A 72,089-nucleotide genomic window follows, 5' to 3' on the forward strand; every position below is an offset into this window, starting at 1 on the left:
GGATCTGGTTGACTGACCTTGCTGGTCCTCAACGGATGAGTCCATGGCTCTTTTATATGGATCTGTTGGTTGATCTTGCTGATCTTCAACGAGAGTCCATCTTGATAAGTGATTATATTGCCGAGTATTATGGGCTAGGAACTATGGAAACGGCCTCTGTGTGGACAGGTGGTGAGCGTTCTAGTTGCCAATGATGCCATAGATACTCTGATGAAGGAATGATGGGAAATTATGAATCAACTGGATAAATTGGGAGATTGTGATCAGTGGTACTATGGTTTCATTAAAGGATTGTTTTAAAGTTAGCTGATGCTAAGAAAAAGGCAATTTTCATATTGGGTGTGTAAGTGGTATGGCTAGTTTTATGTTTGCATGAAATTCCGGCTAGGGGGCCTTGGAACTCTTTTCCTTGGTACCCGGGACAAAACCTAACCAAATTCCAAATTGGATCCCATCACTACAGTGGTTGGGCGGTTGGCTAACCCACGGGATCGGATGGGGTTAGGCTGGACTGATGGATCCGTAAACCGAGACTCAAATTCTGTTATTACGATAGATGAAGTAAGTCCCGGATAGTAATTGTTCTATGGATAGGAATCAACGGCTGTGCCTCTTGATGGGGAAAAAAGCGTTGATCCCAATGATCCAAGTGCAAGTTTCTTCCTTGATCCGACCGAGTATCTTTATAGGTGCAGTTGGATCAGCGTGATCAGTAATGATCTTGACTACGTTAGAGTAAAAAAATTATCCTGGTGGAATCGCCCGTGCTTTCCGGGTAAGGGAAGTTTTTTCCGGGTTCGGTTTTGGAAAAACCGACGGATTAGTCTCTTGTCCGGATATCCGTGGACGAGGCCCCGAGTGTGAGACCCCTACCCACGCATGATGTGCTACTTCCGCTGTTAGTACCCCGAATCCGTTGATCGGTGGGGAACAGGGATCTCACAGTTGGTATCAGAGCACTTTTGAAAGCTAATAAAGATAATTAAATTCTTATCTGAAATTGGTAATAAGAATTCAGAAACAGCATTTTCATAATGTATTTTCATCCCGTAAGCTTCTTTAATGAAGAAATTTTAATCAAAGAAATTGTTTTTATAAATGGAAGTTCCACATTTATCTGGTATTCCCGACCTCACCCAGTCTCAAGATATGATTGCATTTGCCTTCGAGCATCTCATCTCTTCCGCTTCAACTCAAACAAGCCGAGTAAGACTTGCACGCCATTTCAAGGATTTATATTTTCCTACCCCAGTGGAGAGAATACAACATAAGTGGGTTGCAGGGCAATATGTCCACGCTCATTGCAACCGCCGTACAATGCTGTGGCAGAATCTCTCATTGACTATGATCCTGTTAAAGCTGAAAATGGTGCGTGGTGTCATTCTATATCATTCGACACCTCGAAATTTCAAACTTTCATGTCAAATTTATAGACTCCTTAGTCGATTTATCCCTAAGGAGAAAATAATAACTTCCTTCGCAGTTAGAGAACTTATGTAACAGGGCATGACTATGGCCCAGTACCGTCGTCTTATACGTCTCTCGAAGAGATTTTGAATTTTGGAGCCGAACCACTCTATGTAATTATTGCAACTTGTATATAAATATACAAATGTTTTTTTTTCGGACGATCGGATAAAGAAAAATCTATTTATCAGACTTAAGTCATAGATCTCCAATAAGATCAACTGAGGAGCAAATTATGTCAAAAGTTTATCAAGACGCACAAAAAGGTTGTAATTGTTTGATATAATTCATACAAATTGTTAATTCAAATTGAAATTCGTAAATTAGTAATTGGGTCTTCAATTGGAAGTACCGCAATTGTATGGAACCCTGACTTGCTTGAGACCTAGACATGATGGTATTTACCTTATAGTTTCGAGTATCATGACTATCCGTATATACCGAGGGTATAACTGCAGCTCTTTACCGATAGTATATACGAGTAAATCTAAGACTTGAAATTATAAGCGTTAATGCTATCCAGATGATGATTTCGAATGTGGTTGATATGATTTTTAATTCTGTTTGAGAATTGATGAATTGAATTGGATTCTGATTGAAAAATGACGATTTTCGAAATTTAGTTGAAATGTAATAAGCTGAGCGAAACCACAATGAGGATGAATGGGACGAGTCCCAGTGATGATATTCATAACTGGAATGATGATAATGATTTCAGCAAATCACTATGAGATTAGTGGATTGTGCTGTCAGATTGCTACTGTTAACACTTGAGACGGTAGATTAAGTTAAGGGATGACAAATTGAGAACTTGCTTAACTAAAATTCCTGTGGAGGAATGTTCAGAAGGAAAATTTTCAGACTAATGGACCATTATCGTGTTAAAGATATGAATGATATGATCTGAATGAATTGTTATTTAATGATGAGTTCTATATAAGGGATATTTATCCTAGTGTTCTGTTGGGTTGACCAGAATATAAGGAACCCCAGAATAAAATTGGATCTTAAGAAAAAGAGCTGTCCTCTACCTTGCGAGATGAGGACATCTCGCACTTTTTAAGTGGGGTAGAATGTAAGATTCCTCCCCAACCTTCGAGGCATACAGGAGTAAGAATCTCCCTTTCTGATCTTATAATTATTCCCTCTCTAAAATAAAAGAAAGTTTCTGTTTAAAAAAGGAAGACCCTTTTCCTAGAATACTTCTCAGGAGTCACGCCTATTTTAAGGATTCAGAACAATGAGTTCAGAAGTGAAAATCGGTGTTTTGGATACCAAGGTTTTGGTTTTCATTCGAGTACGGCCCAAAAGAAGTTCTTTATCTATTGGGGAGTTTAAGAAGTTATCCCCCAGATATTGTGAGCCTTATATCTGAATTCAATGAAAGTAGGTGACTTAGCCTACAAGCTTCTTTTATCTCTTCATCTCAAAATTCTTAATGCCTTCTATAGAAAAATGTGTCAAACCCAAATCATGGAAAGACGGTAAAACTTCAGTGGCAAGTTACCGTTGGCTTCTAAGTTACGCTAGCTCCTTCCTTTATATAAGTCGTAACTTTTACTTGTCGCTCACAGTAATCTTACTTCCATCGATCTCCTTTCTTTCTTAATCTCCTTCATGGCTTGGCAACAAGAACTAGTTTTATCCATAATGATTCCTCACCTTCAAGACGCAAGTGAATCTGTGAAGAAGGATTTTATAGAGCAGTATGAGCGCTCACTTTTCCCTCACTTGGAACTTCTGTAGCGTAAACCAAATGGCGGACCTATCAAAACATAACTAGCGTAACACCCTAGGGTCAGCAGCACTTTCGTAACAATGTCCGCTTGGCCATGGTTATTGAAGCTTTGGGTTTGGGTCCCCGATACTACTGCGTCATGAGATCAAGGCATCCTGGGTTTTCTGAGCGGGTCTTTTTACTGGCGTGTTTTCTTCCTCATGAGAAGATATGCCTTTACCTCGTTTTTGGCTTGCCTCTCAGAGGTCCTTTTGTTAGAACACCTCATACCACTGAGATAGGCGCAGCAATAACCCACAGAATCATTCCCATAGATGAGTTACCTTATACTTGTGCAGCTTGTGAGGACTACTTTTGTGACCATATGATGGACGGGCTTATGGAAGTGTAAAGAGTTCCTCTATCTTTACTGTATAAGTTCCGAGAATGAATAAAGTTTAAATCTTGTTCGTATTTTGAATCTTGCTCTCTTTAAGACTTATCTTGGTGGTTAATCTTGATTAAATTTTTTTTCTAAGTCTCATATTCGTGAATCTTGCGAAATTATCACAAGTTGCGAGATGAGGACATCTCGCGTTTTTTAAGTGGGATAGAATGTAAGATTCCTCCCCCAACCCCTTTTTGATGTCTAGTATCTTCCCCTGTAATCAACCCTCTTCAGAAATATAAAGACCCTGTTGCTAACTATTTTAGCCTAGAGAGAGAAAAATTATTCTAGAGAGAGAATATTCAGATTTTGAATATTTTTGGATAGAAAAATATCTCTTATAATTCAGATGAGTTCCCCTGAAACAGAAATTCAAAAAGAATTTTCCAATGTGCAATTGGAATTAATTGAAAATAGCTATAAAGAACCTTAGCCTAAGGGTCTAGATTTTCAGAAATCTTTAGACTATGGTCCAATTAAGGTTCCTATGGACCAATAGCATCAATCCATGTGTAGGGAGGAGATAAATCCAACTTGTAAAAAGAAAATACCCAAAAATGAGTAAATGCTCACATGAGGTGAAGAGTTGAAAATGTACAAGGTTTATTAGTAAAAAAAACTATGAGCAATATTAAAAGTATGACATATGTAAGGAAGAGGAGTTCTTTAAAGGAGGTGCATATTTCACATAAGATGAAGAGTTGAAAATGTACAAGGTTTATTAGTAAAAAATTATGAGCAATATTAAAAGTATGACATATGTAAGGAAGAGGAGTTCTTTAAAGGAGGTGCATATTTCACATAAGATGAAGAGTTGAAAATGTACAAGGTTTATTAATAAAAAATTATGAGCAATATTAAAAGTATGACATATGTAAGGAAGGGGATTTCTTTAAAGGAGGTGCATATTTCACATAAGATGAAGAGTTGAAAATGTACAAGGTTTATTAGTAAAAAACTATGAGCAATATTAAAAATATGACATATGTAAGGAAGGGGAGTTCTTTAAAGGAGGTGCATATTTCACATGCTTGAATGAGTTTTAAACTCATAAAAATTGAGATATTTCATCTCTCCTCTCTCCTCATTCAAGTCTAGTTCCAAAAAGTTAGCTTAACTGACCTAAAAATGGTCAAATATTGACCAAACTGATTTAGAAAATTCTAGAATCAGTTTGTTTGGTTAGGAGCTCAATTTTTCCTATAAATAGAAGCCTCACCCTTGTTGAAAAATATATAGTGTTTATGCATCGTTACTCTACTCCACCTAAGCCAAGAACTGTGAATTCATTTAATAATTCACTAGTTTTTGGAGCTTCCCTCTTTCTTCAATTCCCATTAGCGGCTCCATCAACATACTTAACCAATTGATTGGTTGGGGGCCTCTACCGTGAACAAAGAATCAAGCAAGTTGTAAGGTAATTAGTGAATATTCATCTTTCTATAATTTCTCAATGTTTCTCTCTTCTCAACCCCTCTCAAGCTTGAGAAGTTTAATTGGTATGGTTTTTTTAAATGCTATTGAAGTTTAAATAGTAGTGAAGAGTTACATAATTTAATAAATGCTATTGAAGTTAATTTTCATTTATGTTTAAATTCTAATGATTCTTATGTAAATTCTCTCTCTCACTCAAGAAATGGTCATACTCATGACCCATTCTCAATCCAAATCAAGCTTTTCATAAAGCTTTTCCTTAACCCAAGATAAAGCTATGCTTGAGGCCAAATTAATGGCTTTTTCTTATGCTTTTAGTTTATGTATATTGATGATTCAATCCATTATGGATTAAGGATCCAATTAGAGAATCATTTTAATTATTTCCTTAATGATAAGCTTTATCCCTTAGAAAAATTGAGATTTATCAGTCATAGCAGCGGAGCTATGGCAAAATTTTTATAAAAATTATGCATAAAAAAATTTTCATTCAAAGCATAAAAAGAGGACTTCCTACCATATTCTAGGAATCATCATCCTAGATTAATTGAAAGAATTTCATTATAATCATGGAGAAATTGAATTTTAATATTATGCATAAAGGATAAATTTTTATATCAAAAGTGTTATTTTTACCATTTTTATTTTCATGCATAGAAGTATGCATAATGGATAAATTTTTATATCAAAAGTGTTACTTTTATCATTTTTATTTCATACATAAAAGTATGCATAAAAGAAAATTTTTATATCAAAAGTGTTACTTTTATCATTTTTAATTTTCATGCATAGAAGTATGCATAAAGGAAAATTTTTATATCAAAAGTGTTACTTTTATCATTTTTAATTTTCATGCATAGAAGTATGCATAAAGGAAAAAATTTTATATCAAAAGTGTTACTTTTATCATATTGGATTTCATGCATATAGGTATGCATAAAAGATATTCTTTTTATACTAAAAGTATGATTTTCCTCATAAATGGATTTTATGCTTAACTTAGATGCATAAGAGAAATTCTTTTATTCTAAAAGTATAATTCCCTACCAAATTGAAATCATGCATAAGAAGATGCATAAAAGATTGATTTTAATTTCGAAAGTGTTAGTCTCCTTAAATGGAATTTATGTATAAATAAATGTGTAGAGAAATCTTATATCAAATAAAAGAATTCTTTTTTTTTAAAAAAAAGATATGAAATGTGATAAGATGTGATAAGAGGTGTATGAGATGTGATAAGAATTGATAAGATACGTATGGAAAGTGATAGGATGTGATAAGAGGTGTGATAAGAGGTGATAAGATGCTTATGAAATAAGTTAGGATGTGATAAGATGAATTAAGATGTGTATGGGGGGATGAGGTAAGAAGTGTATGTGATAGGATAAGATGTATATGGGTTGTGATAGGGAGAGAATGGATGTGATGTAAAAGATTAGATGTGAAGGTATATGGGGTTATATAAATGGGAATGTGAAAATGGATGTATGTATGTGGATGTGTGGATATGGAGATGGGAGTGTGGATGTATGAACATGAAAATGGATATATGCATGAAGATGTATATGCATAGATGTAAATGTGGATGTAGATGTGGATGTATAGATGTGAATGGATGTGGATGTATAGATGTGAATGGAAATGTGGATGTGGATGTATGTGAATGTGGATGTAGATGTGGATGTATAGATGTGAATATGGATGTATGTATGTATGTGAATGTAGATGTGGATGTATAGATGTGAATGGGACTGGGGATGTGGATGTATGTGAATGTGAATGTAGATGTGGATGTATGTGAATGTGAATGTAGATGTGAATGTGGAATGTGGATGTATAGATGTGGATGTATGGGAATGTGGATGTGGATGTATGTGAATGTGAATGTAGATGTGGATGTATAGATGTGAATGTGGAATGTGGATGTGGATGTATGTATGTATGTGGATGTAGATGTGGATGTATGGATGTGTATGTATGAATGTGGATATGGGATGTGGATGTATAAATGAGGATGTGTAAATGGAGGTAAGCATGTAGGTGTGGATGCATGGATGTGAATGTGGATGTGGATGTGGATGTGGATATGGATGTGTATGTATGAATGTGGATATGGGATGTGGATGTATAAATGAGGATGTGAAAATGGAGATAAGCATGTAGATGTGGATGTATGGATGTGAATGTGGATGTGGATGTGGATGTATGGATGTGGATATGGATGTGAATATATGATATGTGATGTGAAGGAATCTGAAGTGAAGAGATGGAAAAGGAGGTGATTGGATGAGTACACATATACATGGAATGTGGATTAATGAGGGATAATGTGGAAAAATGAGAGTTAATATAGAAACTGTATTTGTAAACTGTTTGTAAATGCTGTTTGTAAATGGCTGTTTTATGTCAAGAATGCTGGGGAAGCATTTTGACCGTCTTGTGATTAAGGTCGTGGAGACCTAACTGATAAAGTTGCAACTGCTGACGGAGAATCAATGGAGGACGTCTCGCGTAGCAAGGTCGACCGAGGTCTTGACCAGCCTCGGTTCGATTAAAATGGTGAGCTTCCGGTACGGTGGATGAGGGACCAAGGAAGCGGCCTATGAGTGAAGCGCTAGGTCACCTGCGAAGGATCCTAGAGGGTGCTGACCATACGGTGCTCGGGCTCTGGGTCGCCTAGGATACCCACGCGTGCGTCGAGGAAGATATTGGAACAAGGAGTAAGAGTTGTTTTGTGAAACCGGGCATGGATCTGGTTGACTGACCTTGCTGGTCCTCAACGGATGAGTCCATGGCTCTTTTATATGGATCTGTTGGTTGATCTTGCTGATCTTCAACGAGAGTCCATCTTGATAAGTGATTATATTGCCGAGTATTATGGGCTAGGAACTATGGAAACGGCCTCTGTGTGGACAGGTGGTGAGCGTTCTAGTTGCCAATGATGCCATAGATACTCTGATGAAGGAATGATGGGAAATTATGAATCAACTGGATAAATTGGGAGATTGTGATCAGTGGTACTATGGTTTCATTAAAGGATTGTTTTAAAGTTAGCTGATGCTAAGAAAAAGGCAATTTTCATATTGGGTGTGTAAGTGGTATGGCTAGTTTTATGTTTGCATGAAATTCCGGCTAGGGGGCCTTGGAACTCTTTTCCTTGGTACCCGGGACAAAACCTAACCAAATTCCAAATTGGATCCCATCACTACAGTGGTTGGGCGGTTGGCTAACCCATGGGATCGGATGGGGTTAGGCTGGACTGATGGATCCGTAAACCGAGACTCAAATTCTGTTATTACGATAGATGAAGTAAGTCCCGGATAGTAATTGTTCTATGGATAGGAATCAACGGCTGTGCCTCTTGATGGGGAAAAAAGCGTTGATCCCAATGATCCAAGTGCAAGTTTCTTCCTTGATCCGACCGAGTATCTTTATAGGTGCAGTTGGATCAGCGTGATCAGTAATGATCTTGACTACGTTAGAGTAAAAAAATTATCCTGGTGGAATCGCCCGTGCTTTCCGGGTAAGGGAAGTTTTTTCCGGGTTCGGTTTTGGAAAAACCGACGGATTAGTCTCTTGTCCGGATATCCGTGGACGAGGCCCCGAGTGTGAGACCCCTACCCACGCATGATGTGCTACTTCCGCTGTTAGTACCCCGAATCCGTTGATCGGTGGGGAACAGGGATCTCACAGGTTTTTTGGAGAAGGGGACAGGTTATTTTAGGTATAGACAAGTGGTCGCGTGTAGGAGCGCGTGTATTTTCACGTGTATAATAAAACAGCCGCGTTTATACACGCGATTTTAAGGATGTAGACGCGCTGTTACACGCGATTTAAAACAGTGAGACGCGCTTTTACACGCAATTAACACAAGATATAGCCGCATTTATACACGCGATTTTAAGGATATAGACGCGCTGATACATGTGATTAACACAAGATATAGAAACTTTTTATACTTTCATTAAAAACTGATTATGATTATGTGTTTGCTCTTTTATACATAGGATGTCATCAACCTCCTCAAGCAGTTCTGGTGAGGATGAGACAATGCGTCAGCGTAATCGCGATGTGTGGTTGGGACAAAGGATTAAGTGTATGTGTAATCGATGTCAAGGATGCATTGTACGAGCGTGTCAAATTACCTTGAATCACATCTCCATGTATGGAGAATGGAATCAAACAGGTTTAGAGGTGAGTAGATGTAAATTGATAGTATAGTATTCAAATGACTCATGGTATCCAAATTAAATTAATGGAGTTGTAATATATATACTCTAATTGAAGCAGGATGCAATACCACACCCTAACATGGTGCCCTTCGCGCGGTGAGAGCACGCAAAGCGTCGACGAGATGATGCTAGAGCTTCGGGATCTATTGTCAGAGATCAGTGTGAAAGGGATGACAATAGCCCTGCACCCCACGAAGTTGTGGAAGAGGAAGTGTTTGATGATATGGTGCGGTATCTTTTTAGGGATGATCCCAAAGGTATGGACGACGATGATATGGAACAAGAGCATCTTTACAAGGCTTCATCGACACCGGTTTTTGAAGGGTGCACATTCTCTATTTTACGTGCTTCACTTGAACTACTCAATACACAAACAGTTTATGGATGGAGCAATGCAAGTCTTGACGCATTATTGAAGTAAGCATTCTAACTTGCAAATTTGAATTAGTGGTTTAGGGTTTAGGGTTTAGGGCTAATTGATGATATTGGATGCAGGCTATTATCAAATATGCTTCCAAAGGGGAATAGACTACCCACCTCAAGAGACATAGCGAGGTGCTATGTGACATCTCTTGGAGGATTGGATTATGATCGCATACATGCATGCGTCAATGATTGCATTCTCTTTCGTGGGATGACGGATAAGGAGGCTCGACATTGTCCCACTTGTGGTGAAGCAAGGTATAGAACAGATGTGAAGAGTTTTGATGTACCTCGTAAAGTCTTGCGACACTTTCCTATAATTCCTCGCATCAAGCACATGTTCAAGTGCAAATCCATAGCAGAGGTCATGTCATGGCATTCCTCAGATCGATTGGATGATGGCATGTGGAGAATTCCCGTAGACACTCCTGCTTGGAAGCATATTGAAGATGAGTGGCCCAGCTTTAAAACAGAGCCCAGAAACTTGAGACTTGGCCTAGGTATGGATGGAGTGAATCCATTTGGTTTCAAAAGCACCGCATACAGCGTGTGGCCAGTTGTGTTGGTGAATTACAACCTTCCACTATCAATGGCAATCAAGAAGGGACATATTATGTTATCCCTTCTAATTAGAGGGAAACATAAAGTCAAGTATATGGGCTTGGGCATTATAGATCCAGTCGATCAAAGTAGAGCCTTATTGGGAAAGCTTATTGTTTGGGGGCTGCTTCTAGGTGCTGAGCCTTGGAAAGAGCTTCTTTTGCAGTGGCTGCAGGCTCGGGCTCCCCCAGCAGGGGGCACTTGGGCACCAGAGATTCGATGGATCTTCATAGAGATGAGAAGGACAGGCCTCAGTAGAGGATGGCAGGACAGATTTGCTTTGAGCATCCTAAGAGCTTGGGAGCTGCTGAGACGGGGGCTCTCTCAGAGACCTCCTTCTTGTGTTGAGGAGCGGGCCATCTGGAGCCCAGCGGTTTGCACAGAGCAGGGGCATATGCTGGGTTCTCGGCCTCGTCTAGCCTGGGGACCTTTGGCGGTAGGCCCAGCACGTAACTTTGGAGACTGGTAGGCCTTTTGCAGTCTCCCAGAGGAGATCCAGGTGGAGAGGCGGATCTCCTCTAGATCTCCTAGAGGAGATCCAGGTGGAGAGGCGGAGTCACTTCAGAGGGGGGTTGATTATGAGGGATGACATTCAGGAGGCACTCACAGAGGAGTGGTTCACGCCTGTCGAGCTAGTGGCCCCATGGTGGATGGGAGCCTTTACACAGTTGGAGATCCTGATTGCTGTCAGAGCTTGCACTGAGGATGGCAGATGCCTCTACTATGAGGATGGCAGATGCCTCTACTATGAGGATGGTAGATGCCTCTACTATAAGGTTCAGGATGAGGGAAGACTTCAGAGAGTGGAGGTGGAGTCGCCTTTGGTTGCAGAGTGCACCTTTCAGAGGATACGGGTAGTGCCTGTCGCTTCTTGGAAGTAGTATATTGACCCAGACCCTGCAGATGTGCTCCCAGAGTGGCGCATATGGGCATATGCAGCGCGCCCCTTGGCTCGGCTACAGTGGGACCCTGGTGAGTACGAGTGGCATGATCCTTATGAAACCCTTGAGGCCACAGAGATCATTTTTTTCTAGTATATTGTTCGGCTAGGGCGGCATATTTTGACGGTGAGGAGGATGGTCTCTCTAGCTGCAGCGGGGCACTGGCGGCTACAGGGACTCTCACAGGAGTTTTTGGAGGATTTTTGGGCCCGGCTCTGGGCGGCTGGGCGGGCTAGTCGACAGGCTGGCTGGCCACATTTAATGCATGCAAGCTTTAGCACCCAATCCTTCCACAAGAATTTAAAAAAAAAATTGGTTTATTTTTTAAACAACAAGTTGCGAAGATGTGACCAAGCTTGCCACAATTACATCTGATAGCTTTTTTTTAAACTTCATACAAAGCATTTTAATTGATTCCTTGAGTGCCATTTGATGTGTTTTTGAGTTTAGACTCGTGCTTAAGTAGTGAAGACTCAACCTCAATTAGACTCGTGCTTGTGAAGACTCGTGCTTAAGTAGTGGCTTAAGTAGTGAAGACTCAACCTCAATTAGACTCGTGCTTGTGAAGACTCGTGCTTGTGAAGACTCGTGCTTAAGTAGTGAAGACACAACCTCAATTAGAGTTTTGTTAACATTTTTGAGTGTGGACACAAGAACGTCATAGGGGATTTTGACGACCTTATTGAGAAGATACAACCGCTTCATTCAGTTCAATCTTCTTCTTAATTCCTGCTAGTTGTTGCTTGAGTGCTTTGAGCTTGTCCATGTGATCCACCATTGTGTTAGCTTCTTCTTTGTCCAATCTATTAAATTGCATCAAAAGATTAATCTTGAAGCTTTTGGGTTTGCTTCCAAAGAGTTGCGTTCCTCCCATGCCTCCTTGCAGTATTTTATCCCTGTAATGTGATATATGACTTTATCTCTTAAGCTCTGAGCTATTATGCCAAGTACTTTGTTATTGTTAAATGTGTTAAGTGATGTGCTATCACTATCTTCACTAGGCTCAATTACATTGCATAGACCTTTTCTCATCAATCTGTACATAGTTTTCATTTACAAAGTGTAGAAATTATCCCCATTAAATTTATTTTTATCTAATGTGAGTTTCTCCATCATGTACGACAAGGGAGTCTTACTAATAGTATCGACAATGTATATCCCTTTTTACAATATGCAATGAGAAGGTCGGGAAGGACTTTGCTCATGATAATGATTCACAACTAGTGCCTAGTCCCACTATAAGATTGAAAATGAAAAACTCTCCAATTGGGTAATCTAAGTGGATGCATTGAATTTTGATGTAAGAGATGATTTCCCATGGTGAATTTCCATCCTAATTTTTTGATTTTAACCTTAGTTAGTTGAATTTCTATAAATAATGTACTAATGATAGTGATTAGTGTTTCAATTATAGTGATTAATATGGCTAAAAATTGGTTGTATAATACTACAGTAATGATTGTGATTAGTATCTAAGTATAGTGACTAATATGGTCATAAAGATTTGTATTCATTCGTTATCCTCTACTTTTGTTCTCTCTAAGTTTCCTTTAAAGATTGTTATGGAACTCTTGGTTAGTAAGAATCTTGATCTCCTCCTATCTAATAAGTTCAACTTAAAACCCTTCTTGGAGGTACATGGCTTGGGTTTCCAAACTTTTACTCTCTATAATGCTCAAAGAATTTCATTACAAATTTATTACATTTGAATATGATAAATTTTCAAGAGTACCCTATAGGCTTTATAATGATCCTACATGTTTCTTTAACTCTATGTAACATTAACACTAGTCTTGTGAAAAAAGAGTCACTTTCGTAGCTTTTTTTTAAAGGTGTTTCAAAAAATCCAACGCTCTTTAGTTAATGAGTTTAAAAGAAAACCTCTATCAAGGAACTCTTCTTAGCACACATACAAAGTTGAAGAAAAACAGAGAACACAAGAATCAATAAAAACTAGATGAAACTTGCCAAATAGTGCTCAATTTTTGTATTTCTTGTAAAATAATTTTTAATCAAACCAAAAATCCCAAGAAAAATATATCAATGTGTACACAATGTGTGTATTCACTTAAGATGGTGATAAAATAAAAGCTGACAACCTTTTTAGCCCTCTAAATTGAGTGTGTTATGGACTGTTTGACCCACTTTTATGACTTTCTTACTGTTTTAAAAAAAATCATAGTTTTAAATCTCACTTTTTGCGCTGAACTGCAATACCCTCATGATTCACTATGTTAAGAGAACTCATTTGTGTACTTCTTGCGACGTTTCAATTTAGTTACCTATTTCAATTATTGATAATCTAAATCAGATCCGAAGCCACTTTTGTGGCTATGGCCACTTAGCTCAAAGACAAGACTAGTATTAAGCATTTGCTCATATATATCTTGAAGCCTTTATTCTTCTAAAATGTCTAGACCTCCACCCATCTTCCCATAAAAATGTGGAAGGCATGACCACTTTGTTTATACTAAAATGCTTTACAAAAGTCTTTAATACCCAAGAAAATACCTTTCTACAAGACTAGTGTTGACCTTCCTTTCATTTTATGAGAACTCAAATATTCATTTAAAAATTTATGTATTATTTTATCGATTTTGATGAGTTTTTAAAAAGAAAAAACTATGTACATTGTTCAAGTAAAACTCCCTTTAAGGCTAGATAATCCAAAATTCCAGACACACTGACATTTCTATTGTGATAGTGAAATTTTAGTCTTGCAAAAGAGAAATTTTGGTCTGTAACAAAATTTTCATTTGGAAGAAAAATTTAGTTCGTCGATGAATTTTTTTTAAAAAAAATTCCGTTGATGGAAAAATTTATGTCAATGGATTAAAATTTCCATCGAATTGAAATTTCCATTGATGGAAATTTCAATCCGTCGCGACAGAAATTTGGATTCCACTATCCAAGTGGATTTTGGATTTTTTTTGTTGATGGATTTTTTTTCCATCGCCGGACTAAATTTTCCATCCAATAAAAGTAAAATTTTCGTTCATTATGGACCCAAATTTCTCTTTTTTTGGCTGAAATTTTGGTGTCACAATAGAAATGTTAGTCTCAACAGAATTTTGAGTTCCTGAATCCACTTTGTCAACAACAAAGTGGATTTTGGAATCCAAATTTCCATCAATTTTTCAAAATGACAATTGCTCTCATTTTCATGGTTCAAAATCTAATTGTTTATAAAGTGAAAACTTTTTTTTACAAAGACTATAACTCTAAATTGAACTATTAGATCAAAATAAAGTAAACTGATAAATTATAGTACTCACTACCGTCTAAAATTTGACCGTTTGGATCATTGTATGTCTATCTAAATCTAGAGACATCTTTGCTTTCAATAAACCTCTTCTATGGCGATGAATTCCATATACCTACCTATCTTAATATCAAAATATGTTTAAATTCAACCATTGGATCAACATTGTGTACAATGAAAATTAATTTTCTTAGACTATGCACTAGCCCCATGTAAGAGAGCTTCATCAAATTATATTGCGTCTAAAAGTAATGTCAATTTTATCACCTATCAGTTTTTTGATAACATGCTTCGTACAACACGCAGTGTAGAAATGTGTATTGGTACACAAAACTTGTCCATGCTCAAGGGAAAGTATGATCCAGAGATGCTTAAACAAAGTAAAAATGGAAAGAAAAGTGAAATTTGTCGATGTGTGGACATGCTTACATTGCATGATATAGAAATTCTTGTGTATGGATTTGATTTAAAAAACGTTTGGACACTTGCGCTAGAAAATCATTGATATTTTTAAGCAAAAGGTCCAATGACTCTCCTAGTTGATTGGAAGAGTTTCTTCTTCTTTATAATTCTTTTTGAATTGGATGCTTTTGGGATTAGAGTAAAATGTAAGTAATGTTTCATGCATTTCTTTTCATAAAAGTAGTGTTTTTTTTTAAATGTTTGACATGAAAGTGTGTCTTTTATCTCCATAAATTTGAAAAAAATGTACATTCTTGGTTTTTTTTCCCAAAAATGGAGTTGAGTTGTTGTTTGCATGATTTTGTTGTCGTTTTTCATGGCTCGTTGTGTTAAACTTTGTTTTGACATTTTCCATGACCCATAACCATCTCTTATGCATGCTAAGACCAAATCCCATTGTAATACCAAGCACTCTGAAAATCTTACCATACCGAATAGTTTGACAACGTTGATCAACGAGCCATTATGAAGGGTCTTGGAGAAGAGTTTTAATCCCAGTTTTGAAGTGGTTCATGATACAGAGCCAGAAACCATACAAAATGAGGTCATGACAATTTTCCTCCTACATGTGGTAATTTTTGCACATGCTACTTGTTTGGCCAGAGATCTAACAGGAGGGGAGCTAAAATTTTAAAAGAAGTGGGAGTGGACAATTGTCAAATTTTCTATGGATAAGGAAGCCAGATTTCCATTTCAGTTCCTCAGCAAAGGGACTAAATCTTTTTCCCCTTGAAGAAATTTAGGAAAAGAGACATAACCATCTGTAAATCATGGTAAAGTCATTATAAACCTTGGGAAAACAATTTCACTAGCAAACCAATTATGTACACAGTGATGCTAGATTAAATCTATTAGAAGAAATTGCAATAAAAACAAATTACAATCAAGAGTTTTCCTCTTGGGCATAATCTAGAAAATCCCTAACATCTATGGCATCTAGCCCTAGCTTTATGTCAAGGGATATTTTGCATGTTTAGTTATAAGCATGCTTGGTGGATAAATGTCAATGCCTAGCAAAACCATTGATCCATCCCTACATGTGGTTCTTCCAGTCATCATTAACTTCTTGATCTTCTCCATCCAGGCTTTAATTAGCCTCATTTGTGTTTGATGATTATCATGACCATTAATCATAGGAACACCATGATCATGCGCCCAAGGTGATTTGGTTAAATATTGTTAATTAGCATAGCTTCCATGTCATCAAGGTCTCTTTCTTAATATATGCCCGTACTCATGGGTGCCACAAGTATGACAAACCACCAAGTTGGATCATTCTAGGTGGAAAATGACCTAGTAAATTCAAATTGAATATATCAAGTCAAGTTCTACAAATTTATATAGACCTAATTGATTGCATGCATATTAATTAAGTGATCGAGTACATGTACATTAGCTTAAGACTATCATATTTTACATATGGAAATCAATGTTACCTGCTTACATCGCCATGGGAAATATATGTATCACTTTGATCAGTCCATAGCCTTGTAGAGTTGATGGCAAAGCACCCACTTTCATTCTTTTTTACAGTTGCATTAGCCTCTCTAGAAACTATCCTAAACCATTTTACATCAAATAGAAAGGTAGTCTGCTCTATAAAGTTCCTCAACTATATCTTGTATGGTCCCACAATATTGTATTTCCATTATGACGAAATTATTATCACTTTCACCGGCATGTTATGACCCCACAATCAAGGGTGTTTCTTTTCATGTCCACATGCTCCATGCGGAAGTGTCTTCCTCTTGACCGTAGAATTAATAATTACTTATTGTACTACATGAAGCAGAAGTTATAAAATTAAGATTTGGACTAGCATATATATGATATTTGCATCGATGCACAATTAATTGTGCTCTTTGGTTCCACTTCCCTCTACAAACAGTGTCTTCCAATCTTGTGTCCTTGATATTTTTTCTCCATAGTCATGGCCTGTTAGGATCCATATGTGCAAGGTAATATTCAATTTATTGTACTAACCACCCCTCTACCATACTCCCCTATGGCAAGGTAATCTTTATTGTACTCACCATCCCTTTTCCAAACTCCCCTATGGCCTTGCTCTTTGTCTTACAAACCCCTTGAGAGTTTTCATGAATCTCTTAGGAAACAACATACATGCAGAATGCGTGCACACTGCTACCTAATGAAGTAGGTGGACAAGTATATGCACTTGAGTAGTGAGAACGTTTGGGGGAAAGTTGTTTCCAAGACACACTACTTCATTTGACATGAGTCTAGCCTTGTCAATAGAATCTTTTTTTATCTCCTTAAAGGAAATCCACCTACAAGATGAACATATATTGTGCAATATGTTTGAGTTCTATTTGTTCTTGTGCAGAATAATATACACATTAGTTCATCTTATATATATGTTAAAAACATAAGTCTTTCTAAACCTATCCTCAACTAATCCTATTGTTTTTTATTTCAATCTTTTTATAATTTTCCATTCAATATCACTTTTCTATTTATTACTTGGATAACCATTAAGGTTTTGGCCCTAGTTTTATCCTTACTGAGATCGACTTTAAAGTATGTCAAGTACTCCACCTTTCTTAGTGTACCCTCTTTAGTTAGAATAGAACCTTCTAGTAGGTGAATTATTAAAGTGAAAGTAGCTTAACAAATACTTAAAAAAACCAAAAAATAGGAGAAAGAAAAAGAAACACCCAAGAAGATAACCATCATCATGTATGATCTAGATAGTACTTTTGGCTCTTAGTGATGGATCCTTGGGACCGTAGCTTTGATCTCCATGGGATGGGGCCTTATGGCTAAAAACCTACCAATAAAGGGCTTTTTTAAAAAATCCATCATTGTAGAGGTACTTAGCAATTCTTGGATACTCTTATATGAGATCTTTGGGCCATTTCTTGGGTCTTTACAGGGTGTTTCCCTACTTTTACATTTTTATCTTCTTATTAAATTAAAAATAAATAAATAGATCAAAGGAAAAAGCTTGTAATAATCACTTAGCAGTTTCATTTATGAGGCTAGATAAAAGCTAGAGATAGTTTCATTTATGAGGCTAGATAAAAGCTAGAGATAGTTTGTGTGTAGAGACTAGGGTCATAGCCCAAGGTATGTTCTTTGCTCCATCTTAGTTTAGATTGAATTTGGACTAACCTTAATATTACCCTTGTCTTAACTAGAAAAATTTGACGAGTGGCAACAATGTTTCCTCGCCTATTAATTAGGTGTTCACATTGTTCTTAAATTTGAATTATTTTCCATAGAGACACCTTACTAGTTATACCATATTGCCTTGTAGAACTTACAAGGTCTCCAACATTTCCAATGCCAACATGCATCTAGCATACAGCCTCGATGCATCTTCATCCACATATTTCAAGGATGGAATATACATTAGAAAGGGGAGTGTGTTAACACTAGTTTGGTACCAAAACAGGACACTTAAGTGTCCTTTTTTGGGAGTTGCGAAAAAAAATCAAACTCCTAATGTAGGCTTTAAAAACCAAAATGCTTCATTGGGCATGTAGAACATAACCCTATGCTTATGTAAAAAATGCTAAACATATAAAATGCCTTTTTATTTGGAAGTACATAAGCAACAAAGTAGCATATGTCTTGAAAATGAACATTTTTCAGGATTTTTCCAAATACGCAAGCATCATTCTCTCAAAAAAAAATCCAATGATATCAATAGCATTTTTCCCAAGATATTTTGATAGCATACATCAGTCCAAGAGGTAGAAGTTCACCAAAAAAATCATTTTTCTTTCCTAGAATTTTTTCCAAAAAAGTTGCATAAAATCAGCAAAAGTAACGCGTATTATCAAAACTCAATCACGCCACTAAAAAATAATGTAGCCCTATCAATGAGAATGTTGATTATTGGTTTTAATGCTTGAGATGAGATAAATAAGCCATAATTTGATGTGTATGACACTAACTTAGCCTCCACTTATGTGAGATCCCTGTTCCCCACCGATCAACGGATTCGGGGTACTAGCAGCGGAAGTAGCACATCATGCGTGGGTAGGGGTCTCACACTCGGGGCCTCGCCCACGGATATCCGGACAAGAGACTAATCCGTCGGTTTGTCCAAAACCGAAACTGAAAAAACTTCCTTTACTCGGAAAGCATGGGCGATTCCACCAGGATAACTCTTTACTCTAACGTAGTCAAGATCATTACGGATCAACTGATCTGACTGTACCTTTAACGGTACTTGGTCAAATCAAGGTAGAAACTTGCACTTGGATCATTGGGATCAACGCTTTTTTCCCCATCAAGAGGCACAGCCGTTGATTCCTATCCATAGAACAATTTCTATCCGGGATTTACTTTATCTATCGTAAAAACAAAGTTGAGTCTCGATTTATGGATCCATCAGTCCAGCCTAACCCCATCCAATCCCATGGGTTAGCCAACCTCCCAACCACTGTAGTGATGGGATCCAATTTGGAATTTGGTTAGGTTTTGTCCCGGGTACCAAGGAAAAGAGTTCCAAGGCCCCCTAGCCGGAATTTCATGCAAACATAAAACTAGCCACACCACTTACACACCCAATATGAAAATTGCCTTTTTCTTAGCATCAGCTAACTTTAAAACAATCCTTTAATGAAACCATAGTACCACTGATCACAATCTCCCAATTTATCCAGTTGATTCATAATTTCCCATCATTCCTTCATCAGAGTATCTATGGCATCATTGGCAACTAGAACGCTCACCACCTGTCCACACAGAGGCCGTTTCCATAGTTCCTAGCCCATAATACTCGGTAATATAATCACTTATCAAGATGGACTCTCGTTGAAGATCAGCAAGATCAACCAACAGATCCATATAAAAGAGCCATGGACTCATCCGTTGAGGACCAGCAAGGTCAGTCAACCAGATCCATGCCCGGTTTCACAAAACAACTCTTACTCCTTGTTCCAATATCTTCCTCGACGCACGCGTGGGTATCCTAGGCGACCCAGAGCCCGAGCACCGTATGGTCAGCACCCTCTAGGATCCTTCGCAGGTGACCTAGCGCTTCACTCATAGGCCGCTTCCTTGGTCCCTCATCCACCGTACCGGAAGCTCACCATTTTAATCGAACCGAGGCTGGTCAAGACCTCGGTCGACCTTGCTACGCGAGACGTCCTCCATTGACTCTCCGTCAGCAGTTGCAACTTTATCAGTTAGGTCTCCACGACCTTAATCACAAGACGGTCAAAATGCTTTCCCAGCATTCTTGACATAAAACAGCCATTTACAAACAGCATTTACAAACAGTTTACAAATACAATTTCTATATTAACTCTCATTTTTCCACATTATCCCTCATGCAATCCACATTACTTATTCCACATTTCATTTATATGTGTACTCATCCAATCATATCATTTTCCATCTCTTCACTTCAGATTCCTTCACATCACATATCATATATTCACATCCATATCCACATCCATACATCCACATCCACATCTACATTCACATCCATACATCCACATCTACATGCTTATCTCCATTTTCACATCCTCATTTATACATCCACATCCCATATCCACATTCATACATACACATCCATATCCACATCCATATCCGCATTCATACATACACATCCATATCCACATCCACATGCATACATTCATTATCACGTCCTCATTCATACATCCACATCCACATACATACATACATACATCCACATCCACATCCACATTCTCATTCACATCTATACATCCATATCTACATGCACATTCACATCCATACATCCACATCTATATCCTCATTCACATCCATACATCCACATTCATGCATCCACATCTACATGCCTACATCCATACATACACATCCACATTTACATCCATGCATCCACATCCACATCCTCATTCACACCCATACATCCACATCCTCATTCACACCCATACATCCACATTCATACATCCACATCCACATCCACATTCACATCCATACATCTACATCTACATGCTTATCTCCATTTTCACATCCTCATTTATACATCCACATCCCATATCCACATTCATACATACACATCCATATCCACATCCACATGCATACATACATCCACATCCACATTCCCATTCACATATATACATCCATATCTACATGCACATTCACATCCATACATCCACATCTATATCCTCATTCACATCCATACATCCACATTCATGCATCCACATCTACATGCTTATCTCCATTTTCACATCCTCATTTATACATCCACATCCCATATCCACATTCATACATACACATCCATACATCCACATCTACATCCACATACATACATACATCCACATTCACATCTATACATCCACATCTACATTCACATTCACATACATCCATTTTCACATTCCCATTTATATAACCCCATATACTTTCACATCTAATCTTTTACATCACATCCATTCTCGCCCTATCACAACCCATATATATCTTATCCTATCACATACACTTCTTACCTCATCCCCCCATACACATCTTAATTCATCTTATCACATCCTAACTTATTTCATAAGCATCTTATCACCTCTTATCACACCTCTTATCACATCCTATCACTTTCCATACGCATCTTATCAATTCGTATCACATCTCATACACCTCTTATCACATCTTATCACATTTCATATCTTTTTTTTTAAAAAGAGAGTTCTTTTATTTGATATAAGATTTCTCTACACATTTATTTATACATAAATTCCATTTAAGGAGACTAACACTTTCGAAATTAAAATCAATCTTTTATGCATCTTCTTATGCATGATTTCAATTTGGTAGGGAATTATACTTTTAGAATAAAAGAATTTCTCTTATGCATCTAAGTTAAGCATAAAATCCATTTATGAGGAAAATCATACTTTTAGTATAAAAAGAATATCTTTTATGCATACCTATATGCATGAAATCCAATATGATAAAAGTAACACTTTTGATATAAAATTTTTTCCTTTATGCATACTTCTATGCATGAAAATTAAAAATGATAAAAGTAACACTTTTGATATAAAAATTTTCCTTTATGCATACTTCTATGCATGAGAATTAAAAATGATAAAAGTAACACTTTTGATATAAAAATTTTCTTTTATGCATACTTTTGTGTATGAAATAAAAATGATAAAAGTAACACTTTTGATATAAAAATTTATCCATTATGCATACTTCTATGCATGAAAATAAAAATGGTAAAAATAACACTTTTGATATAAAAATTTATCCTTTATGCATACTTCTATGCATGAAAGTAAAAATGATAAAAGTAACACTTTTGATATAAAAATTTATCCATTATGCATACTTCTATGCATGAAAATAAAAATGGTAAAAATAACACTTTTGATATAAAAATTTATCCTTTATGCATAATATTAAAATTCAATTTCTCCATGATTATAATGAAATTCTTTCAATTAATCTAGGATGATGATTCCTAGAATATGGTAGGAAGTCCTCTTTTTATGCTTTGAATGAAAATTTTTTATGCATAATTTTTATAAAAATTTTGCCATAGCTCCGCTGCTATGACTGATAAATCTCAATTTTTCTAAGGGATAAAGCTTATCATTAAGGAAATAATTAAAATGATCTCTAATTGGATCATTAATCTATAGTGGATTGAATCATCAATATGCATAAACTAAAAGCATAGAAAAAAGCCATTAAATTGGCCTCAAGCATAGCTTAATCTTGGGTTAAGGAAAAGCTTTATGAAAAGCTTGATTTGGATTGAGAACGGGTCATGAGTATGACCATTTCTTGAGAGAGAGAGAGAATTTACATAAAAATCATTAGAATTTAAACATAAATGAAAATTAACTTCAATAGCATTTATTAACTTATGTAACTCTTCACTACTATTCAAACTTCAATAGTAATTTAAAAAAAACCATACCAATTAAACTTCTCAAGCTTGAGAGGGGTTGAGAAGAGAGAAACATTGAGAAATTATAGAAAGATGAATATTCACTAATTACCTTACAACTTGCTTGATTCTTTGTTCACGGTAGAGGCCCCCAACCAATCAATTGGTTAAGTATGTTGATGGAGCCACTAATGGGAATTGAAGAAAGAGGGAAGCTCCAAAAACTAGTGAATTATTAAATGAATTCACAGTTTCTGACTTAGGTGGAGTAGAGTAACGATGCATAAACACTATATATTTTTCAACAAGGGGGAGGCTTCTATTTATAGGAAAAATTGAGCTCCTAACCAAACAAACTGATTCTAGAATTTTCTAAATCAGTTTGGTCAATATTTGACCATTTTTAGGTCAGTTAAGCTAACTTTTTGGAACTAGACTTGAATGAGGAGAGAGGAGAGATGAAATATCTCAATTTTTATGAGTTTAAAACTCATTCAAGCATGTGAAATATGCACCTCCTTTAAAGAACTCCCCTTCCTTACATATGTGTCATAATGGAATCATTTTAATATTGCTCATAGTTTTTTTACTAATAAACCTTGTACATTTTCAACTCTTCATCTTATGTGAAATATGCACCTCCTTTAAAGAACTCCCCTTCCTTACATATGTGTCATAATGGAATCATTTTAATATTGCTCATAGTTTTTTACTAATAAACCTTGTACATTTTTAACTCTTCACCTTATGTGAGCATTTACTCATTTTTGGGTATCTTCTTTTTACAAATATGGATTTATCTCTTCCCTACACATGGATTGATGCTATTGGCCCATAGGAACCTTAATTGGACCATAGTCTAAAGATTTCTGAAAATCTAGACCCTTAGACTAAGGTTCTTTATACCTATTTCCATATAATTCCAATTGCACATTGGAAAATTCTTTTTGAATTTCTGTTTCAGGGGAACTCATCTGAATTATAAGAGATATTTTTCTATCCAAAAATATTCAAAATCTGAATATTCTCTCTCTAGAATAATCTCTCTAGGCTAAAATAGTTAGCAACAGGGTCTGTATATTTCTGAAGAGGGTTGATTACAGGGAAAGATACTAGACATCAAAAAGGGGGTGGGGGAGGAATCTTACATTCTACCCCACTTAAAAAATGCGAGATGTCCTCATCTCGCAAACTGGGATAATTTTCGCAAGATGCACGAATATGAGACTTAGAGAAAAATTTGAATCAAGATTAACCAGCAAGAAACGTCTTAAAGAGAGCAAGATTCAAAATAAGAACAAGATTTAAACTTTATTCATTCTCGGAACTTATACAGTAAAGATAGAAGAACTCTTTACACTTCCATAAGCCCGTCCATCATATGATCACAAAAGCAGTCCTCACAAGCTGCACAAGTATAAGGTAACTCATCTATGGGAATAATTTTGTTGGTTATTGCCGCACCTATCTCAGTGGTATGAGGTGATCTAACAAAAGGACCTCTGAGAGGCAAGCCAAAAACGGGATAAAGGCATATCTTCTCATGAGGAAGAAAACATGCCAGTAAGAAGACCCGCTCAGAAAACCCAAGATGCCTTGATCTCATGACACAGTAGTATCGGGGACCCAAACCCAAAGCTTCAATAACCATGGCCAAGCGGACATTGTTACGAAAGTGCTGCTGACCCCAGGGTGTTACCCTAGTTATGTTTTGATAGGTCCGCCATTTGGTTTGCGCTACAGAAGTTCCCAAGTGAGGGAAAAGTGAGCGCTCATACTGCTCTATAAAATCCTTCTTCACAGATTCACTTGTGTCTTGAAGGTGAGGAATCATTATGGATAAAACTAGTTCTTGTTGCCAAGCCATGAAGGAGATTAAGAAAGAAAGGAGATCGATGGAAGTAAGATTACTATGAGCGACAAGTAAAAGTTACGACTTATATAAAGGAAGGAGCTAGCGTAACTTAGAAGCCAACAGTAACTTGCCACTGAAGTTTTACCGTCTTTCCATGATTTGGGTTTGACACATTTTTCTATAGAAGGCATTAAGAATTTTGAGATGAAGAGATAAAAGAAGCTTGTAGGCTAAGTCACCTACTTTCATTGAATTCAGATATAAGGCTCACAATATCTGGGGGATAACTTCATATACTCCCCAAGATATAAAGAACTTCTTTTGGGCCGTACTCGAATGAAGACCAAAACCTTGATATCCAAAACATCGATTCTCACTTCTGAACTCATTGTTCTGAATCCTTAAAACAGGTGGGACTCTTGAGAAGTATTCTAGAAAAAGGGTCTTCCTTTGTTAAACAGAACTTTCTTTTATTTTAGAGAGGGAATAATTATAAGCTCAGAAAGGGAGATTCTTACTCCTGTATACGTCGAAGGCTGGGGAGGAATCTTACATTCTACCCCACTTAAAAAGTGCGAGATGTCCTCATCTCGCAAGGTAGAGGACAACTCTTTTTCTTAACATCCAATTTTATTTTGGGGTTCCTTATATTCTGGTCAACCCAACAGAACACTGGGATAAATATCCCTTATATAGAACTCATCATTAATTTTCAGATCATATCATTCATATCTTTAACATGATAATGGTCCATTAGACCGAAAAATTTTCTTCTGAACATTCCTCCACGGGAATTTCAGTCAAGCAAGTTCTCAATTTGTCATCCCTTAACTTGATCTACTGATCAAGTGTTAATAGTAACAATTTGACAGCACAACCCACTAATCTCATTGTGATTTGCTGAATTCATTATCATCATTCCAGTTATGAATATCATCACTAGGACTCGTCCCATTCATCCTCATTGTGGTTTTGTTCAGATTTTTATATTTCAACTAATTTCAGAAATCATCATTTTTCAATCAGAATCCAATTCAATTCATCAATTCTCAAACAGAATTAAAAATCATATCAACCACATTCGAATTCATCATCTGGATAGCATTAATGCTTATAATTTCAAGTCTTAGATTTACTCGTATATACTGTCAGTAAAGAGCTGCAGTATACTCTCGGTATATACGGGTAGTCGTGGCTCTTGGAATTATAAGGTAAATACCATCATGTCTAGGCCTCAAGCAAGTCAGGGATTCTATATAATTGCGGTACTTCTATCTGAAGACCCAATTACCAAATTACGAATTTCAGTTTGAATATCAAATTGTATGAATTATATCATACAATTACAACCTTTTTGTGTTTCTACATAAATTCTTGACATATTTGTCTTCTCAGTTGATCTTTATTAACCAATTCGCTCTGATACCAACTGTGAGATCCCTGTTCCCCACCGATCAACGGATTCGGGGTACTAGCAGCGGAAGTAGCACATCATGCGTGGGTAGGGGTCTCACACTCGGGGCCTCGCCCACGGATATCCGGACAAGAGACTAATCCGTCGGTTTGTCCAAAACCGAAACTGGAAAAACTTCCTTTACTCGGAAAGCATGGGCGATTCCACCAGGATAACTCTTTACTCTAACGTAGTCAAGATCATTACGGATCAACTGATCTGACTGTACCTTTAACGGTACTTGGTCAAATCAAGGTAGAAACTTGCACTTGGATCATTGGGATCAACGCTTTTTTCCCCATCAAGAGGCACAGCCGTTGATTCCTATCCATAGAACAATTTCTATCCGGGATTTACTTTATCTATCGTAAAAACAAAGTTGAGTCTCGATTTATGGATCCATCAGTCCAGCCTAACCCCATCCAATCCCATGGGTTAGCCAACCTCCCAACCACTGTAGTGATGGGATCCAATTTGGAATTTGGTTAGGTTTTGTCCCGGGTACCAAGGAAAAGAGTTCCAAGGCCCCCTAGCCGGAATTTCATGCAAACATAAAACTAGCCACACCACTTACACACCCAATATGAAAATTGCCTTTTTCTTAGCATCAGCTAACTTTAAAACAATCCTTTAATGAAACCATAGTACCACTGATCACAATCTCCCAATTTATCCAGTTGATTCATAATTTCCCATCATTCCTTCATCAGAGTATCTATGGCATCATTGGCAACTAGAACGCTCACCACCTGTCCACACAGAGGCCGTTTCCATAGTTCCTAGCCCATAATACTCGGTAATATAATCACTTATCAAGATGGACTCTCGTTGAAGATCAGCAAGATCAACCAACAGATCCATATAAAAGAGCCATGGACTCATCCGTTGAGGACCAGCAAGGTCAGTCAACCAGATCCATGCCCGGTTTCACAAAACAACTCTTACTCCTTGTTCCAATATCTTCCTCGACGCACGCGTGGGTATCCTAGGCGACCCAGAGCCCGAGCACCGTATGGTCAGCACCCTCTAGGATCCTTCGCAGGTGACCTAGCGCTTCACTCATAGGCCGCTTCCTTGGTCCCTCATCCACCGTACCGGAAGCTCACCATTTTAATCGAACCGAGGCTGGTCAAGACCTCGGTCGACCTTGCTACGCGAGACGTCCTCCATTGACTCTCCGTCAGCAGTTGCAACTTTATCAGTTAGGTCTCCACGACCTTAATCACAAGACGGTCAAAATGCTTTCCCAGCATTCTTGACATAAAACAGCCATTTACAAACAGCATTTACAAACAGTTTACAAATACAATTTCTATATTAACTCTCATTTTTCCACATTATCCCTCATGCAATCCACATTACTTATTCCACATTTCATTTATATGTGTACTCATCCAATCATATCATTTTCCATCTCTTCACTTCAGATTCCTTCACATCACATATCATATATTCACATCCATATCCACATCCATACATCCACATCCACATCTACATTCACATCCATACATCCACATCTACATGCTTATCTCCATTTTCACATCCTCATTTATACATCCACATCCCATATCCACATTCATACATACACATCCATATCCACATCCATATCCGCATTCATACATACACATCCATATCCACATCCACATGCATACATTCATTATCACGTCCTCATTCATACATCCACATCCACATACATACATACATACATCCACATCCACATCCACATTCTCATTCACATCTATACATCCATATCTACATGCACATTCACATCCATACATCCACATCTATATCCTCATTCACATCCATACATCCACATTCATGCATCCACATCTACATGCCTACATCCATACATACACATCCACATTTACATCCATGCATCCACATCCACATCCTCATTCACACCCATACATCCACATCCTCATTCACACCCATACATCCACATTCATACATCCACATCCACATCCACATTCACATCCATACATCTACATCTACATGCTTATCTCCATTTTCACATCCTCATTTATACATCCACATCCCATATCCACATTCATACATACACATCCATATCCACATCCACATGCATACATACATCCACATCCACATTCCCATTCACATATATACATCCATATCTACATGCACATTCACATCCATACATCCACATCTATATCCTCATTCACATCCATACATCCACATTCATGCATCCACATCTACATGCTTATCTCCATTTTCACATCCTCATTTATACATCCACATCCCATATCCACATTCATACATACACATCCATACATCCACATCTACATCCACATACATACATACATCCACATTCACATCTATACATCCACATCTACATTCACATTCACATACATCCATTTTCACATTCCCATTTATATAACCCCATATACTTTCACATCTAATCTTTTACATCACATCCATTCTCGCCCTATCACAACCCATATATATCTTATCCTATCACATACACTTCTTACCTCATCCCCCCATACACATCTTAATTCATCTTATCACATCCTAACTTATTTCATAAGCATCTTATCACCTCTTATCACACCTCTTATCACATCCTATCACTTTCCATACGCATCTTATCAATTCGTATCACATCTCATACACCTCTTATCACATCTTATCACATTTCATATCTTTTTTTTTTAAAAGAGAGTTCTTTTATTTGATATAAGATTTCTCTACACATTTATTTATACATAAATTCCATTTAAGGAGACTAACACTTTCGAAATTAAAATCAATCTTTTATGCATCTTCTTATGCATGATTTCAATTTGGTAGGGAATTATACTTTTAGAATAAAAGAATTTCTCTTATGCATCTAAGTTAAGCATAAAATCCATTTATGAGGAAAATCATACTTTTAGTATAAAAAGAATATCTTTTATGCATACCTATATGCATGAAATCCAATATGATAAAAGTAACACTTTTGATATAAAATTTTTTCCTTTATGCATACTTCTATGCATGAAAATTAAAAATGATAAAAGTAACACTTTTGATATAAAAATTTTCCTTTATGCATACTTCTATGCATGAGAATTAAAAATGATAAAAGTAACACTTTTGATATAAAAATTTTCTTTTATGCATACTTTTGTGTATGAAATAAAAATGATAAAAGTAACACTTTTGATATAAAAATTTATCCATTATGCATACTTCTATGCATGAAAATAAAAATGGTAAAAATAACACTTTTGATATAAAAATTTATCCTTTATGCATACTTCTATGCATGAAAGTAAAAATGATAAAAGTAACACTTTTGATATAAAAATTTATCCATTATGCATACTTCTATGCATGAAAATAAAAATGATAAAAATAACACTTTTGATATAAAAATTTATCCTTTATGCATAATATTAAAATTCAATTTCTCCATGATTATAATGAAATTCTTTCAATTAATCTAGGATGATGATTCCTAGAATATGGTAGGAAGTCCTCTTTTTATGCTTTGAATGAAAATTTTTTATGCATAATTTTTATAAAAATTTTGCCATAGCTCCGCTGCTATGACTGATAAATCTCAATTTTTCTAAGGGATAAAGCTTATCATTAAGGAAATAATTAAAATGATCTCTAATTGGATCATTAATCTATAGTGGATTGAATCATCAATATGCATAAACTAAAAGCATAGAAAAAAGCCATTAAATTGGCCTCAAGCATAGCTTAATCTTGGGTTAAGGAAAAGCTTTATGAAAAGCTTGATTTGGATTGAGAACGGGTCATGAGTATGACCATTTCTTGAGAGAGAGAGAGAATTTACATAAAAATCATTAGAATTTAAACATAAATGAAAATTAACTTCAATAGCATTTATTAACTTATGTAACTCTTCACTACTATTCAAACTTCAATAGTAATTTAAAAAAAACCATACCAATTAAACTTCTCAAGCTTGAGAGGGGTTGAGAAGAGAGAAACATTGAGAAATTATAGAAAGATGAATATTCACTAATTACCTTACAACTTGCTTGATTCTTTGTTCACGGTAGAGGCCCCCAACCAATCAATTGGTTAAGTATGTTGATGGAGCCACTAATGGGAATTGAAGAAAGAGGGAAGCTCCAAAAACTAGTGAATTATTAAATGAATTCACAGTTTCTGACTTAGGTGGAGTAGAGTAACGATGCATAAACACTATATATTTTTCAACAAGGGGGAGGCTTCTATTTATAGGAAAAATTGAGCTCCTAACCAAACAAACTGATTCTAGAATTTTCTAAATCAGTTTGGTCAATATTTGACCATTTTTAGGTCAGTTAAGCTAACTTTTTGGAACTAGACTTGAATGAGGAGAGAGGAGAGATGAAATATCTCAATTTTTATGAGTTTAAAACTCATTCAAGCATGTGAAATATGCACCTCCTTTAAAGAACTCCCCTTCCTTACATATGTGTCATAATGGAATCATTTTAATATTGCTCATAGTTTTTTTACTAATAAACCTTGTACATTTTCAACTCTTCATCTTATGTGAAATATGCACCTCCTTTAAAGAACTCCCCTTCCTTACATATGTGTCATAATGGAATCATTTTAATATTGCTCATAGTTTTTTACTAATAAACCTTGTACATTTTTAACTCTTCACCTTATGTGAGCATTTACTCATTTTTGGGTATCTTCTTTTTACAAATATGGATTTATCTCTTCCCTACACATGGATTGATGCTATTGGCCCATAGGAACCTTAATTGGACCATAGTCTAAAGATTTCTGAAAATCTAGACCCTTAGACTAAGGTTCTTTATACCTATTTCCATATAATTCCAATTGCACATTGGAAAATTCTTTTTGAATTTCTGTTTCAGGGGAACTCATCTGAATTATAAGAGATATTTTTCTATCCAAAAATATTCAAAATCTGAATATTCTCTCTCTAGAATAATCTCTCTAGGCTAAAATAGTTAGCAACAGGGTCTGTATATTTCTGAAGAGGGTTGATTACAGGGAAAGATACTAGACATCAAAAAGGGGGTGGGGGAGGAATCTTACATTCTACCCCACTTAAAAAATGCGAGATGTCCTCATCTCGCAAACTGGGATAATTTTCGCAAGATGCACGAATATGAGACTTAGAGAAAAATTTGAATCAAGATTAACCAGCAAGAAACGTCTTAAAGAGAGCAAGATTCAAAATAAGAACAAGATTTAAACTTTATTCATTCTCGGAACTTATACAGTAAAGATAGAAGAACTCTTTACACTTCCATAAGCCCGTCCATCATATGATCACAAAAGCAGTCCTCACAAGCTGCACAAGTATAAGGTAACTCATCTATGGGAATAATTTTGTTGGTTATTGCCGCACCTATCTCAGTGGTATGAGGTGATCTAACAAAAGGACCTCTGAGAGGCAAGCCAAAAACGGGATAAAGGCATATCTTCTCATGAGGAAGAAAACATGCCAGTAAGAAGACCCGCTCAGAAAACCCAAGATGCCTTGATCTCATGACACAGTAGTATCGGGGACCCAAACCCAAAGCTTCAATAACCATGGCCAAGCGGACATTGTTACGAAAGTGCTGCTGACCCCAGGGTGTTACCCTAGTTATGTTTTGATAGGTCCGCCATTTGGTTTGCGCTACAGAAGTTCCCAAGTGAGGGAAAAGTGAGCGCTCATACTGCTCTATAAAATCCTTCTTCACAGATTCACTTGTGTCTTGAAGGTGAGGAATCATTATGGATAAAACTAGTTCTTGTTGCCAAGCCATGAAGGAGATTAAGAAAGAAAGGAGATCGATGGAAGTAAGATTACTATGAGCGACAAGTAAAAGTTACGACTTATATAAAGGAAGGAGCTAGCGTAACTTAGAAGCCAACAGTAACTTGCCACTGAAGTTTTACCGTCTTTCCATGATTTGGGTTTGACACATTTTTCTATAGAAGGCATTAAGAATTTTGAGATGAAGAGATAAAAGAAGCTTGTAGGCTAAGTCACCTACTTTCATTGAATTCAGATATAAGGCTCACAATATCTGGGGGATAACTTCATATACTCCCCAAGATATAAAGAACTTCTTTTGGGCCGTACTCGAATGAAGACCAAAACCTTGATATCCAAAACATCGATTCTCACTTCTGAACTCATTGTTCTGAATCCTTAAAACAGGTGGGACTCTTGAGAAGTATTCTAGAAAAAGGGTCTTCCTTTGTTAAACAGAACTTTCTTTTATTTTAGAGAGGGAATAATTATAAGCTCAGAAAGGGAGATTCTTACTCCTGTATACGTCGAAGGCTGGGGAGGAATCTTACATTCTACCCCACTTAAAAAGTGCGAGATGTCCTCATCTCGCAAGGTAGAGGACAACTCTTTTTCTTAACATCCAATTTTATTTTGGGGTTCCTTATATTCTGGTCAACCCAACAGAACACTGGGATAAATATCCCTTATATAGAACTCATCATTAATTTTCAGATCATATCATTCATATCTTTAACATGATAATGGTCCATTAGACCGAAAAATTTTCTTCTGAACATTCCTCCACGGGAATTTCAGTCAAGCAAGTTCTCAATTTGTCATCCCTTAACTTGATCTACTGATCAAGTGTTAATAGTAACAATTTGACAGCACAACCCACTAATCTCATTGTGATTTGCTGAATTCATTATCATCATTCCAGTTATGAATATCATCACTAGGACTCGTCCCATTCATCCTCATTGTGGTTTTGTTCAGATTTTTATATTTCAACTAATTTCAGAAATCATCATTTTTCAATCAGAATCCAATTCAATTCATCAATTCTCAAACAGAATTAAAAATCATATCAACCACATTCGAATTCATCATCTGGATAGCATTAATGCTTATAATTTCAAGTCTTAGATTTACTCGTATATACTGTCAGTAAAGAGCTGCAGTATACTCTCGGTATATACGGGTAGTCGTGGCTCTTGGAATTATAAGGTAAATACCATCATGTCTAGGCCTCAAGCAAGTCAGGGATTCTATATAATTGCGGTACTTCTATCTGAAGACCCAATTACCAAATTACGAATTTCAGTTTGAATATCAAATTGTATGAATTATATCATACAATTACAACCTTTTTGTGTTTCTACATAAATTCTTGACATATTTGTCTTCTCAGTTGATCTTTATTAACCAATTCGCTCTGATACCAACTGTGAGATCCCTGTTCCCCACCGATCAACGGATTCGGGGTACTAGCAGCGGAAGTAGCACATCATGCGTGGGTAGGGGTCTCACACTCGGGGCCTCGCCCACGGATATCCGGACAAGAGACTAATCCGTCGGTTTGTCCAAAACCGAAACTGGAAAAACTTCCTTTACTCGGAAAGCATGGGCGATTCCACCAGGATAACTCTTTACTCTAACGTAGTCAAGATCATTACGGATCAACTGATCTGACTGTACCTTTAACGGTACTTGGTCAAATCAAGGTAGAAACTTGCACTTGGATCATTGGGATCAACGCTTTTTTCCCCATCAAGAGGCACAGCCGTTGATTCCTATCCATAGAACAATTTCTATCCGGGATTTACTTTATCTATCGTAAAAACAAAGTTGAGTCTCGATTTATGGATCCATCAGTCCAGCCTAACCCCATCCAATCCCATGGGTTAGCCAACCTCCCAACCACTGTAGTGATGGGATCCAATTTGGAATTTGGTTAGGTTTTGTCCCGGGTACCAAGGAAAAGAGTTCCAAGGCCCCCTAGCCGGAATTTCATGCAAACATAAAACTAGCCACACCACTTACACACCCAATATGAAAATTGCCTTTTTCTTAGCATCAGCTAACTTTAAAACAATCCTTTAATGAAACCATAGTACCACTGATCACAATCTCCCAATTTATCCAGTTGATTCATAATTTCCCATCATTCCTTCATCAGAGTATCTATGGCATCATTGGCAACTAGAACGCTCACCACCTGTCCACACAGAGGCCGTTTCCATAGTTCCTAGCCCATAATACTCGGTAATATAATCACTTATCAAGATGGACTCTCGTTGAAGATCAGCAAGATCAACCAACAGATCCATATAAAAGAGCCATGGACTCATCCGTTGAGGACCAGCAAGGTCAGTCAACCAGATCCATGCCCGGTTTCACAAAACAACTCTTACTCCTTGTTCCAATATCTTCCTCGACGCACGCGTGGGTATCCTAGGCGACCCAGAGCCCGAGCACCGTATGGTCAGCACCCTCTAGGATCCTTCGCAGGTGACCTAGCGCTTCACTCATAGGCCGCTTCCTTGGTCCCTCATCCACCGTACCGGAAGCTCACCATTTTAATCGAACCGAGGCTGGTCAAGACCTCGGTCGACCTTGCTACGCGAGACGTCCTCCATTGACTCTCCGTCAGCAGTTGCAACTTTATCAGTTAGGTCTCCACGACCTTAATCACAAGACGGTCAAAATGCTTTCCCAGCATTCTTGACATAAAACAGCCATTTACAAACAGCATTTACAAACAGTTTACAAATACAATTTCTATATTAACTCTCATTTTTCCACATTATCCCTCATGCAATCCACATTACTTATTCCACATTTCATTTATATGTGTACTCATCCAATCATATCATTTTCCATCTCTTCACTTCAGATTCCTTCACATCACATATCATATATTCACATCCATATCCACATCCATACATCCACATCCACATCTACATTCACATCCATACATCCACATCTACATGCTTATCTCCATTTTCACATCCTCATTTATACATCCACATCCCATATCCACATTCATACATACACATCCATATCCACATCCATATCCGCATTCATACATACACATCCATATCCACATCCACATGCATACATTCATTATCACGTCCTCATTCATACATCCACATCCACATACATACATACATACATCCACATCCACATCCACATTCTCATTCACATCTATACATCCATATCTACATGCACATTCACATCCATACATCCACATCTATATCCTCATTCACATCCATACATCCACATTCATGCATCCACATCTACATGCCTACATCCATACATACACATCCACATTTACATCCATGCATCCACATCCACATCCTCATTCACACCCATACATCCACATCCTCATTCACACCCATACATCCACATTCATACATCCACATCCACATCCACATTCACATCCATACATCTACATCTACATGCTTATCTCCATTTTCACATCCTCATTTATACATCCACATCCCATATCCACATTCATACATACACATCCATATCCACATCCACATGCATACATACATCCACATCCACATTCCCATTCACATATATACATCCATATCTACATGCACATTCACATCCATACATCCACATCTATATCCTCATTCACATCCATACATCCACATTCATGCATCCACATCTACATGCTTATCTCCATTTTCACATCCTCATTTATACATCCACATCCCATATCCACATTCATACATACACATCCATACATCCACATCTACATCCACATACATACATACATCCACATTCACATCTATACATCCACATCTACATTCACATTCACATACATCCATTTTCACATTCCCATTTATATAACCCCATATACTTTCACATCTAATCTTTTACATCACATCCATTCTCGCCCTATCACAACCCATATATATCTTATCCTATCACATACACTTCTTACCTCATCCCCCCATACACATCTTAATTCATCTTATCACATCCTAACTTATTTCATAAGCATCTTATCACCTCTTATCACACCTCTTATCACATCCTATCACTTTCCATACGCATCTTATCAATTCGTATCACATCTCATACACCTCTTATCACATCTTATCACATTTCATATCTTTTTTTTTTAAAAGAGAGTTCTTTTATTTGATATAAGATTTCTCTACACATTTATTTATACATAAATTCCATTTAAGGAGACTAACACTTTCGAAATTAAAATCAATCTTTTATGCATCTTCTTATGCATGATTTCAATTTGGTAGGGAATTATACTTTTAGAATAAAAGAATTTCTCTTATGCATCTAAGTTAAGCATAAAATCCATTTATGAGGAAAATCATACTTTTAGTATAAAAAGAATATCTTTTATGCATACCTATATGCATGAAATCCAATATGATAAAAGTAACACTTTTGATATAAAATTTTTTCCTTTATGCATACTTCTATGCATGAAAATTAAAAATGATAAAAGTAACACTTTTGATATAAAAATTTTCCTTTATGCATACTTCTATGCATGAGAATTAAAAATGATAAAAGTAACACTTTTGATATAAAAATTTTCTTTTATGCATACTTTTGTGTATGAAATAAAAATGATAAAAGTAACACTTTTGATATAAAAATTTATCCATTATGCATACTTCTATGCATGAAAATAAAAATGGTAAAAATAACACTTTTGATATAAAAATTTATCCTTTATGCATACTTCTATGCATGAAAGAAAAAATGATAAAAGTAACACTTTTGATATAAAAATTTATCCATTATGCATACTTCTATGCATGAAAATAAAAATGATAAAAATAACACTTTTGATATAAAAATTTATCCTTTATGCATAATATTAAAATTCAATTTCTCCATGATTATAATGAAATTCTTTCAATTAATCTAGGATGATGATTCCTAGAATATGGTAGGAAGTCCTCTTTTTATGCTTTGAATGAAAATTTTTTATGCATAATTTTTATAAAAATTTTGCCATAGCTCCGCTGCTATGACTGATAAATCTCAATTTTTCTAAGGGATAAAGCTTATCATTAAGGAAATAATTAAAATGATCTCTAATTGGATCATTAATCTATAGTGGATTGAATCATCAATATGCATAAACTAAAAGCATAGAAAAAAGCCATTAAATTGGCCTCAAGCATAGCTTAATCTTGGGTTAAGGAAAAGCTTTATGAAAAGCTTGATTTGGATTGAGAACGGGTCATGAGTATGACCATTTCTTGAGAGAGAGAGAGAATTTACATAAAAATCATTAGAATTTAAACATAAATGAAAATTAACTTCAATAGCATTTATTAACTTATGTAACTCTTCACTACTATTCAAACTTCAATAGTAATTTAAAAAAAACCATACCAATTAAACTTCTCAAGCTTGAGAGGGGTTGAGAAGAGAGAAACATTGAGAAATTATAGAAAGATGAATATTCACTAATTACCTTACAACTTGCTTGATTCTTTGTTCACGGTAGAGGCCCCCAACCAATCAATTGGTTAAGTATGTTGATGGAGCCACTAATGGGAATTGAAGAAAGAGGGAAGCTCCAAAAACTAGTGAATTATTAAATGAATTCACAGTTTCTGACTTAGGTGGAGTAGAGTAACGATGCATAAACACTATATATTTTTCAACAAGGGGGAGGCTTCTATTTATAGGAAAAATTGAGCTCCTAACCAAACAAACTGATTCTAGAATTTTCTAAATCAGTTTGGTCAATATTTGACCATTTTTAGGTCAGTTAAGCTAACTTTTTGGAACTAGACTTGAATGAGGAGAGAGGAGAGATGAAATATCTCAATTTTTATGAGTTTAAAACTCATTCAAGCATGTGAAATATGCACCTCCTTTAAAGAACTCCCCTTCCTTACATATGTGTCATAATGGAATCATTTTAATATTGCTCATAGTTTTTTTACTAATAAACCTTGTACATTTTCAACTCTTCATCTTATGTGAAATATGCACCTCCTTTAAAGAACTCCCCTTCCTTACATATGTGTCATAATGGAATCATTTTAATATTGCTCATAGTTTTTTACTAATAAACCTTGTACATTTTTAACTCTTCACCTTATGTGAGCATTTACTCATTTTTGGGTATCTTCTTTTTACAAATATGGATTTATCTCTTCCCTACACATGGATTGATGCTATTGGCCCATAGGAACCTTAATTGGACCATAGTCTAAAGATTTCTGAAAATCTAGACCCTTAGACTAAGGTTCTTTATACCTATTTCCATATAATTCCAATTGCACATTGGAAAATTCTTTTTGAATTTCTGTTTCAGGGGAACTCATCTGAATTATAAGAGATATTTTTCTATCCAAAAATATTCAAAATCTGAATATTCTCTCTCTAGAATAATCTCTCTAGGCTAAAATAGTTAGCAACAGGGTCTGTATATTTCTGAAGAGGGTTGATTACAGGGAAAGATACTAGACATCAAAAAGGGGGTGGGGGAGGAATCTTACAACTTAAGTAGGTTGCACAAGTAGTCTACACCTATAGTTACAACAAATAATGCACTTACACAGCTTTCCCCTTTGATGAAAATCAAAATTAGGCTCATAATTAGACATTTTATGTATTAAAAACAGGTTGCGCAAAAGGCCATGTATGAGAAGAGGCCCAAAAAGTGGCTCTAAAGTTTTGGAAAATTCAAAACAAAGTAGTATTTACCCTATATAACATGGGTGCACCTCAAGTTTTACATTATTAGCTTGCATATGGAAGGAGAAAAATTCATGCTCCACCTGTATAAAAAACATCATTTCAATATTAGCGAGTGAAAAATTTATCCAATAATTGTCGTTTGATGATTCCAAGATTTAGTTTACATCATGGGCTTTCCATCAAGACAAGTTTTATGATCAAACTATGTCCCTTCTAAAAGTTATGTCCAAATTACTACTATTTTGAAAACAGCAAAAATCATGCGTTTTATCAGCATGTGTCTAAGAAAATTAAAATATTGCCTTGCAAAAGCTAAGAAAAGTGCAATTTAAAAAATCTCAAGGATTTTTTGGGTCTTGAGGAACATCTGTGGATGTTAAGCAATTCAAAACTCTTAATAGATTGCCCACAAAAACTCAAGAAAAATGCTATTTTTCAGGACACTTTAGTGTCTCAGGACACTTAAGTGTCCAATTACAGAACTAGTGTTAACCCTTCTTGGAGACCTCTATGGCGTTCATGCCAGCCACTGTATCATTTCACCACCTTTGGACCATAGCCATTGAAATTTACTTGAAAACCATGTATTGTATATTTTATGTGTGCCCACCACCCTTTTGGCCACAAGCACTAAAATTTTCTTGAAAACCATGTACTGTATATTCCACATGTGTGGTCGTTTCACTTGTCTATTATTAAAGGCACACCATGTGATTTTAGATAGAGAGTAGTAATCGTGGATTAGGTGTTACAAAAGAGTGGCCAAATGAGCCTTAGGAGATAATTTTTAACTTTGGTACCCCACAAGTATAGACCCTAGCAACCACAAATAAGAGGCAAAATGTAACTCTCGCAACTCATTCTTTTATGCTAATTCAATAGTGTGCTCTTCTTCTTTATCTAATATCTTACGCTATTACATTCTTGATTATTTGAACTCTTATCAGTGCTTGTTTGCTTGCATGTGAGAGTGAGTGTGAGAGATTAAGTTGTGAGGAGGGTTGGGTTTCCATGGGAGGGTGGCAGTGGTGGCGACGGTGTAGTGGAGCTTTCAGATGCGACTGCATGGCAACATCATCTCCTACAATAATACTAGGCAGAAAGATTTCACAAGGTGAGTGAGGCACTCCAAGTGTGAATTTGTGTGCTAGGCCATAGTAAATTGGTTTCTTGATTGAGTTGTTTCTGCTTGGCAACATCATCTCCTACAATAATACTAGGCACAAAGATTTCACAAGGTGAGTGAGGCACTCCAAGTGTGCATTTGTGTGCTAGGCCATAGTAAATTGGTTTCTTGATTGAGTTGTTTCTTCTCCCGAGTGTGGTTGGACAAAGCCCCATCATATTGGATTGTTCTATGCATTCTTGCTATGGCATAAGGGATGCCCAATCCTCATCCATATCCTGTAGTTACCTTCATAAAAACCTTGGGCTTCAAGGAGATGATGTGATAGAATCTAGCTGTATCTATTCCTTTGGAGTTTCTACTCTTTGTTAGAATACAAAATTAGGAGTCTTTGGCATCATGTGGTACTTTAGAGGTGACCTCCTTAGGAATGCACAATGGTATTGAAGTGCCTAGGTGTGTTGATTGTACAAAAGCTAGATTAAGAACTTTTTTCTTTGTCCTTGTCCTACTTCTTCTTTGAGTTGATTTGACTTTAGGTTTCCTTTACGTAAAAGAAGTTGGTTGGCATTGATTGATTGGGCTCCATGGCTTGATTGGTAAAGGAGTGTCATCCATAAAACTATCTCCAAACACTGAGGGGTTTAGAATTGGCTCTTGTTCTCCTATATGGATAGGGAGATGGGTGTCGCCGATGGGTGAGGCTAACTTCATTCTACTCCCAATGAATAGCTTAATTATGGATACAGTGCGAGCTACGCTTGAGTACATCTTAAGCCACTTGTTGTCCCAGGCTTGCCACATGGAGCTTATAAGCCAGTTTGACATTTTGAATGTGCAATTCCGTATATAGTGTGCCTTTACATGGACACTAGTAGTTGGAAAATGTCTTTAGATTACATGGAATGGGGGTTAGAGTTGGCTTACTTAGAGCCGCTCATTGCTCAAATGATAGGATATTGTAATCCACCCCTGAATTAAGGGTATCTTGGCTGGTTACCACTCCTTTTTGTAGAGAGTGCTACTGAAATCCTTATTGGCTCCACATAGTCCTCCTCTTTATTTTCAAATACATCATCTCCCAAGTGGGGTTTTCATTGAGCATTTTGAATCTGCATTTTCTACTTGCTCTTCTTGGTGATCGTTTTTTTGATTGTCTCCATTCCATCTAGCCTCTCTCCTTCAATGTTTTCCCATTGCAATGTTTTGAAAAGGTTTCTTCTAAGGATACGGGGTCTTCACAATTGGTTTGAGGTCTGTTTTGCCTTTGTCAGCCTCTATTTTAGAGGAATGATGGACTAGAAATTGGGGTGGGGTGGTCATTGACCAATAGCGTTGCCTAGTTCATTCCCTTTTGTCCTAATTTTTGGATAATTTTACAGTTGTAGAGCAACTTGGTAGCCCCTTTTTGGAGGATCATACTACTTCCTAGTACCCCTGCCTTTAGATACACAAAATCTTTTGCTAGTTCATTCTAGTGATTTGTGCTATCACAACCACCTATCCTATCTTGAAGAGGTTGTGTTGATTTCCTTTGCACCCACTGATATGAAAAATCAAGAGTGTCTTCTGGAATCTTATTGATACACTCTTCTGGCTCTAGCAAACCATGGCATTTGGGAAGCCAAAGTGCTGTTGCACCCTCATAATAGCCTTGTGCTTTAAGAACATGCTTTGGGACCCAATGAGTAACAATCTACGGCTTAGGCTTGAAAAAGATATGCTTTTTAGGATGTTTAGCAACTAGGCTAGATGGTACAAGTTTGTACACATCTTTGGGTAGCCAAATTGATGATTCCTTCTTGCCTGGCCTTCTTTGAGCAGTGACTAGAGTAGTTGGAACATGCTAGCCATGGCCCTTACTTGAGGACTCATCGATTATCCACATCATTTGTCTTGGAGCTTGAAGAGAAGATGTTGAAAGTGGGTTGTGTAATGTAGAACTACCACCCTTTTGACATGATAAAACTCGTGGGGCAGCAAATCCCAAGATGCAATCAAAATCAATTTGTAATTTGTATTGTCTATTCTTCCAATCTAATGAACAATTGGTAGCACTTAACCATGATCGACCAAGAACAACCTCTACCACTGCCTTGGACTTACTAGCCACATAAAAGGGAACTGACATCTAGTGATCCTGAATGGACATCATAATGACACATTTTCCCTCTATAGGGTTATCTTCACCTGAGAAGCTTCGTAAGTCAATAGAAATGTGCACAAGTGTTGGTTGTCCCAAGGCTACCCATGTGTCAAATCAGAGAACATTATAATCTGCACCAAAGTCAATTAAGGCAGAGACAAAGTAGGTAGTCTCATGAAGATGAAGGCACACATGAATATTGAAAGGATTGACAGATTGTTCATCAGTAGCCAACTGTAAGGTCACCACAGAAGCCTTGCGACGCTCCTTGGCTTTTGCAACTCTAGCTTTTATCTTCTTCTTGAGCCTGACGTTTAAGTAGGTCATGTGCTTCTTTCCGTGTGTGGGCAGCATGCATTTGTTGAAGCATGGCTTCAGTTAATGGTTCATTGTATTTCTTGAGACGACTTTCATTAATGAAGTTAGGCATTTGCTCACCTTCTAGTGTCTCTAAATGCACTGCACCACTTGGAGTAAGCTCATTAATCACAAACGGTCCTAGGCCATGTTTCTTGAGCTTTCGCTTATGCTTCTGAAGTGTGTACAAGAGCACAAGGTCCCCTTTTTTGAATTGACCAGTTGTTACATTTCGATCATACCTGTTCCACGGGAACACGGATTATGGAAGGAGGCCGGAAGCAATTCATACGAGAGAGCGGGATTGTAGCCATGGGAACATAAAGATGCACATAATTTTTTCATAATTTTGTGCCGAAGTGCAATGTAAATCGTTTTAGGCCAATGTGGGTTCTAAATGAGAGTTCTAAGTGTATTAAGCAAGGCTCACTTATGGGGTTGTCCGCCCATGTGTGAAAGAGGCCTAGGGTTAGGGTTAGTGACATCTCTACAAAAGAGATGTAAGCTAAAGAAAAGGGACATTTTTTGCCATTCTCATAAGCTATTAAGTGAAGCTCTTGAGCTCTCAAGCTATGGCAACTCTCTAACTCTCTCTCTATTGTACTCTAATGAGCATCAAGCTCCAATGAGTATAGCTCCACTTCATTTTCTTAATTTATTTAGCATCATTGAAGTAGATTAATCTATGATTAGTTGAATGCTTCTTTCTTTCTCTTGTGTATGTTATGCTGCATGCTTGTAGTGAGTGTGTGTGTAGTCTCCATTTATGCAAGCTCTTGCCCACTTCATTGGCAATGAGTTATTCATGGAATGACTCTCTCTATGAGCTTGTGGGTTTGTGAATGTTACATTCTATGCTTGCTTAATCTTGTGGATTAGTAGATGCACGCTTATGGGTTTGGAAAGCTAAGATTTAATCAATGTTTGAATGGGATTAAGAGATTGCTATGCATTGCTTGTTCTCTTGATTAGTGTAGTGAATTTAAGGGATTGAGAGATTGATTGAGGTGCTGAATGGTTGAATCGTCAAGTGGTGGTTTGTGTATGTGAGCTCTCCCTCATGGGATAAGCCTTCATGCACTAATCGGGTCGAGTCCTCGGATTGACATTGTTTTTCTTAACACATTTGTTGATCGGTAGTACTCTATGAGCACTATATTGCACGGTAGAGAGAACCGCTCTACAATGGCGCCGCTGTCGGGGAGAGAGTGCCTACATTAGTAGTTGAGCACCATACACACACTACCACTCCTTGTTAAGCTCCAATCGGTTGCAAAACTGTTGGATAGGAGAGCAGGCTTTGGGACTAATTTTGGTATTTATTTAAGATTAATCTGTTGTTAAATTCTCTTTATTTGTCTTGCAATAATTTGAGTGCGATTGGCTGGCTACGCTTCTCCCTTACAATGATTCAACACACGAGAAGGATTGGAGGTAGGCGCTAAACCTGCAAATTTCAATTTGTGTGTGAAAGAGAGAGGCCTGTTTTTGAATTTTTGTCATTCTGTTTGAGGATAATTTTTACTGTCTGAGGTTAATTTTTACAGTTTCAATTTTTTTCATGTTCGTTTTATTCTCTGTTCGTAGCTTAGTTTAGTTTTGTGCATCTTTTATTTTGTGCATTTTAGTTCTCTGTTAAATCTGCACCTGTAGAGAAACTGAAATCTGTACACACACATGAAGATTGTACATTTCGAATTTGCTGCAAATCTCACAGCTGCACATGCATTGAGTTCCCTGCACATGTATTGAATTCGCTGCAAATCTCACAGCTGCACATGCATTGAGTTCACTGCACAAGCACTTCAAAAAAGAAAAAATAATAATAAAAAAAAAGAAGGCGGTTGTGCGTGAACAGTGCACCGCGCGGAGAGACCCACACACCGCACCATAAAGACCGCCACCGCATCGGATAATTTTTCATTTTCTATCGTAAAAATTTGGGAGGTTATCTAACTTTTCGAGAGGAGTTAGAAAACACCCATCGTCGAAATTTCGGTCCCGGAACCATTTTCCCATAGTGAGCTCTCAGTATGGAAAACTGGTAAATTTTAGGGGATTTTTGATCCTGAAAAATACGCTATTTTTTTGGCCTAATGTGTTCGAGGGGGTTCAAAATAGGTTCTCGCAAAGTTAGAGCCAACTTGAAATTTTTTGGATTTTTTTTTATTTTTTATTTAAAAAAAAATCTTAAAATTTGACCTTATGCACTTGCGGTCGGGACGTCATATAAACACTGCCATAGGGCCTAGGGAACCTTCTAGAGTACCTACACAAGAAAGTGGGACCCAATCGGTAGGAAATTTGGCAGATATTGTTGAAACCTTTTTTGAATCCCAATCTGATACCCTTTCCAGGACAACTAGCTCATTGTCTATGGACAATCTAGGGCCATCAAATAGTCATCCCTTAGCCCCAAATAGGACACCCACAAGATCTTTTAATCCATTTGAAGCCGATACCATGGGGTTACCACTCAATGTGAGACTTTAATATGTCTACAAGAATGCTCAAGGAGCTGAGATCTTTAGGAATCCACAACAACGGTATCTCGTTAACATCGTAGACTTTTTCTCAGAGCTTGATAGAGCACCTCTAGGCAATGACCAGGGTAACATGTACATGGGTGGAGATGGTGTTCGCTCTACGAAGTCACCTATCATCCAGAGAATGTAGACAAATTAGGGGAGCTCTCTAAAAGTGAGTTCTTAGACTTATCAAAGCCTTCTAGAGCAAGGGAGTCTAGAGATGATTGGCTCATTGAGCCGGACATGCCTGGACCATCCAATGCCCAGTCCTCAAAGCCATCCATAGATGATTTACTTTTTGTAGATCTAAATTTGGAAAGAGACAGGAAAGGCAAGAGCAAAATGGATCACGGGGCTGAGAACCAATGGGAGTTTGTACGACAAATTCCAGTGACAAAGGTCTTTCAGGATGACCCACTGCAAGAGGTCTATAAGGACTCTTTAGAAGGATATTATGCCACAACTAGATTGCCAGAGCTAGATCTTCCTCTAGCACTTGTGGTGGTAGTCGAGAAGCTTGCAGGATACAAGGACCGAATCATTGATAAATGGCCAATGAATACCGAACCTTAGATTGGAAGGAGATTCGTGAGCTCACGTGGAGAGCACAACCATTATTCATGGAAGTGTTCTGAACTACTACAGCTTAACCAGGAGAGACAGCCTTTCTTGGAGAAATTGTTGCTCCTCCCCTACGAGAGTTCACTAGAGAGGGACCCTCAACATCAAAGTGGACTACTGCAAGTAGCCCAACTCTAGCACCAAGATATTATCCTATGCCAAAAGTGCGACCACAGATCACACCACAACAACGTTTCTCTCACTATGACAATCGAAGGGTAGGGGAGCCAACTCGGCCTCCCATAAATGCACCTCCTGAAATGCGGGTAACAAGATCTTTGGGCCAGGGGCACAGAAAACAACTTTAGACGCCCAAGCACCCAGGAGGAAGTTCAAACAATTGTTTATCCTAGAAGTAAGCATACAATGAAAACCTTACCATCTTATTTGGGAGAATATGAGAACTGTTCTCAAACCTTGAGGATACCCGCCATGCATAGAAGGTTGACAAAGGAGATGGATATGGGTATCGTGCAAGCTATTTTGTCAGCACCAGTGGCTTGTACCTTACCTTTGCTTGATTTGATAAAGCTTCGACCAGAGTTGTGGAATGATATTGCCACATGTTTGTCAAAGCATGTATTGCTACAAAAGAGTCACCATCATTGTACTATACATCCTGAGACAAAGCATGTTATGCGAGTTCCTATCAACAAAGTAGGAAAATTTTGTGAGGATGATTAGGGAAATGCTACCCTCCCATTAGAAGTGCGAAAAGTAGCTTCAACTGCAATACTTGACAGCAGTGGTGCAGGAGTGGGCATTGTGACAAGGTCCATTTGGGAAAAATGGGGCAAACTAGATATTAGGAGTACCAGGATGCGCTTGCAGCTAGCAGATGGAAGCTTAGAACATCCCATTGGGCTGCTAGAGAACATATTGGTCACCACATGTGGGATTGAATATGAGCACACATTTGTAGTAGTGGATTTTGGAAAACATCCAAACTATGAAGTGATATTGGGTAGACCATTCATGCGACAATTTCAAATGATTCAAGATTGGGGATACAATTTTTTGTATCTCCGACATGATTCTGTCATCACAAGGGTCAACCTAAAGAATCACTCATCGTGATGTAACAAGGTCTCCAATAGATGAGTTTGATTTTGCTTCATATGAGGGCTCAAGAGTTACATTGTCAGATGGGCGAGAAGATCTGTGGATGTGTGGAGCCTCATGTAAGGATTTCAACACTAAGAGACTTAAGGGTAATCGAAGTGTATCAGATGAGGCATACATTCCACAACCCTTCCCTGAGCAATTAATTGATCCCCTAGAATGGAGTCATGTCCTTGCAACATTATCAACATGTGCTTTACCTAAGCCAATTCAATTTTGTGACTCAGATGGATATGACATTATTCCTATACGAATGCTACAACCACGTGACCTTTTAGATGATTTGTAGAGGAAGTCCCCGTGGAGGATTTAACACTCGAATCTGCTAATGATGCTGATAAGGAAGATGGATGGGACTCTGATTTTGATAATGATGTGATAATCCCCGAGGAAGAGTTAGGAAAGGCACGCCTACTCTTGAGAGGAGGGGAGGTTCAAGTAGAGATCCCTCGAAGCCGACCTAAACGTAAATGCTGTAAGAGCCATAAGAGAATCCGTAAACAAGATGAGAGGGAACGACGTGAGAGAATACAAAAAGAAAATGAAGAGTTTAAGAATGAACACTCTCGACTACCACCTCACTTCTTAGGAAAAAATGTTAGCAAAAATCACAAAAAAACAAAGAGACCAAAACAAAAACTCAAGTCTCAAACAGATTCAAAAGAGAGTTCCAGAAGTGCAAAGATAACGGTTGAACAAAAAACTCTGATGCAAGATTGCAAAAAAGAGCTCAAAACCGCATGGTCTTCAATTAGTGATGACTCAAGTGGACAAGAACAAGGTCTCAATGTTCCCCCGAACATCACACAGTACACTCTTCAAGATCGGAAGATTGTTCTTCAAAAGCCCATGCGACAAAAGCCAAGCATGATAGGGGTTTCATATGATGGTCCAGAAGATGCAAAAAAAATTGATATCGCTAAGCTAGGAGAAGAGCCTCGCTATGTGTGGATTGCCACAGACTTGTCCTTAGATGAGGAGAAGTTATTAATTCAAACAATAAAGGAGTATCGCGATGTTTTTGCTTGGAGTTATAAAGACCTCAAAGGAGTTGATCCAAGCATATGTCAGCATACAATTCCATTGCGAGAGGATAAAAAGCCTTCCAAGCAACGTCCTTATTATAATGAGAATTTTGCATGAAAGATAAAAGAAGAAATAGACAAGCTCTTAGAGGTAGAATTTATCTATGAGATTGAACACACTGAATGGGTCTCCCCTATTGTAGTGGTGCCCAAGAAAAATGGAAAACTTTGAGTATGTGTAAACCTCAAGAAGGTAAATGGAGCTACTGTATGTGATCATTACCCACTTCCAATCTCACAGATCATGTTTTGGAACGAGTTGCAGGAAAAAAGGCATATAGTTTCTTGGATGGATTCTCCGATTACAATCAAGTGTCAATTGATCCAAAGGATCAACACAAGATAGCCTTTGCTACTGAAGATGGCATCTTTGCCTATCGTGTTATGCCATTTGGTCTAACAAATGCACCTGCAACCTTTCAGCGATTGATGAGTCATGTATTCAAGGAGTACCTTAGGCTATTTCTTGAGATCTTCATGGATGATTTATGTGTTCACTCACAAGAGCGTGATGATCATATAGAACACCTCAGACTTGTGTTTCAAAAGTGTCAAGTTTATCGTATATGCTTGAATCCTGACAAGTGCAAATTCATGGTAAGACAAGGAAAAATTTTGGGCCATATTATTTCTCGCAATGGGATTTCAACAGATATGGATAAAATTGATGTCATTGTCTCATTACCTCGGCCTATCAACCCTAAAGGGGTACAAATATTCATGGGACATTGTGGTTATTATTGTCGATTCATCTACATGTACGCTGTCCTAGCCAGACCATTATATGCTCTTCTTGTAAAGTTTAATTGGACTGACGAGTGTGAGGAATCCTTTGAAAAGTTGAAGCAAGCATTAGTGACTGCACCCTATCATCCCCAGACCAATGGTCAAGTTGAGAGTACTAACAAGATTCTCTGCACAGCACTCACAAAGATTGTTGAGGGACATAGGACTGATTGGGAGCAAAAGTTGCACTTAGTTCTTTGGGCATATAGGACAGCCTATAAAACATCTGTGGTGGGCACAACCCCATTTGAGCTTTCTTTTGGGCTAGATGCAATTCTTCCCATTGAATTTCTTGTACCTACTCTACGAGTTGCTAAACAATTGGACTGGACTGGTCATGAGCTTTCTCAATGCATTGATGAATTGGAAAAGCTTGATGAGACCCGCTTATTGGCGGTAATGGGGATGTATGCCGAGAAGAGGAGACAAAAGCAATGGTATGATAGAAATGTAACAACTGGCCGATTCAAAAAAGGGGACCTTGTGCTCTTGTACACACTTAAGAAGCATAAGAGAAAGCTCAAGAAACATGGCCTAGGACCGTTTGTGATTAATGAGCTTACTCCAAGTGGTGCAGTGCGTTTAGAGACAGTAGAAGGTGAGCAAATGCCTAACTTCATTAATGGAAGTCGTCTCAAGAAATACAATGAACCATTAACTGAAGTCATACTTCAACAAATGCATGTTGCCCACACACGGAAAGAAGCACATGACCTACTTAAATGTCAGGCTCAAGAAGAAGCTAAAGCTAGAGTTGCAAAAGCCAAGGAGCGTCGCAAGGCTTCTGTGTTGACCTTACAGTTGGCTACTGATGAACAATATGTCAATCCTTTCAATATTCACGTGTGTCTTCATCTTCATGAGACTACCTACTTTGTCTCTGCCTTAATTGACTCTGGTGCAGATTATAATGTTCTCTCATTTGACACATGGGTAGCCTTGGGACAACCAACACTTGTGCACATTCCTATTGACTTACGAAGCTTCTCAGGTGAAGATAACTCTATAGAGGAAAAATGTGTCATTATGATGTCCATTCAGGATCACCAGATGTCAGTTGGTTAAGTGCTACCAATTGTTCATTAGATTGGAAGAATAGACAATACGAATTGCCAATTGGTTCTGATTGCATCTTGGGATCTCCTACTCCACGAGTTTTATCATGTCAAAAGGGTGGTATTTCTACCTTACATAACCCACTTTCAAAATCTGCTCTTGAAGCTCCAAGACAAATGATGTGGATAATCGATGAGTCCTCAAGTGAGGGCCATGGCATACATGTTCCAACTACTCTAGTCACTACTCAAAGAAGGCCAAGCAAGAAGGAATTGTCAATGTGGCTACCCAAAGATGCGTACAAACTTGTACTATCTAGCCTAGTTGCTAAACCTCCTAAAAAGCACATCTTTTCCAAGCCTAAATCTCAAATTGTTACTCATTGGGTCTCAAAGCATGTTCTTAAAGCATAACCTCTTGATGGATACTTGGCGAGATACATGTCCACCATGCATTGACCCTGATAGTACTCAACCTGAACATTGCGTGGGTTATAGTGCTCCTCCTTTTCAAACTCATTCTAGGTACTTTTATGCTCCCTTAGGTGAAATTTGCTGTGGGCATCACTTTGTCACTTTATTCTGAAGTTTGAAGTTTCTAAATTTCATTTTTTTACGCCCAGATACCTCTTGATGGATACTTGGCAAGATACATGTCCACCATGCATTGACCCTGATAGTACTCAACCTGAACATCGCGGGGGTTATAGTGCTCCTCCTTTTCAAACTCATTCTAGGTACTTTTGTGCTCCCTTAGGTGAAATTTGTTGTGGGCATCACTTTGTCACTTTATTCTATCAACAGCATCACCCATTTCCACATTGTCAAGAGTGTGCATGACTCGTATTAGGAGAAGCTTCACACATTTGTTGGCTATGCCGCTCTTACTTTCGACGATATGGCACACGGGCTTAATGAACCAAATTGTGGGAATTACACTCCAATGCCATAACCTTCTTGATGTGAGAGTACCAGACCGAGGACCAAATCAACGTAGATTACCTGAGGAGGTTCAAGCACAACAATGGAGGGATACATGCATAAATGACTTTAAGCAAGGCTCACTTATGGGGTTGTCCGCCCATGTGTTAAAGAGGCCTATGATTAGTGACATCTCTATAAAAGAGATGTTAGCTAAAGAAAGAGGATGTTTTTGGCCATTCTCATAAGCTATTGAGTGAGACTCTTGAGCTCTCAAGCTATGGCAACTCTCTAACTCTCTCTATTGTACTCTAATGAGCATCAAGCTCCATTAATCAATGAGTATAGCTCCACTGCTCTCTCTTAATCTCTTTTAGTATCATTGAAGTAGATTAATCTATGATTAGTTCAATGCTTCTTTCTTTCTCTTGTCTATGCATGCTTGTAGTGTGTGTGTGTGTAGTCTCCATTGATGCAAGCTCTTGCCCACTTCATTGGCAATGAGTTATTCATAGATAGACTCTCTCTATGAGCTTGTGGGTTTGTGAATGTTACATTCTATGCTTGCTTAAGCTTGTGGGTTAGTAAATGCACGCTTATGGGTTTTATTGCATTAGGGATGTTGGATAGGTGTCATCTCTAGATGGTGTCACGCTAGTGGCACACTGTTTAGCCTCTAGGCATTTTTGGGTGGAGGAAAGAGTGGAGGAACTTTCCTATATATATGAGGCATTGTAGTTCATTTCTAATCAAGTTAGCTAGTGGTTCATCGATGAGTTCTGGAGTACATTGTCTCTTCTCTCGTCTCTTCTTTCTCACATGGTATCAGAGCAAGGTGGTGGTACACATAGAGCCTCCTTATCCTTCTTCCTCTCTACCTCTAGTTCTCTTCAACAACCCCGCTTTTAATTGCGTTTTTTCATTCTTTGATTTTGTGCTAAATGAATGCGTTTTTGAGGATTGTGCCCAGGATACCTATTGGAATCATTGTGGTCTAAAACTTTGCAGAAGAAAGTTTTCGCAAATTTCTCACCGTTTGTGAGTTATTCTTTGTAGACTGCCTGCATGCAAAATTTCTGCTTGCATTTTTTGCAGAAGTCCTTACTCATCATACTTGCACTCATTCAATGATACAAGAGGCTTCAAACCAGCCCCTTACCATCCTCTACAAGTGTGTTTTTAAAGCACTTCAATCCGAGTCCTACAACTCTACTTGTGGCAGTGAAAACATTGCCAACTAGTTTTCCCTACATGCGGTATTTTTTTTGGAGGCTTCTTGTGGAGAGATTTCTTGGCTGCGTTTTCATCATCAACTTCAGCCCTCTTCATGGTGTTTTGAGGTACATATTCATCCTCTTTTCTACACCTTTCTACCCGCTGAAAATTCCACTTTGCTGGGCTTAAACTCAACTCACAACATCATTTGCCATGACTGATCTTTGACTACTCCACTATTTTCTTGGTTTAGAAGTGTGGAAATTTGCTTCTGGCATCTTTCTTTGTCAAAAGAAGTATACTTTAAGGTTGCTTGAGAAGTATACTTTAAGGTTGCTTGAGAAATATGGCATGCATGATTGTGCATCACTCGCTTGTCCCATGGATCCTAATTCCAAATTATCCAAAGATGATGATTCTCCTGATGTTGATTCTACAGAGTATCGCCAACTTATTGGTTCTCTACTTTATTTGGTTAACACTTGGCCAGATCTCTTCTATGCTATGAGTATTCTCAGCCAATTCTCTTCACAGCCTCATCGATCTCATTGGCAGGCAGTTTTGAGGGTTCTTGGATATCTTCATGGAACTCTTGAGTATGGCATTTCTTATGCAGGTGGAGATACACTTATTGGTTACTCAGATTCTGATTGGGCTGGGTGTATTGATACTAGGCGTTCCATGTCAAGCTATTGTTTTATGCTTGGTAAAGGACTTGTTTCTTGGAAATGTCAAAAGCAGCGAATTACTTCTTCTTCATCGACCGAAGCAGAGTACAAGTCATATCTTGATGCCACTTCTGCACTTTGGCTTCAGCAAATTCTGAATCACCTTGCATGTTCATCTACTCCGACACTCATCTACTCAGATTCATAGAGTGCTATTTCTTTAGCCAAAAATCCAGTTATTTGAGGACGATCCAAACACATTGATGTTCATTCTCATGTTGTTCGTGATTGGATTTCTGAAGGTCGCATTCAGCTTGAGTATTGTCCTACCAAAGATAATGTTGCTGATTTGTTTACTAAGCCTCTTCCTCGACCTACCTTGGATTATCTTCTTCAACGCGTTGGTGTTGGTCCTCCCATTTGGACCTCAAGAGGAGGTGTTGGATAGGTGTCATCTCCAGATGGTGTCACGCTAGTGGCACACTCTTTAGCCTCTAGGCATTTTTGGGATTTATAGCATTCATTTCCATTTTTTCCTATTTACACACATTTTTGGGTGGAGGAAAGGGTGGAGGAACTTTCCTATATATATGAGGCATTGTAGTTCATTTCTAATCAAGTTGGCTAGTGGTTCATTGATGAGTTCTTGAGTACATTGTCTCTTCTCTCATCTCTTCTTTCTCGCAAGGGAAAGCTAAGATTTAATCAATGTTTGAATGGGATTAAGAGATCGCAATGCATTGCTTGTTCTCTTGATTAGTGTAGTGGGTTTAAGGGATTGAGAGATTGATTAAGGTGTTTGAATGGTTGTGTATGTGAGCTCTCCCGCAAGGGATAAGCCTTCATGCACTAATCGGGTCGAGTCCTCGGATTGACATTATGTTTCTCAATACATTTGTTGATCGCTAGTACTCTATGAGCACTATATTACACGGTAGAGAGAACCGCTCTTCAATATATCCTTCATGTATGAAGCCTATAGATAAAGCTATGCATAAAAGGCTTAATGCAAAAAACCTTCATGCATATAGCCTCTATGCATAAAGCTATGCAAAGGAGTTATCCAAAAAGCCTTTAATGTGCATAAATCCTAAGCATATAGCCTCTATGCATTAAGCTGTGCATAGGCTTTATGCAAAAACCCTTCATGCATAAAGCCTACACATATAGCCTCTATTCATAAAGCTATGCATAGAGGCTATATGTATAAGGCCTACACATATAGCCTCTATGCATTAAGTTGTGCATAGGCTTTATGCAAAAATCCTTCATGCATAAAGCCTACACATATAGCCTCTATGCATAAAGCTACGCATAGGCTTTATGCAAAAGCCTTCATGCATAAAGCCTATTCATATAGCCTCCATGCATAAAGATATGCAAAGGCTTTATTTATAAAAAGCATTATGCATAAAACTATGCATAGAGATATATAAAGCCTCTTTGCATTAAGCATTTATGAACAAAGCCTATGCACAAATCCTCTTTGTTTTAAGCATTTATGAATAAAGCTTATGCACTAAGAATTTATGCATCCATAAAGAGAGTCTATGCATATAGCCTCTTTGCATAAAGCCTGTAGTGTTGGAGGTTGTTTTTTACCCCCAAGCATTTTTTTTAGTGCATTTCATGTGCATGCTTTATGTGTATCATTATTTATCCACCATACATGCATAATATTTTAAATATTAGCTTACATGCTCACGTTGTGACAATTACAATGATTCTCTCACTTGGTCTTGGACAAAGTTTCTCGTTCTCGTCGCTCGCACATTCTCACTTGGTCTTGGACAAAGTTTCTCGTTCTCGTCACACATTCTAAAGTAAAGGCACATACACATGAAGATTAATGCTCAAAGAAAAGAATATTGTCCTATGGGAACCATGTGAGAAGGACCAGGACTCGTCAACCATGTGAGAAGGACCAGGACTCGTCAACCATGTAACGAAAAGCCATGAAGAGAAGCCAACTAATGAGAAGAGATAATTGTTCTTTAAAGTTTACAATAAAGAAAAGAACCTTAGCCAAAGAAAAGGAAAAAGGTGGGTGGCCCAAGGCATGGAGGGACACACCTATATTTTAAAAGGTCATGTTCAAATAGGTGGGGGGTGAAGGGACCCTTTTTGTTGCAGGAGCCACCATGTAGAAACAGCCAAGAGACGTGGGGGAAAAAAAAGGAGGAGGTTACAAGCCGAAACTCACCAATTTTTGACAGAAACTGATAATTCACATAAACTTTCAAAAGTTAAAGTCAATGGTCCAAAGTGAATTTACATCAAAAGTCCATGAATTTTCAATGAAAACTTTTGTCCATTTTGGGGTGCTTGATGATTATCATGACCATTTATCATAGGAACACCATGATCATGCCCAAGGTGATTTGGTTAAATATTGTTAATTAGCATAGCTTCCATGTCATCAAGGTATCTTTCTTAAAATATGCCCGTACTCATGGGTGCCACAAGTATGACAAACCACCAAGTTGGATAATTCCAAGTGGAAAATGACCTAGTAAATTCAAATTGAATATATCAAGTCAAGCTCTACAAATTTATATAGACCTAACTGATTGCACGCATATTAATTAAGTGATCGAGTACATGTACATTAGCTCAAGACTCTGATAGTTTACATATGAAATATTGGAAATTAATGTTCCCTGCTTACATCGCCATGGGAAAGCATATGTATCACTTTGATCAGTCCATAGCCTTGTAGAGTTGATGGCAAAGTAACCACTTTCATCCTTTTTTACAATTGCATTAGCCCCTCTATAAACTATCCTAAACCATTTTACATCAAATACAAAGGTAGTCCGCTCTATAAAGTTCCTCACATATATCTCTTGTATGGTCCCACAATATTGTATCGCCATTGTGACCAAATTATTATCACTTTCATTGGCCCGTTGTGACCCACAATCAAAGGTGTTTCTTTTCATGTCCAGAAGTGTCTTCCTCTTGACCATAGACTTGATAATTACTTCTTGTACTACATGAAGCACAAGCTATTAAATTAACATTTGGACTAGCATATATATGATATTTGCATGGACGCACAATTAATTGTACTCTTTACTTACATGGTGATCACATACTCCCACTCCGTGTTGGTCACAATCTCCCCACTGTTCCATTGTGCAATTCTTTAGTATCTCACAAAGGTCCTCTGGGAAAGGGCAATACCTATTTCTTTGCCAAAATTCTTCCCTTGCCGATGTGCAAATTCTATGTGTCTCTTCATATATCTTAATCCACTTATCCATCTCTTGCCCATTGTAAAAGTAATAAGTGAATACCTTTTTTCTCTTTGTGCCTCTCCCATCCTTTTAATTGTTCCACTTCCCTCTGCAACAGTGTCTTCCAATCTTATGTCCTTAATATTTTTGCTCCATAGTCATGGCATGTTGGGATCCATATGGACAAGGTAATATTCAATGTGTACAAGAGATTATTGCACTTCATCCCAATCATTGCACTTCATCTATATCATTGAATTAGAGCATATATTTGATGTTATGGAGTCCATGGCCATAGAAGAGGCTTATTGAACGAATCGATTTCTCTTATAGGTTATGATTGAAAACCAACGATCAAGGTCAAATTTTAGACGGTAGTGAGTACTACAATTTATCAGTTTACTTTATTTTGATCTAATAATTCGATTTAGAGTTATAGTCTTTGCAAAAACATAATTTTTAGTTTATAACAGTTAGATTTTGAGCCATGAAAATGACAATAGCTATCGTTTTGGAAAATTGATGACAATTTGGATTCTAGAATCCACTTTGTTGACAAAGTACATTCGGGAATGCAGAATTCTGGATACACTAATGTTTCTATTGTGAGAGTGAATTGTTTGTTTGGCAAAAGAGAAATTTGGGTCCATAATGAACGAAATTTTCATTGGAAGGAAAAATTAGTTCGTCAACAAAAAAAAATTGAAAATTTGTTCGTTTTGATGGAAAATTTTTTATCAACAGATTAACATTTCTATCGGACGAATTGAAATTTCCATTGATGGAAATTTCAAGTCGTCAATAGAAATTTGGATTCTAGTATCCAAGTGGATTTTGGAATCTAAATTTTCATGAATGGAATTTTTTTTCGTTGATGGATATTTTTCCCATTGAGAGACTAAATTTTTCGTCCAATAAAAGTATAATTTTCGCTCATTGTGGACCAAATTTTCTTTTTTTTTTGGAGGATGAAAATTTCGATGTCATATTAGAAATGTTAGTCTCAATGGAATTGTGGGTTCCAGAATCCACTTTGTCAACAAAGTGGATTCTGGAATCCAAATTTCCATCAATTTTTCAAAATGACAACTGTTGTCATTTTCATGGCTCAAAATCTAACTGTTATAAATTGAAAACTGTTTTTTTACAAAGACTATAACTCTAAATCGAACTATTAGATCAAAGTAAAGTAAACTGATAAATTATATTACTCACTACCATCTAAAATTTGACCATTTGGATCATTGGATTTCTTTCTAAATCTAGAGACATCTTTGCTTTCAATAAACCTCTTCTATGGCGATGACTTCCATATACCTACCTATCTTAATATTAAAATATGTTTAAATTCAACCATTGGATCAATCTTGCGTACAATGAAAATTAATTTTCTTAGATAATGCACTAGCCCCATGTAAGAGAGCTTCATCAAATTATATTGGGTCTAAAAGTAATGTTAATTTTATCACCTATCAGTTTGTTGATAACATGCTTCGTACAACATGTGTAGAAATGTGTATTGGTACAAAACTTATCCGTGCTCAAGGGAAAGTATGATCTAGAGATGCTTAAACAAAGTAAAAATGGAAAGAAAAGTGAAATTTATCGACATGTGGACATCTTTGCTTTTCAATAAACCTCTTCTATGGTGATGGATTCCATATCCTACCTATCTTAATATCAAAATATGTTTAAATTCAACCATTGGATCAACCTTGTGTATAACAAGAATTAATTTTGTTAGATAATGCAGTAGCCCCATCATGTGAGAGAGCTTTATAAAATTATATTGGGTCTAAAAGTAATGTCAATTTTATCACCTATCAGTTTGTTGATAACATGCTTCGTACAACACATAGTGTAGAAATGTGTATTAGTACAAAACTTATCGATGCTCAAGGAAAAGTACATTTTACAACACAAAGTGTAGAAATGTGTATTAGTACAAAACTTATCGGTGCTCAAGGAAAAGTATGATCTAGAGATGCTTAAACAAAGTAAAAATGGAAAGAAAAGTGAAATTTGTCGACGTGTGGACATGCTTAATTTGCATGAAATAGAAATTTTTGTGGATTTGAGTCGAAAAAAATTTAGACACTTGCGCTAGAAAATAATTGATATTTTGAAGCAAAAGGTCCAATGACTCTCCTAGTTAATTGAAAGATTTTCTTCTCCTTTATAAATCTTTTTTGAATTGGATGCTTTTGGGTTTAGAGTAAAATGTAGGTAATGTTTCATGCATTCTTTTTCACAAAAGCAGGGTTTTTTATTAATGTTTTGCATTTTTTTATGGCTCGTTGTTAAACTTCATTTTGACGTTTTCCATGATTCATGATGCATGCTAACACCATAACCTATTGGAATACCAAGCACTTTGAAAGTCCGACCATACGGGATAGTTTGACAACATTGGATTACCAAGCACTCTGAAAGTCCGACCATACGGGATAGTTTGACAACATTGATCAACGAGCCATCATGAAGTGTCTTAGAGAAGAGTTTTAATCCCAATTTTGGAGAGTTTCATGATACAAAGCCAGAAACCATACAAAAAGTTTGAAGACATTCCCAAAAAACCTCTATTGAAAGAGGGTCATTTTATGAATGAGGATGTTGGTATCATTTGCAAATTGTTGTAGGCATAATTGTGTTGGATCACCTGGGATATTGATCCCTTTAAGTATCTAATCCTACACTTTCTTATCCACAAGCCATCCCAAGGCATCAGCTATTTGCAAATGGCAAAGAGAAGGGGGACAAGAGGGCATCCATGCCTGATAGATCTTCGTAGGGAAAAATAAGGAGAAAGTTCACCATTTACTGTGACTCTTGCAGATGCATTTCCAAACAAGGTATGAACTGACTTAATGAACCTAGGACCTATGCCCATATCGTGCTGAGACTACAACATAAAGTCCCATTCTAGTCTGTCATAAGCTTTATAGAAATCAATCTTGAAAAAAATGAAGTCCTGATTAGAATTTTGAGCATGTTGGATTCCCTCCCACAAGGCAATAATGGCATCCAGAATATATCTTCCCTTGACAAATTCTTCTCTGTTCATTTCAGATCCACTGATTGAGGTTGTTTGACAATCCAAGGAAAAGGGCTTTGGCAAAGGTTTTATAAGCAAACGAAAGCATAGTAATAGGTCTCGAGATGCTAATGATCTCTTTCTTACCTCTTTTATGTATGAGTTTTATTACTCCTTCATTTACTTGTCTACGTAGGGCTCCAAAGGATAGGGATTCCCTCCACACTAATGGGTCTCGAGAGGCTAATAATCTCTTTCTTACCTCTCTTATGGATGAGATTTATTATTCCTTCATTTACTTGTCTACGTAGGGCTCCAAAGGATAGGGATTCCCTCCACACTAAGGATACATAGGGAACCAAAATGTTTTTAAAGCATTTGTAGAATTCATTTGGAAGACCATATAGGCCTAGGCTTTAACCATTTTTTAGTGATTCTATTGCACCTTCTATTTCTTCTTCACTTAAATCCCTTTCTAGAGAAGCTGCTAATAACGAGGTCAGGACCAATTTCCTCCTACATGTGGCAATTTTTGCACATGCTACTTGTTTGGCAAGAGATGTAACAGGAGGGGAGCTAAAAGATTTTGAGAGGTGGGAGTGGACAATTATCAAATTTTCTATGGATGAGGAAGCCATATTTTCATTTGAGCCCCTCAGTAAAGGGACTAAATCTTTTTCACCTTTGTTTAAGAGATTTAAAAGTTTCTTTATTGGATCTATCTCGTTTAACAACTAAACATTCTCTTAGAAAGAGTTGGACTCTCTCATATTCAACGTCTTCCTCCTTCCTTAGGATAGCCTTAACTCTAGATACCTCTCTTGGTATTCCAGCCTACCTTGGTTAACCTCTTTCTCCACCTGTTCAAGTTCTTTGAGAGTTTCATTCTTCCTTGTTGTCCTATGCCTATCCAGTGCACTCTTATCTTTCTACTGTGAGAAGTTGTTATTTCTGAATGACCACTTGTGACTTGGCTCGAGTAGGTAATAACTATGAGTGAAAGGAATCATAGAAAATATCTTGAACTCCTTCCTGAACCACTGGAAGGAGAAACAAGGAAGGGCTAGTATGGAACCATTCAACCTTGGGCTGAGACCCCGCTTTGAGTATGGAGATGAGAATAGGCCTGTGATCTAAAATGTGGATCATGTTAAGAGCTTTGATCTTAGTACTACTATATTCCTTAGCAATAGAGCCACTAAAGTAACATCTATCAAGCCTTGATTTTCTCAAGTGAGAATTAGCTCTACCATTTGAGCAGGTCAAATGATGCAATGTCTATCAAGTCATGAAATACCTTACAGGACATCCATTCTTTGCGCTCTCGCCATTTCAGAGTGAGACCCAAGCTACACATTCTGTCTTGTTAGTGCTCAACCATGTTAAAATACCCAACTAGAATGATCGAGCAGTCAAGTTGAAGAAGAGAATGTCATAATGTCGGCCTGGAACTTGTAGGGCCAGCATCATATACAGAGACTCTGTACCACTCAAAGTAAGTTTCCATCTTAAATGTAAGCCATTTATTAGATGGGTTGACTATAGTATCTTTAATGTAACTGTTCCATTTCTTATGGATACCCAGGGCAGTTCCCCCACTACCTTGACTATGGTCAGTGTAGTAGAACCAGGTAAAATCCTTAGAATTCTTCTCAAGGTTGGTCGTAAGGTAAGGACCAAAGACCTTCACTACTTGGAGACATAGGTAGTCAACAAGAATATTTTCTTAGAAGAGCCAATTGTTTAGCTTTGATGCTTTGAGGGGGTCCATAATCCCTTTTACATTGAATGATAGAGTTAAACATTATTTTCTTTGTGTTTTCGGAATGTGCCCTCTCCTTGTTGGGACCTTTTTTTCCTCTGTAAATAGGAATGTAACGTACTCATATGTACGTATTTTTAGATGCATTTGATTCGGTGATTTTTAGCATCTATATTCAATTTTTAATAGTAAGAATTACTTAGATGACATAAAAGATTAAGTTTGGTCACAAATTTAGTAATTTAGATATGTCGATTTAGGGTCAATTTTGGGACTTTTTATGCATGTTTTGGAGTGTCATTTGTATGTGATTTCTATTCTATAATTAACCATGTTAGATAATGTATAAGAGGGTCATAATGAGTGGTTTAGCATAAAGGAATCTTATAAGGGGGTTTACATAATAAATATAACCACAACGAGCGCTTGAAACGAGGCTAGACATCAATTTGACCCTTAATTTTCAAATACGGCCTCGCATGAGGGAGTAGATAACTTTATTTGTCAAAGAGGCGAATTAAAGAAAGTTAGTTCATCACACGACGAATAAAGTCGGAGTTCTGATAATTGGGAGATTCCGCATGGGGTGGCCGGTATTCGCGAAACGAATCCGACACCACTTTCATGTGTTTTTAATTTGGTTCAAACGTATGTTTTTAGAAAAAAACTTCTATCTTTGATGATTTCGTGCATGATAATCTACTAATTCTCATGGGTTGTTTTTTTTCTTGGGCTTCTTCCTCAGCCTGGAGGATTTTTATGTGCAGGATAGAGAGAGAGATTTTGAGATTCGGGCCGGTCGTCCTTAGACAGGGAACGCTAGATAGAGATTGTGATTTATGCCATCTGGGAGCCTTTTGGTAGAACCCAGAGTGACGAGATTTACTAGAGGCATACCCAGGATAGCCGCGACGTCCAGAGTGGTGGTTGGGTGGATGGGTGTCGGAGAAAGGCCCCATTGGCTAGATCTTTTGTTGGTGATGCTCTCTATGATTTTTAGATTTTTGTATTGATGAATATTACTATTACTGTGGATTTTGCAAACGAATATGATTTGTTGAAAAAATCCTTGTTTTTCTGAAGTATGAGTGATTTTGTTTCTGTAAGATTTGGAAACTTTTGTGTTAGAATATAGAATAGAATTTGGGTATGTTTTAAGGCAAAACACATTGGCATACCCAAATACAATACCTAACCTACTACCTTATTTTATAAGCTCCTTACATATCAATTTTTACGAGTTCTCAAGTTGAAGTTTGTCTAGCAGGAGAAGCCCAATTCCCCAAGAACAATCGAGTACTCATGCAAGTGCTATCTAAGGATTCAATATATTACTTAGGCAAGTTCTTTTTGAGGAGAGAATGCTTTCTAGTAGAGATTGGTGGACAAAGATGCAACAATGTTCATGAATATACAATTAAAGAAAACGGAATATGTTCACAAATAAAAGCCTTTACTACCCTTCTATGGGACAACTCGCACTGATGCTAATATAAGTGGTTGTTGTAGTGGTGGATTAAAATGAGGTAACCATGCAAATTGAGCAGTATAATTAAAAAAAGAGGGTGGAAAGACAAGAGACAAGCACCCATAAAGTTAAAGTTATGGTACAAAAGTAATGCAAGGGACAAACTTGTTTTGTTACATGATAACATAAGAGCACATCAACGATAGAAGGAAGACCTTCAAAATTCAAGTATGTATCACTCAGCAAGAGAGCATAGCTAAAGGTGACATGTTATACCACAAGACAAGGCACGATACACTTCCATGTTGATGATTACAAAACTACATCATTCAAACAACTAAGAAACAACATCAAAGATTTAAGAAACAAGAACAAGTTGTTAATTACTTTTAAGGGAAATAAAAGTCTCTAAATCGAACCCCTTCTTTACAACTTTCCTTTTTCAAGCAAGAATGCAAAATCATGACCTAAGAAGTGCGGCCAGTAACAGGCAGTAGCCACGGAAGCATTTAGGAACAAGCATCGGCAAAGGAGGCGCTAGTGAGAGCGAGAGGAAGAGGGCCGGCACAGGGGTAGGTGCGCCCGTAGCGGATGCCGCTGGTGGCCGGAGAGACGAACCCGTCGGGAAAGAGCGTGCACAGGCCGAGTTTGGGGACGTCCACCTCCATGGCGAAGTGGCTGATCATATTCTGCTGCCAGCGCCGGTCCTCGCAGTTGGCCACGATGTCGAAGGCCTCGCAGGGGCAATGGTTTATCACGCCGAACTCACACAGCGACGTGGCCACGTAGACGTTGGTGAGCTCGATGTCCTGCACGCTGCACTTGCGATCGCCCATCACGCTAACCACCAGCAGCGCCGCCACTGCAGCAGTACCCACAACAACTATTAGCGTTTGTAACGCACGCGCAGGCACTTAACACACACACACACACACAGAGATCGACTGCTTAACGCATAGAGAAGCTTTACCTGCGCTGTAAACGACCATCGTGAGCCGCCCCATGTAGAACGCTGCCATGTCGAATGCGATTATTAGATTCTGAAGGAGGTACTTGACGAAGGCCGCTTGAATGATGAATGAATAACCAGTGTTGCTTCTCTTGCAGGCCCTAGCTCCCTTTTTATAACCCTCAGGCGGCTGCCTCCTGGTGCGGTCGTCGGTTGAAGCCCACCACTAACAACCCTCAAAATTTGAAGCCCTTACTTAAGGTTGAACATAATATACATACCATGTGACATATAAACAACATATATGCCACATTTTACACATATATGTGACATGATATAATACGTGACATAATATACATACATACATGTTGTTTATGCATTTGACATAAACAACATACATGCGATATTTTATACATATATGTGGTACATGCATGTCTGTTTTGAACACATATAATACATTCATTGTTTCATACATGCCATATACACATGTTTATACTCCATTTGTACACACTCATGCATGGAAGTGGTGATGTACAAAACTGGCTCAGAGAGGGCAGAGCCAAAGTTCATCTTCATTGATAGAGGTGGGCTTTTTCTTTCTTTTAAGAATTTGATGCATAACCATGCAATGGATAGTATATTGTTGATGCCCTTTGCAGTTTTGTGAATAGTGTAAGCATTTATTTTCTCGCTTTAGGTCAACATACTACTAAAGCATGCACTATGCTTGCACAATACTTGGGCATTAGTACGAGAGCGAAAATGGCTTGATTGGGATCCAAAGCCTAGACGACCATCTTGTTGACAAAGAGGCTTCTTAAAGGAGAGCATGTAAAGGGATTCACCAAGGGGATTAAAGATTTAGAGGTCTAGATTGTTATAGTCGGAGTAGCAGAGCTCCCAAAGGATTTGACGTTGAAGAATTATGACAGTTATGACCCCGCATTTATGGCCAATTCTAAGGCGAGGCCTCATTTGATGAACACACTACAACACATCAACTCTATAGCGAGGGTGACTTTGCGAGGGAAACTGTCGGGCCTCTGCAATTTACAAGGCTTTTTCCAAAGTGTCTATATTGCGAGGGTTTTTGCAATGCAAATAACAACACTGGATTTTTGTGATGCCTTTTATAGAGAGCTACACTTGGTTGCATATGGTCCTTACAATGTGCGTTAATAAGCTTATATTGAATAAATTTAGGAAAAGAGACATGACCATCCGTAAATCATGGTAAAGTCATTATAAACCTTGGGAAAACAATTTCACTAGTAGCAAACCAATTATGTACATAGTGATGCTAGATTAAATCTATTAAAAGAAATTACAATAAAAACAAATAACAATCAAGATTTTGCCTCTTCGGCATCATCTAGAAAATCCCTAACACCTATGGCATCTAGCTCTAGCTCTTTGTCAAGGGATATTTTGCATGTTTAGTTATAAGCATGCTTGGTGGATAAATGTCAATGCCTAGCAAAACCATTGATCCATCCCTACATGTGGTTCTTCTAGTCACAAGTTCTTCATTAAATTCTTGGTCTTCTCCATTGAGGCTTTAATTCGCCTCATTTATATCATCTTCATCCATTTGGGGTGTTTTATGATTATCATGACCATTAATCATACGAACACCATGATTATGCCCAAGGTGATTCGGTTGAATATTGTTAATTAGCATAGCTTCCATGTTATCAAGGTCTCTTGCTTAATATATGCCCAGACTCATGGGTGCCACAAGTATGACAAACCACCAAGTTGGAAAATGACCTAGTAAATTCAAATTGCATATATCAAGTCAAGTTCTACAAATTTATATAGACCTAATTAATGAAGTGATCAAGTACATGTACATTAGCTCAAGGCTATAATATTTTACATATCAAATATTGGAAATTAATGTTACCTACTTACATCACCATGGGAAAGCATACGTATCACTTTGATCCCGTCCATAGCCTTGTAGAGTTGATGGCAAAGTAATCACTTTCATCCTTTCTTACAGTTGCATTAGCCCCTCGATAAACTATCCTAAACCATTTTACGTCATGTACAAAGGTAATCCGCTCTATAAAGTTCCTCAAATATATCTTGTATGGTCCCACAATATTGTATTTCCATTATGACCAAATTATTATCACTTTTACTGGCCCGTTTATGACCCCACAATCAAAGGTGTTTCTTTTCATGTCCACACGCTCCATGTAGAAGTGTCTTCCATAGACTTACTTCTTGTACTACATGAAGCACAAGTTATAAAATTAAGATTTGGACTAGCATATATATGATATTTGCATTGACGCACAATTAATTGTACTCTTTACTTACACGGTGATCACATACTCCCACTCCTTGTTGGTCACAATCTCCCCATTGTTCTCGGCATGATCGTCGAGAGCATCATGTAGCCACTCCATTGTGCAATTTTTGGGTAGCTCACAAAGGTCCTTTGGGAAAGGGCGATAGCTATTTCTGTGCCAAAATTCTTCCCTTGCCGAGGTGCAAATTCTATGTATCTCTTCATATATCTTAATCCACTTATCCATCTTTTGACCATTGTAAAAGTTTTGAGTGAATATCTTTTCTCTTTGTGCCTCTCCTATCCTTTTAATTGTTCCACTTGCCTCTGCAACAATGTCTTCCAATCTTGTGTCCTCAATAGTTTTGCTCCATAGTCATGGCATGTTGGGATCCATATGGGCAAGGTAATATTCAATGTGTACAAGAGATCATTGCACTTCATCTATATCATTGAATTAGAGCATATATTTGATGTTATGGAGTCCATGGCCATAGAAGAGGCTTATTGAAAGAAATGATTTCTCTTATAGATTATGATAGAGAACCATCGATCTAAATGGTCAAATTTTAGATGGTAGTGAGTACTACAATTTATCAGTTTACTTTATTTTGATCTAACAATTCCATTTAGAGTTATAGTCTTTGCAAAAACATAATTTTTAGTTTATAGCAATTAGATTTTGAGCCATGAAAATGACAATAGCTATCGTTTTGAAAAATTGATGAAAATTTGCATTCTAGAATCCACTTTGTTGACAAAGAAGTGGATTCTGGAATTCAAAATTTTGGACACACTGATGTTTCTATTGTGACAGTGAATTTTTTGTCTAGCAAAAAGAGAATTTTTCGTCGATAATGAATGAAATTTCCATTGGAAGAAAAATTTAGTTCGTCCCACGAAAAACATTTTGAAAAATTTCTCGTTGATGGAAAAATTTCTATCAACGGATTAAAATTTCCATCAACGAATTCAAAATTCCGTTGATGGAAATTTTAATTCGTCGACAAAAATTTAGATTCCAGTATATCCAAGTGGATTTTGAAATCCAAATTTTCATCAATGGAAATTTTTTCTGTTGATGGATTTTTTTTTCGTCGACGAACTAATTTTTTTTCCCAATAAAAGTAAATTTTTTTTCATTATGGACCAAAATTTCTCTTTTTTTGGATGGAAATTTTGATGTCATAATAGAAATGTTAGTCTCAACGGAATTTTGGATTCCAGAATCCGCTTTGTCAATAAAGTGGATTTTGGAATCCAAATTTCCATCAATTTTTCAAAATGACAACTGTTGTCATTTTCATGGCTGAAAATCTAACTGTTATAAACTGAAAACTATTTTTTTACGAAGACTATAACTCTAAATCGAACTATTAGATCAAAATAAAGTAAATTGATAAATTATAGTACTCACTACCATCTAAAATTTGATCGTTTGGATCATTGGATTTCTATCTAAATCTAGAGACATCTTTGCTTTCAATAAACCTCTGCTATGGGCCATGGATTCCATATACCTACCTATCTTAATATCAAAATATGTTTAAATTCAACCATTGGATCAACCTTGTATACAACGAAAATTATTTTCTTAGACAATGCACTAGCCCCATGTAAGAGAGCTTCATCGAATTATATTGGGTCTGAAAGTAATGTCAATTTTAGCACCTATGAGTTTGTTGATAACATGCTTTGTACAACACGCAGTGTAGAAATCTATGATCTGTGCTCAAGGGAAAGTATGATCTAGAGATGCTTAAACAAAGTAAAAATGGAAAGAAAAGTGAAATTTGTTGACGTGTGGACATGCTTTATTTGCATGATATAAAAAGTCTTGTGTATGGATTTGAGTTAAAAAATGATTGGACACTTGCGCTGGAAAATAATTGATATTTTTAAGCAAAAGGTCCAATGTCTCTCCTAGTTGATTAGAAGAGTTTCTTCTCCTTTACAATTCTTTTTTGAATTGGATGCTTCTGGGTTTAGAGTAAAATGTAAGTAATGTTTCATGAATACTTTTTCACAAAAGTAGTGTTTTTTTTAATGTTTAACATGAAAGTGTTTCTTTTGTCTCCATAAATTTGAAAAAAAGGTACATTCTTGGGTTTTTTTCCCAAAAATGGAGTTAAGTTGTCATTTGCATGATTTTGTTATCCTTTTTCATGGCTCGTTGTAAAACTTTATTTTGACGTTTTCCATGATCCATAACCATCTCTCATGCATGCTAACACCAAATCCCATTGGAATACCAAGCACTCTGAAAATCCGACCATACAGGATAGTTTGATAACCTTGATCAACGAGCCATTATGAAGGGTCTTAGAGAAGAGTTTTAATCCTAGTTTTGGAGCGGTTCATGATACAAAGCCAGAAACCATACAAAAAGTTTGAAGGCATTCCCAAAAAACCTCTATTGAAAGAGGGTCATTAGCATGAGGCTGTTGGTATCATTTGGAAATTGTTGTAGGAATAATTGTGTTTGATCACCTGGGATATTGATCCCTTTAATTCTCTGAACCTACACTTCCTTATCCACAAGCCATCCCAAGGTATCAACGGTTGAATGGCAAAGAGAAGGGCGGCCAAGAGGGCAAGCATCCATGCCTCATAGATCTTCGTAGGGAAAAAGAAGGGGAAAGTTCACCATTTACTATGGCTCTTGCAGATGCATTTCCAAACAAGGTATGAACTGACTTAATGAACCTAGGACCTATGCCCATATCCTGCAGAGACTACAACATAAAGTCCCATTCTAGCCTCTCATAAGCTTTATAAAAATCAATCTTGAAAAAAATGAAGTCCTGATTAGAATTTTAAGCATGTTGGACTCCCTCCCACCAGGCATCCAGAATATGTCTTCCCTTGACAAATCCTTTCTATTCATTTCAGATCCACTGATCGAGGTTGTTTGACAACCGAAGGAAAAGGGCTTTGGCATAGATTGTATAAGCAGATGAAAGCATAGTAATAGGTCTCGAGATGCTAATGAGTTGTTTCTTACCTCTCTTATGGATGAGCTTTATTACTCCCTCATTTACTTGTCTAGGCAGGGCTCCAAAGGATAGGGATTCCCTTCACACTAAGGATAGATATGGGACCAAAAACTTTTTAAAGCATTTGTAGAATTCATTTGGAAGACCATCCAGGCCTAGGCTCTTACCATTTTTTAGTGAGTCTATTGCACCTTCTATTTCTTCTTCACTTAAATCCCTTTCTAGGAAAGTTGCTAAAAACGAGGTCAAGACAATTTTCCTCCTACACTACAAGAGGCGGGGCCATTATCGGCGCTTTTTTTGACGCTTTAGAACTAAGCTTAAAATCCCCTAAATGTCAAAATATCCGTGCGAAAAAAGCATCGAAATAGAAACGTTGAAATAACCACCAAAATAAGCATCGAAACAAGAGTCGAAAAAAAAATAATTTTACCACGCATTTTTCGATGGTGTTTTCGACGACTATCTTGATTGATATTTTTTCGACGGTTATTTCTACTGCAATTTTGACTGGTAGTTCGTCACTTATTTCGACTGTCATTTTGATGCTTTTTTTGGGCGAATACAGGAAACTTTCGACGCTTATTTCGATGCGTGCAGGCATTAATTTTTTTTTTGGCATAATGGTGCATCCAGCTGCAGTCTTATAGCTGGATACACCATTATGCCAAATTTACAGAGTACGAAAGACAACTGTACTCTGATGTAAAGAACGAAGCAAATTTGTTGAAAAAGTTAGAGAGAGTGCCATAACGTTTCGACATTACAAAGTAGGTACACAATTCATAAGTGGAAACAATGGCTAAATTATATTGCAAGATGTGAAATTTACATATCAAGCTTTGACGAGATAAGCCAAAATTGAAATTTACACATTAAGCTCTGAGACGAGATAAGCCAAAATTTGCATACAATCTATACAAGCTCAAACAAATATGTGAGCTGACCAAAATGTGTATGTACAAGGGGAAAGACATGGGCAAGGCCACTCTATGCGGAGCCCTCACTCAGGATCAGGCATTGGTCCCTGCAAAAACCATACACGCTTTTTTTGGTATACCAAAACAATGATCTAACATGACAAGGCAAAGCAAGTATAAAAATCATAAGGTTAAGGCTTGCCATACTTACCATATGTACAATGCACCCCCAATTGAGGTTGGCGCCTTCTCGCTCAAGCTTCTCCAAAAGAAAGTATGTGTTATGGCAGCGATGAGCAATGTCCTCCTCTTCTCCCGTTGTCGGCCGACCAACCACTTGATTCTAAAAGTACCAAAACAACAAGATAAGCATTGATACTTACAAAGTAGACATAACATCAAATGAAACATACAAGATAAATATTGATACTTACAAAGTAGACATGGAATGCACCCCAACCGCCGCTTCCAAGGTGAGAGGTTCCTACGATCTCCATTCGGGCTTTGGTCGCATCCTCTTGTTGCTTGTAGAATTGGGGATTTCGAGCATGCTTTTGCCTCTCCTCATTCCAATCCTCAGTGCTCATGTACCAAGGCTTCTCACCCCCTGCCTTCACTCTCCTCATTCCAATCCTCAGTGCTCATGTACCAAGGCTTCTCACCCCCTGCCTTCACTCTCCTAGTCACATCTCCCCACTAATGTTTCATGACGTCCACCATGTGGTCCTTTATCCACCTTATGGGGACGACATCACTACCGCCGGTCGGCTTGAACTCATCCTTGATTTGATTTATGACTCTATCTTTCTTGTCTTTAGCCAACTTTGGCCATAAAGTCATAAAGTCATTTGCAAAGACAACATGGCAAAGCTCGCGGATGCGGCTCTTCATCTCTTGCCTGACATTATCCAAAACCACATTGCCATTGACAATTGTGTAAAATTTTTCTCCACCGATGAAACGGGTGTGGGTTGTGTGTCAAAATGTCGTGATGATCACGAGCGTGGAGTGCTTCTAGCACTAGATGGGGAAGGACGCTCATGTGGGGGCGTAGACCCATCCATGCCCCCACTTGGACAACAACCGCCTCCACCTCCACTACTCGAGCGTTGTGCTCTGCGAGTGGATGAGCGACCTGAGAGGGAGGGGTTCTAGCGGCTCTGTGTGGGGTTTCTGCAGGTGAACTAGGGTTAGTAGTGGTGGTGCCCGATGGCCCGGTCGAAGTGCCCGCCCCTCTCTAAAAATATTGTTGTGCCATCACTCTTTGTTCGGGCGTGGCTTGTGTGCTAAAAAACCCATGAACTGGTCAGGCAACATGGCATATTGAGAGAAGGATGGAGAGTAAGCCGGTGTCTCATCTGGAGAGCGAGACATGTTTCTACACAAACATAACAAAGCCCACATGGACACTTTAATAAAAGCATACACATGAATTATCACTCAACATTCATTATGCATAAAGCATTATGCATAAAGCTATGCATGAGGCTTATGGATAAAGCATTATGCATAAAGCTTATGTATAAAGCACTATGCATAAGGCCTTATGCATAAAGCATTATGCATAAAGCTTATGCATAAGGCCTTATGCATAAAGCTATGCATGAGGCTTGTGCATAAAGCATGAATGAGCATTATGCATAAAGCACTATGCATAAGGTCTTATGTATAAAGCTTATCAATGAGGCCTTATGCATAAAGCTAGGCATGAGGCTTATGCATAAAGCATGAATGAACATTATGCATAAAGCACTATGCATAATGCCTTATGCATAAAGCATTATGCATAAAGCTATGCATGAGGCTTATGCATAAAGCATGAATGAGCATTATGCAGAATGCTTATGCGCAGATCTACAAAACAAATCCCCAGCTCTCAAGGGTGCAATAATAATAGAGGAAAGATAGAAAAGCACTTATCTATTTTTCATGATGTTGAAAGAGAGGATTAGAGGACCTAAAAAACCAACAAAAGAGTGAGGAAATGATTAGTAATGCATACATACAAAAGCTTATGCATGAGGCCTTATACATAAAGCTTATGTATAAAGCAATATGCATGAGGCTTTTGCATAAAGCACTATGCAAGCCACGCAATCCTAAACTAAACAGCATCCTGGCACTATACATTAAGCATGCATGCATAGAACTTAATGTGTGCATAGATTAAGCTCTATGTATGCATTAAGCTCTATGCATAGAGCTGAATGCATGCATTGAGCTCTATGCATAGAGCTTAATCTATGTCAGGGGTGCGCAAGATCTAGCAATTGTCAAAAAAAGCATCAAAAAGGTCATCAAAATAACCGTGGAAAAGAATGTGGAAATTTTATTTTTTCGACTCTTATTTCCACGCTATTTCACACACTCTTTTTGATGCACTTTCCCACGTTTATTTCAACGCTTTTTTCCATGCTTATTTTGACGCATATATTGATGGTGCAGGTTTTCATAGTAAAAGAGAACCTCTCTTTTTCTATGTTTTTTTTTGTGTGCATGTGTTTTAGTTCCTCACCAGGTATACCTCCTTTTCCCTCTCTCCCATCAACTCTTGGTTACATGTACATTTGATATAAAATGTTTATGTGTAATTATGAGTAATTTTCTTGTTTTTTTGCTTTCTCATTTGTTTTACAGGTTCTTTCTCTCTCCCAAGCTCGTCTCCACTTCCTTCTTTTCCCTCCCTCCCCTCCCCTCCCCTCTCTTCTCCTCCCCTCTCTTCTTTCCCCTCCCCTCCCCTCTCTTCTTTTCCCTCCCTCCTCTCCCCTCCCCTCCCCTCCCCTCCCCTCTCTTCTCCTCTCCTCTCCTCTTCTCTTGGTTGTTAAATTTGTATGTGTGTGTTGAAGGATAAACCTCCTTGTGTATCCATGCTATTCATACTTTTAGGGTTTTGTATCACTAATTCTTTTCTGAACTTTTTGTTTTGTTTTGTAGGTCTTCTAATCCTCTCTTTCAACTTCACCAAAAAAAGGTAAATTCCTTTCTCTCTTTCCTCTATTTTTATCTATCAAAAAAAGAGGGGTTTTGTTTTGTAGGTCCTCTATGCATAGAGCTTAATGCACATGTATAGAGATCTAATCATAGAGCTTAATTTATGCATTAAGCTCTATTCCTATAGCTTAATGCATAGATTAAGCTCTATGCATGCATTCATCCACAAATACTTAAGGCAGGATTCCCCTCCAAAAATAAGCATTCGTTTCCATTTTGCAAATC

The sequence above is a fragment of the Cibotium barometz genome, chromosome 17 (genome assembly GCF_041138505.1).
Source record: "Cibotium barometz isolate CiBa-2024 chromosome 17, ASM4113850v1, whole genome shotgun sequence".
NCBI lineage: Eukaryota > Viridiplantae > Streptophyta > Polypodiopsida > Cyatheales > Cibotiaceae > Cibotium > Cibotium barometz.